Below are 72,089 nucleotides of genomic sequence, written 5' to 3' on the forward strand. Positions count from 1 at the left end.
GCCCAACCATGCATAGTTAGTCTGTCTGAGCTCACAGACAGAGAGAGTTAAAGGGACTTGACCAAGGTCACACAATCTGCCAGGGCTGAAGCCAGGATTCCACGCCAGAGGCAAGCACTTTACCACTCCGTGACTAAGTCTGAGTCAGAGACTGCCTGCCAGCGCACAGGAAGCAGGGATGTATCAGCACCTTGGGCCCGGGCTCAGGTGTGCCTCACTGGCCATTTCCCAAAGGAAGGTCTCTAGGAACCGTCCCCCGGAGACTGTGGACAACTGTGGACTGTGGGCAATTGTGGGCAACCTTGAGCTTGAAGATGTCTTACCACTTACTTTGTCACTCAGGGTTCCCAGCCCTTCAACTTGCTAAGAATTTGCATTACCAGCCTCCCCACCTGCCCCCATACATCGAATGAGAACAGACATTTTAACAAGATTCCCCAGATGATTAAACTGTAGATTCTGAGAGTGAGTCTGCGCATCGGGCTTCCAAGGCTGAAATCCTTACCAAGGTAGAGCGCTACATCTTTCTCCCGCCTTAATCTCTGGTGACTCGGGAGCTAAAAGATCCGAATCAGGCTATTGATTCACCCCCTCCCCCCGCCGTAGGTTTCTCTCTCGGAGAACTCTCTGTCTTAAAGGGCATGAGCCCCAGTTCTAGAACGTACCCATTGTTTCTCTACAGATTGCTGAAAAACCTTTTAAGAGCAAAGTCGGGGAAAAGCTGTCATCTCTTGTCACATAGAATCTCTCTCAAATGAGCCATCATCTCCATCCTCTGGCCTACTCGGCCTTTCCTTTAAAAGAAAATAAATAAATAAATAGCTCCTTTTCAGAGAGCAGCCCCAGCTTGGAACCTAAACCAGAAAGAGCTGCAGGTTCACACCCTCTGAGGACTTGGGTTTAATGAGTGAGTCCAACCCCGCAGGCCTGCGGGCCCCCAGGCTCCCACCCCCGGCCTCGCTCCGACCACTTGATACCATGGAGGTGGCTGTGAATGATCATCTTCCCCATGTAAGAAGATTGTCTTTAAGGGAAAAGGCTGTCCTCTGGAAATAGCGACTGAATTTCAACGCTTAATAGGTTAAAGAGTGCTAACGAGGCACACGCAATCAACAGGCAAAGTTAATTACACCCGGATCGGATTGCTAATTGAGAATAATAACCTGTTGCCATCCAGTTGATTGGAACGCTGAGCAACCCTATAGGCTCAGAGAAGGGACACCCTCCTCCACCACCACCACCCCTACACTCCACACCCCACCCCCGGGGAGGGGGAATCTCTTTTGGGAAGCAGATGGTCACCACCCACCAACCTTTACATTCACAGCCCAGCGCTTAAGCACTGTGGCACCAGGACTCCTTACTCACTGTCTGTGAGTAGACCCAGGACACTGTACCTTTCTTCCGTCAGATGGAAAGCCTTAAGAGGCTTTCAGGTTGACTCCGTACCATTTCACCTTTGAGCTGGGAGTCACGGGACAGGAGAATTTCAGTTAAGAGCTCAGCAAGGAAGGACCAGCAGCAATCAGGGTGCCCACAACCTTTCTGATATCTGCCAGGATGGGTGGGGGTGGGGAGAGGGTTTTAATCTGGCAGGAGAATGTATTAAAACAGCCTCTGCTTTCATAAAGGCAAGTGATGCGGCGAAACCGCATCATCAATAAGAATGTTATCAATTGCAGCCTCTTCTTTAAACTTGGCCAAGGCCATCAACAAATGACGAAGTTGCATCTCTCTAAAAATGCACAGTTTCCAGGGTCTCAAGTCCAGGGGGCCTTTGCAGATCACAGCAGAAGGGATGTGGTCCCCCATGAGACCTGGCCAGCCTTCTCCTGCAGCCCAAGGCACGAACCATCACAGCTTGTAACTGATGCACCTCCAATTTCCAAATGAAACTCAGACCATCGCACACCCCTCACACACATGAACAGGCCACCATCATTTGCCTGCACCGGGCACCAAGCAGCCATTTCCATCACCCTGGTCCAGCTCTCTCAGCTATGGCTTGGAATGAGGTGCTCAGAGGGCTGGATGGGGTGTCTCGGTGGCTGAAAAACAGGCTGCCAAATGGATTGCTTGCATTTTGTCTTAGGTTGGGTTCTCTAGAGCAGCAAAACCACTGACACGTGTACGTTCTGTAGAGAGAGAGGGATGTTTATCAAGGAGTGGCTCACACCATTGTAGAAATGGGGAAGTCCAGTCTGCTGGTTCAAGTCAGCTGCTCCTGACTCTCAGAACCTGATGAACCAAGGAACAGAGGCAGCAGGAGGCACAGGCTGGTGGATGCAGAGGTCTGAAGTCAGCTGAAGTGGCAGTTGTGGTAGTTATATAATCGTTTGTCAATTTGAGAAGATTAGAGTAAAGGGGTGGGATCTAGCCTGCAGTCGAGTTATAGTAATTGAAACCTGTGTGTGGGCATGACATTCTCCTGAGGATTCTGGGAACTCCTGCATTTCTCCTTGGAAGCAGGAGTTTCTCTCTCTCTCTCTCTCTCTCTCTCTCTCTCTCTCTCTCTCTCTCTCTCTCTCTCTCTCTCTCTCTCTCCTCACTCCCTGGGAGACATTGCAGCTGACAAGACACATGGAACTACGCTAGTGCCCTGAGCTGGAAGAACCACGTGGAGACCCCTTCTAGCACTGAGATGCCTCTACCGCCACTGGATCCACAAGACTTTTCACCCACTGGCCTGTGATCTGCCTGCATTCAGCATCATTGCATATGTTGCATAAGTCTGAAGATGAATTAATAGACTGGTATTTATGGACATATGGGCTAATATCAGACTTATGGGCTTGAACTGGACTAGGCTGGGATGCTTTCTTGATGTACAATTGCTCTTGATATAAACCTCTTTCTTACACGTATGAGTGTCTATGGATTTGTTTCTCTAGTCTACCCAGACTAACACAGCAGTGCACTGACAGCTCCTGGATCAGCAGGGCAATGCAACCGAAGATCAATGAACCAGACGGGAGATCCAGTTCTGGCAGAAGGCAAAGAGCCAAAGAGAATTTGACCCTGCTCGGTCTCTCTCTCAGATACCAAAAGGCTTATGACACCAAGGAGGAGTCATCAGGCTGCGAAGCAATGGACAGGTTGAGCAACTCTCCTGCAGTTCCATAACCCATCTCCACCACACATGTGTTCTTTTCTTCTTCTTCAGTATAATTTCCATTTTATTTTCTCCCAGGTCCCTTTTCTTCAGTCTTTAAGGACTCCAGGGTGGAAGCATTCAATCTACTGAGGCTTCCTAAGGGGGCCTGACCAGCTTGCTGACGGTGCCCAACCCACAGTCGGGCAGCTTGGCAAGCACTTGTGCATTGAAGACACTCACTTCAAAGTGTCCCTAACATCACAGCAGGGCTCTTCAAAGCTGGTGAGGGACCATCTAAAGCACAACTGTTCATCTCCGTCCACATCTGGAATGATGAAAATAATAACGCATGCAAACAGTTAGCCCAAAGGACTAATGAGCCCCACAAGCTCCAGCCTCCACAACCCTGAGACCAGAAGAAGTAGACAGTGCCCGGCTACCACTGCTGACTGCTCTAAAAGGGATCACAAGTGGAGGTCCTGGGAAGAGTGGGAGGAAAATGGGAGCCAGAACTCCAACTCATAGAAAAAGACCAGGCTTCGTGGTCTGATGGAGACCTCTAGACCCCTAGAACCTGGGGTCTGATGTCACTCTTCAAGCCTGGAACAAAACTCACCATCACGGCTCAACTCTCAGCCTAACCACAGATAGGCCTAGAAGGTGGGAAGTATCGCCAGGGAGGGGTGCACTTCTTAGAACACTCAACCAGACAGTATCAGAAAGGCAGCCCTTTCCCAGGGATGAAGTTCACAAGGCACGAAGGGATAGGAAAGATGGATGAATGAAACCTTAAACGCAAGGAAGAGGTCGGAAGAGTGTAGTTAGTTACATTGTGGGGAGCGTACTCAATGTCACAAAACAAAATGTGTATGAATTGGTGAATAGAAAACCAGTGTGCTCTGTAAAATTTCCCCCAAATCACAGTAAATATTTTTTATTTTAATAAATCATTTTATTGGGAGCTCATACAACTCTTGTCACAATCCATCCATCCATCCATTGGGTCAAGCACATTTGTACATTTGTTGCCATCATCATTTTCAAAACATTTTCTATCTATTGAGCCCTTGGTATCAACTTCTCATTGTTTCCCTCCCTAACCCACCCTCTCTCCCTCATGAAGCCTTGATAATTTATAGATTATTATTATTTTTTCATGTATGAACATTGTCTCCCTTCACCCACTTTTCTGTTGTCCATCCCCCTGGAAGGGGGCTATAGGTAGATTATTGTGATCAGTTCCTCCTTTCTCCCCCACCCCACCTTCCCCTTAATCTCCTGGTATGGCTACTCTCAGGGCTTTATCTGTCTTAGATTCCCTGTGTTTCCACCTCTTATCTGTACCAATGTACATGCTCTGATATGTAAGGTAAGATTGGGATCATGATAGTCGGGGAAGGAAACATTAAAAAACTAGAGGAAAGTTGTATGTTTCATCAGGGCTATACAGCACCCTTACTGGCTTGTCTCCTCCCGGTGCCCCTTCTGTGAGGGAATGTCCAATTGCCTACAGATGGGTTTTGAGTCTCCACACTCCACCTCATTCACAATGATATATTTTTTTTGTTCTGGGTCTTTGATGCCTGATACCTGATCATTTCAACACCGCATGATCACATAGGCTGGTGTGTTTCTTCCATGTGGGCTTTGTTGCTTCTCAGCTAGATAGTTGCTTGTTTATCTTCAATCCTTTAAGACCCCAGATCCTATGTCTTGTGATAGCCAGGCACCCTCAGCTTTCTTCACATTTACTTATGCATCCATTTTGCCTTCAATAATCGTGACGGGAAGGTGAGCATCACAGAATGCCAGATTATTAGAACAACGTGTTCTTGCATTGAGGGAGTACTTGAATAGAGGCCCAATGTCTATCTGCTACCTTAATACTAAACCTATAAATATATGTACATAGATCTATTTCCCCATCATCATATACAAATATATTAATTTTTTTAAAAAGAAATGTCCTGCCAGCTACAATTCAATCCCTATCACCCACTGTCCTTGAGTCAATTCCGATCGGTAGCTCTTCTCTGGTTCAAATGATTAATGCCTTTACGGTCTGTGCTTAGGCACACAGCAGGAGCAGTTCATAGCGTGAGGAGGCTACACATGACTGGGGCCACTTTGTACCTCCTTTTCTTTGTCATCTTGGAAGTGAGGTTCCTGGAGAACTCATTCATTCTCCCAAAACTGACTTATAAATGCCTACTCTGTGTATTGCATTGGGTCAATCTGCTGCAGAAGACCTCTCAAAAGTCTTACAAAGAAAGGACGTCACTTTGAGGATTAAGATGTGCCTTATCACTAATCTACCCAAAGGGAGGGTATTGGTTATGCATCCACAGGAAAGAGAGACAGACGAGAGTGAGAGAGAGAGACCTCATTCCGGTGCGGCAAGCCTTGAAGGCAACATTCCTGCTCAGAGTGGGACAGCTCATCCTAGATCTGGGCTTCGTTTGAGACATGATGTCCCCTACCTAGATGGCAGTGCTACAGAGAACAACACTGAAGATACAGTTTGGGGAAAGCGGTTGGCATGACCAGACCACATGGGGCCAAACCAAGAGGGGAGTGCATCAGACCAGCAATGGGAGCCAAGACATGAGGAAATCCCTGAGGAATCTCGATAGCAGATATCTGACTGCGGGTGGGCAGGGGTGGCCAGTGCTTGCCAACCCATCTGAACTGGTTAGGGAATACTCACAAGGGGGTCTCACTGAAAGTTAAAGGTGTAACAGTACTAAACTGCTCCAGTCTTGACTGTAGGAAGAGCAATGGGGTCTTGTACAAGGTGCACCCCTCAGACGCAAGCGCTCAGGACTAAAGGGGATGAGTGCTGTTGGGTAAGCAGGTCCTGGGAGACTCCCAAGGAAAGGGGGATGGACCTGTGGATTTTATCAAGGCTTGTTTGCTATTTAACAGGGGCCAAGACACATGTTAGACATGCAACTATTCACATGGGCTCCTTTTTTATTTTCTTTCTTTTTTGGTGTCTATCTATAGAAGATAGGCAAGACAAACAATCCCAAGGAGACGGCAACAGGACCAAAGGTTGGGGGCTGGGGGAGACAAGGGAGAGGATAAGGCAGGCAGGGGGAGGGGAGCAATAAGCCAATAATGACAGGGGCAGGAGAATAAGAAGGGAACTAAAAGTGATGGGCAGCGTTCCTGGTCATGTTTGATCAATTGAAATGTATCTGACATGAATTACTGAGAGGCAAAGTATGGGTAAATATGATAGTGGGGCAGGATGAAAGAAAAAAGAAATAGAGCAAAGAGCAAGGAAGTAAAATCTATCTATATGTATAAATATAAATATGTAAATAGATAAATACAGGTATATTTGTCTCTGTATGTATATATGTAAATAATGTGTATATATGTAAATACAACAAAGAAGCAGATGGACTTTGGGCCTCTACTTAAATCTTACTTCAGTACAAGAACAGTTCTAATAATGTGGAAATGTATGGTACCTTCCCAGTATGATCGCTGAAGACAAAATGGGTCCATAAGCAAATGTGGTGAAGAAAGCTGAGGGTGCTGGCTATTAAAAGATATAGTGTCTGGGGTCTTAAAAGCTTGAAGCTAAACAAGTGGCCATCTAGCAGGGAAGCAACAAAGGCCACATGGAAGGAGCACACCAGCCGATATGATCAGGAGGTGTCGATGGGAATAGGGATCAGAAGTTCAAAAACAAGCGATCAAGTTGACGCGAAGTAGCGTAGACAAAGTGGAGACTCTAAGATAGTTGGACAGTTCCTCCCAAGAGGGCCACTCAGAAGGGATGATCTATTCAAGGCGCAGTATAACACTGTTGAAACACATAATTATCCTCTAGTTCCTTAATATTTCCACCCCCATTATTATGGTGTTAGTTTTACCTCATTAATCCTGTTAGACCTGCATAGGCTTGTGTGTGTAGTTAAGATCATTCGATGCATGGAATCCAAGATAGATAAACCCTCCAGGAACTGTAACGGGAGTAGTGATTCTCTCAAGGTTCAGAAAGAAAGGGGGTGAGAGGGGAAAACAAAAAGAATGATAATAATATTTAATATAATAACAAGGGCTCTTGAGGGGCTTGGTGGGGAGGACAGGGATAAAGGGGAGCTGACACCCAAGAGTGCAAGAAGAAGGGAAATGTTTTGGAAATGATGGTGGCAACAGTTGTGCAATCATGCTCGATCTAATTGCATTATGGTTTGTTATAATATCTATAAGAACTACCAATAAAACAGAGCGGGGGAAAGGTGTGCCTGATCCACTCAAAACTCCCTTGCTGCCGTCCAATTACAACTCATGGTAAGCATGTAGGACGGGGTAGAACCACCCCCATGGGTTTTGAACATGTTACTCTTCACCAGAGTAGACAGCCTCATGATCCCCCCAAGGAGCGGCTGGTGGTTTTGAATTTTTAACCTCATGGTTGGCAGCTCTCCTCATAACCCACCTGGCCTCCAAAGCCATGATCTTTTCATTGCCTTGTGTGCATGTGAAAGGTAGACACAGAATAAGGAAGACCAAGGAAGAATCAATATCTTTGAATTCTGGTCCTGGCAAAGAATATTGAAAGGACCATGAACCGCCAAAAGAACAGACAGATCTGTCTGGGAAGAAGTGCAGCCAGAATGCTCCTTAGAAGCAAGGGTGACAAGACTCCATCCGTGTACTTTGGACAAGTTATCAGGAGAGACAAACCCCTAGAAAAGAACATCGTGCTTGGTAAAGCAGAGGGGGGTAGCAAAGACGGAGGAGGAGGAAGAAGAAGAAGACTCTGGACAGATGGATTGACCCAGTGGCTCCGACAATTGGCTCAAACATAACAATTGTGAAGACGGGTCAGAACCAGCCAGTGCTTCAACCTTCTCATAGGCTCACCGTGAGCAGGAACCAACGGGCTGGCACCTAAGAACGCCACCACCTGAACTGCTGGTGTGCTTCTCCGATACTGGCAGCCATACGATGGATCGCTCCAATACCAGCCAGGTCTCCCGGGGTGGGCAGAGTCCAGCAGAACTCCCAAAACAAGACAGATTCTGAAGGTCAGGTGATCGACTTCTGAAAAACGCCAGCACAAACTCTGAGAATCACAGGGGACTGACCCACACACAGCTGCCCGGGACCGTGGACCAAGACCGGGCAGCATTTCATTCCTTTGTACGTGGGGCCAGCACGTGCTGACCATCAGCTCAGCTACAGCTAACAACAGCGTCTATAACCTTGAATCCCCCACCCCACCCCAGGCGTTCCCCCCTCCTTTCCCTGTCCTGACTGCACAGGCTGCCGACGCCCAGACTCAGTGACGCCCTAAAATGACTTGCACGTGGTGACGTCACCACTTTGCTTGGTTCCCCGAGTAGGCTTGTACTGGGAGCAAAAACGTTTCCCACTTCCAAGGAGGAACCAAGCCCCGGGAGCTCAACAAGAGTTCGTGTTCAGAGTTGGTGGACTAGCAAATGGCAGGAGGCAGAACCCCCACTGGGCTCTGAATCTGTGCTCTCTGCACTGAGGGCTCTCCCTGCAGAAACCTCCAAGAACACATCCCGGGCGGAGGAAGAGAAGCTGAACTTCTTCTGTGTGGTGCGTGAGTTAGTTTGTTGTGCCAATCCGGCCAATAAACACATGTGGGATTAATCGAAGGGCAGAGAGATAAATGGCTTTGTGAGTCTCGCCTTTCTAGTTCTCCGGTCTCTTGCTTTCTGACGGTCACACCAGGGTGCAGCTGCCTTAGCCAGTTCCCTGCTTCAGCTGGCAAGGCTCACTTCCTGCAAGACATCCCCAAGGAGAAGCTGCATGGACCTACCCCGATGCAGCCCTGGGTGCTGGAGCAGCCACGTGGAGACTCCTGCCTGCACTGACATACTTACACATTCACTGACTCAGCTTTCCTCCTGCAGTCGGCGTCATAGTGTGTGTTTTGTGAGATGGAGGAGGACTTTGTGGATTGGTGTTGGACATATGGGTTAATGTTGGACTTGTGGGCTTGGGCAGCACTGGGTTGGGGTGTTTTCTTGATGTGTACTTATTCTTTATATAAAACTCTCTCTTATCCATGAGTTTCTGTGGATTTGTTTCTTTCAAGTACGCAGACTAACACAGTGCGTATCATGCATGGCCCGTGTTAGGAGCACACGCTAAATGTTGAGCTTCTCCACAACGCAGAATTGGATAAGGTGAAGCCAAGAGCCTCAATTAGGAAAAGATATTTTCATATTGAAGATGGTTAAAAACTTTTCCACCCCTCGATTTGGGACTAGGCGGTACACTGGCAACGCGTGATGCTCACTTATGTTCCAAACGGCAGGGCTTGTGTTTGTGGCCCTACTGTGCACACTGAAAGCAGGCCCCGGGCTGCCTGCGGGACTCTGGCACGCTGAAGGGCAGACAGTAGCAGTGTTGATCAGTTCACCCTCTCTGGGTCCCGCTGTTGCTTCTCAGACTCACAAAATTCTCAACCAGCCCGCCGCCCCCTGGCCATCCCCTGCCCAGGGCTAAATGACCACTCTGGTCACCTTCGCTTAACCTCAAACTGGGGCACACTCTCATCAAAAAATAAATAAATGACTAGCAACATATTTTTCTTCTCTTACTTATTCTACCCTGCCGTTAACTCCCATGCTGAAACACTGCTAATGACCAAGTTGTAATTCAGGAAAAAGCACGGAACACGAGCCGTTCTGGGCGAACCTCGAGTCAAGAGTTCAGCCAGCAGCAGAGTTACCTCAAAGCTAATGAGGCTTGGGCTCTGGGGTCCCTTGTGTGCATGGGTCCGTTCCAGGGCCCAGCTGGGGGTGTCCTGGACACCGGGGACACACAGTCTATGATGACTAAAATTTTCAAAAGTGAGGCATTTTAGCCACGATTGGTGAAGCTGAGTCTGGCCTCTCTGTCCCTCGGCCACACCCCTACTCCTGTGGGGCGGCGTCAGCGTGGCTCCTGCCATTTGGGGAATGCAGTGAATGGGGCAGTTGGGGGGCATGTAGGTTAGGTTTCAGGAGCTGGATGTGTGCCCGTCTCACTCGCCATCTGCCAGGCTTTTGCACCGCAGTGGCTTCTGTGTGGCCACCACACTGGAAGCTAGGCCACTGATATTTCAAACAGCAGCATGGCCACCCTTGGTGGACAGGTTTCAGCTTCCAAACAAAGCCAGGCTAGAAAGCAAGACCTGGGGATCTGGTTCCCAAACGTAGCCACCTGACCACCCAATGGGTCATGGCAGAAGGCCGTCCCACCTCCTGCTGGAAGGTGAGGCCCCTGGATTGGCAGGAATTGCATAATGTCTGCAACAAGGGACTCAACGGGGACAGCGCTCTGAGGATGGCCCAAGACCAGGCAATGTCACATTGTGCTGTCATGTCAAAGTGAGCACGACTCAGGGCCAACTCCACCATGGACAGCTACCAAAAGCAGCAACACGTGCAGTGTGCAGGCACTGTCCTGGTGGGAAAAAGCCCAGGCGGTGTAGCCAATTGCCCCTGGTGCTGCTAACTGCAAGGTCAGCAGTTCAAAACCACCCGCTGCTCCTCGGGAGAAAGACAACGCTTTCTAGTCCCATAAAGAGCTACAGTATCTGGCCCACCAGGCCATGAGGACGATGTTCCCAATGAGAGCAGCCAGTCCACAGAGAGGACCCCATGGCCCGCCCCACTATGAGACACGACGTCCCTCACTGACCCATAGCCCTACAGGGGACAACACTGGAGACACAGTGTGGGAATTGCACCCAATCTGATCCCACCACACTGAGGCAAAACACTAAGGGGGTGCAACGGAACAGCAAGGGAATGGAGCAGCGAGGTCCCCAGGGAAAGCTGAAGGTGGACTTTGGGGCCAGGGCGTGGTGCCCCAACAGATGACTGGAAAACACTCCTAGAGGTCAACAAACAGTCCTTGAACTAACTACAAGCTTTTCTTTCTTGTTGTGTTTTGTTTTGTTTTTTGTCATTGGCTTGTTGTTTTGTTTTCTTTTGTTGCTTGGTTTTGCTCTGTCTTGTTTTTGTGTATTTTATTATCTCCGCAGGTCTGTCTAAATAAGATAGGCTGATGAACTATCTGGAGGAGAAAAAAATGGGACCTACAGTTCCGGGGGGGCGGGGAGGGGAGGAAGGTAGTGGTGTTAACAAACCCAGAGACAAGGGAACAAATGATCCAAATCGGTGGTGAGGAGTGTGTGGGAGGCCTAGTAGGGCATGATCAAGGGTAATGTAACGAAGAGGAATTGCTGGTGGAGACTGAGCATGATGGTGGGACAAGAGGAAAGTCAAAAGAAATAGAGGAAATTGCTGGGAGGCAAAGGGCATCTGTAGAGCTCTAGATAAAGACATATACATATGAAAATATACTTGTATATGAGGATGGGGAAATATATCTATGTGCAAATATTTATAGGTTTAGTATTAAGATAGCAGAAGGACATTGGGCCTCCACTCAAGTACTTCCTCAATGCAAGAATACTTTCTTCTATTAAATTGGCATTCTATGATGCTCACCTTCCTGACACAACCACTGAAGACAAAGCGGGTGAATAACTAAATGTGGTGAAGAAAGCTGATGGTTCCAGGCTAACAAAAGATACAGCATCTGGGGTCTTAAAGTTTGAAGGTAAACAAGAGGCCATCTAGCTCAGAAGCAACAAAGCCCACATGGAAGAAGCACACCAGCCTGTGCGATCACAAGTTGTCGAAGGGATCATGTATCAGGCATCATCAGAACAAAAAATCTTATCATAGTGAATGAGGCGGGGGGGGGGGGGTGCGGGTGGAGACCCAAAGCCCATTTGCAGGCCACTGGACATTCCCTTATAGAAAGGTCTCAGGGAGGAGACAAGCCAGTCAGGGTATGACGTAGCAGTGATGAAAAATACAAGTTTCCTCTAGTACCTAAATGCTTCCTACCACCACCACCACCACCCCCACTATCATGATCCCAATTCTACCTTGCAAGTCTGGCTAGACCAGAGGATGTACACTGGTGCAGATCAGAACTGGAAACACAGGGAATCCAGGGCAGATGATCCCTTCAGGACCAGTGGTGAGAGTGGCAATACTAGGAGGGTGAAGGGAGGACGGGTTGGAAATGGGGAACCAATTGCAAGGGTCTACATGTGACCTCCTCCCTGGGGGACAGACAACAGAAAAGTGGGTGAAGGGAGACTTGGAAAGGGCAAGATATGACAGAATAATAATTTATGTTATCGAGGGTTCATGAGGGAGGGGGAGGGGAGGGGGAGGGGATTGGGGAGGGAGGGGAAAAATGAGGTGCTGATGCCAGGGGCTTAACTGGAGAGCAAATGTTTTGAGAATGATGAGGGCAATGAATGTACAGATGTGCTTTACACAATTGATGTATGCATAGATTGTGATAAGAGTTGTATGAGCCCCTAATAAAATGATTTTTTTAAAGGGGGAAAATAAAAGAGCTACAGTATCAGAAACCCACAAGGGCTGTTCTACCCTGTCTGACAGGGTCACTCTGAGTCAGAATCAACTCAGTGGCAGTGAGTTTGCTTGGGGTTTTATTTAGAAGGCTGATAGAAATATATTTAATCGGGGGTGTTCGTTGCGATCGAGGCACAGAAAAGGACTTCTCCCCAAGCCCTCAAGGCTGTGACTGTTCCGAAGGCCTATCTCCCATCCTCCTGGTGGTGTCCTAACTGCCACCCTTTCCGCCCACAGTCACACGCTTAGCCGTTCTCATCCGCAATCAAATTAGATCGGATCAGATTACCGTTAATACACACTTGTTCTATATCAAGCACTGTGTTATGGGCTCAATTAATCCCAGCCTTAGAGAGATGGAGTAATTCATGAACTATCACATGGTTGGCAAATTTGGAGCCAAGTGGTACGTGTGGGTACCCTTTTCACCAAGGACTCCTGGTAGCACAGTGTGAAGTGTCTGCTAACCCAAAAGGTTGGTAGTTCAAACCCACTAGGCACTCCGCAGGAGAAAGGTGAGGTAGGCTGCTTCTGTTAAGAGGACAACCTTGCAATATGCAATATGTGAGAGGCAGGTGGGGACATCGTGGCAGCAGAGCAAGAGACCAGGTAAGTTTCAACAGTTCAAGGTAATAGAGGCAAATGGTGTTACACACCCAAGCGTGCAGGGGTGGCGATCTAGGAGTACGTGCAGGCTGAACAGGTGTGGGAGGTAGACTGAGAGTACATTCACACATATATAGGTGTTACAGGGGAAATTTGTAAATATATTCTTGAATGTGATGGATTATATAGGAGGTAAACATCTGGAAACTTCTTAACACAACACCTGGGGGAAATAAGTCGCTAAGCCTTTGAGAATGAATGTTATTGAAAGTTCTGCCCTATCACAAACCTCCATTGTTTGTGTCAGTAGTGTCCAGTGACTTAAGAGTTTAATCTGTACAAGTCACCAGTTCACGTACTGAAAGGGCAGCCTATACTCGTACACTTTCCTTTACTCAACACTGTTGTAGATTCTGTCGGCTAAATGAATGGCGCAATCAATAGAATCGCGTTGTGCCCAGGGGGATGATTTATACTATTCTCTATCATGAAATGACAGTGGTGTCTCCAAAGTGAACCAGAGACAGATGGAAACCATAGATACATGAATGGATTTAGGGCTTGCACTTCATTCTAACCCCAAACTAAGACTACCAGAAAGAGTAGAGGCTGCCTTCTTAAAGGCTGGTCTTCAAACAAGCAGGCATCTAAGAAAGCCTCTACTAAATCCGCATGGGAAGAAGCACACCAGCCTGTGTGATCCAAGGATCATGAGCAATAAAACCCAAATCTGAGGGAGAGAACCATATCAGAGCTTAAATTCTGAACCCTTGGTTTGCAGAAGGCAATGGATGACAGTGGAGGCCCAAAATTCATTTGCAGGATTCCCACATGGATTACGCGAATCCCCTCTGTCCATAGTGGAGAGACATGAATGGCTTTACTATCAGACAAAAGAGCATTCTAAGGCTAATGATGGCAGATGTTATTATTAAACTCACTGCCATGGAGTCAATGCTGACTCACAGGGACCTCCTGTGGGTTTCTGAGACTGAAACTGCTTCCTAAACTGATTACCACTGAGTCAATGCTGACTCATAACCACACACACACACACACACACACACACACACACACGCCTGTAACTCTTTACTGCAGTAAATAGCCTAATCGTTCTCCCAAGGAGCAGCTGGTGGTTTTGAACTGCCAACCATGCAGATCACAACCCAACGCTTAACCATTACACCAACCAGGGTTCTAAAGCAGATGTAGCTAGGTTAAAAATGTAACACTTTGTCATTGATCTCTCTTTTGACCCATTTTAAAGTTGTTTCCATTTTTAATATTTTCTGCTTTCTTTTCGGTTCAAGTTTTTCTCTGTTTTATTTTGTCATTGTTGTTGATTTGTTTTTAGATTTGTTTATTTTGCTTCCTGCTTATGCTTTGTATGATTTCGGGATAAAAATCCAGGAGAGGTAAATTGGTAGACAGAATAACTGGATTAATAATTGCCTTGGGTCCTGGCAAGGGAGCTTGAGGGAGGATAGGAAGCTAGGAACAAGAAGGACGTGTTCTGAAATCGTGCTGCGATGATTGAGCAACTTGTCTTAACGTGATGTGATGATCACATTGCATGATAGGCGAAGGGTATGTGCCCATAAAACTATTTTCAAGTTATATGTTTACTGCCTTGGATCCCCTATGGAGCAGCTATACTCTGTGCCAGAGGCCCTTATGAGTAGGAAACGGCAGGACCACAGTGGGGTGGGTGGGCTGGGTTCAGAGATCTTTATAGAAGCAGACTTGTTCTGACCACAGGTCGGCTGGAGGGTTTGAACAGTTGAGCAGCCAAGTGCTTAACCACCAGGGCTTCTTGGTCTCCACCTAGATGCTCCATAGGATCGTTCATGAGAAACCTTTATATGAAGTTAACAAGCGAAAGCCAGCCCCTCACCGGAAACTGATGACACTCAAGGTCAAGCAGCGGGCTCATAGGCCAAGTAGAAGGTCTAGGCAATAAACCAAGAAGGCCAAGTGCCCAGCAGGTAGCATAAGCTTCAGAAAAACACAAGCAAAACCAACTACAGCTACTACTTGCCAAGCACAATGCTAGCCATAGTCCAGGTATTTCCGTGGAATCATTTTTCTGTGTACTGAATCAGTGAAACCAGTTTGAAATGGAAGTAGTAATAATCAATGTGGTACCCTCCTATCCAATGTGTCCACTGCGAGACTCCTTCTGGAAGGTGATATCTATATCTATATCTCACAAGCCATGAAGATGTTTATACCCTTTGACATATTAATCCCACTGTTGGAAATGCTTGCTAAAGAAATCTTTGAAAGGCATCAAAAAAAATCTATTTACACCAAGAGGCTCACCACAATGTAATTTGTAATACTGAGCTTCAGGACGCCTCCAGAATAACCAAAGAGGGGAATTAACACTGTGTGGAAGGCTGAGCATCACCTCGATGGAATAATGAGCCCATCAAGGCGGCTTCATTAAACTGATTCACAGAGCTTATGTGTGGACGTGGACAGGCACATCAAAACACGTGAACGGGGAGTCAGTACAACAATTACATTGCTTGTGCCACTTTGGATCCATGCAGATAATGACAGAGAACAAAACAGACCATTGTCTTCGGGTGGAGGTATCTGGGAGATGCTTGCTCTGTCTGCAGCGTGGATTGTTCTTTTGCTTGGCGTGTGACTGTTGGGCTAAAGCATGCCATCCAGTGGCAGCGTGGGAGCGCAGCCATCCGAAGGCTAAAAAGATGCACAGCTGGGCCGACCTGGGCACACTCCGCCCTGTGCCCAACCTGGACCACTTCCGACAGAGAGGCCCCTGCCTCAACTGCTCCCCGTCTCGGTTGCCTGAATGTACTTTTGTCCTTCACTTCACGATTTTGTACCAACACTCCCTTTTTGGCCGGCGTCAAGGAGGCACTGAGGTGGCCCATTCAGATCATGTTGTCTCAGTTCATTTAGGAGCTTTCCCTTCATTTTTTTTTCTGGCAGCCGTCCAAAGATGGCTAGCAGAACCAGTGTCAAGGCTCAGCTCTTCCATTCCACACCTGTGATGGGAACCCGTCCAATGGTTGTGCCTGTGCCCCCAGCTCTAAGCGTCTCTATCAAATGGCCCGGCTGCCTCGAATACTGTTGCAAACCCACGCCCATTGCTGACAAGTCCGTTCGCCTCATGATGGCCTGTTCATCTCTTGGGAAGCAGATATATATCTCTCTTTCTCCTGCAGAGGGGCTGGTGGGTTCGAACCACAGATCCTTCCATGAGCAGCCAAGCAGCTATAGAGAGCTAGATGACCCAAATGCCTGCCTTATTGTTGTTTGCTGCCAATAGGTCAGTCCGCATGCACAATGGAATCAAATGCTACCCAGTCCTGTAGCTACCCGGTCCTGTGCCATCATCCCCACGGCCAGCTGCCCGTGAGATCAGTATGATCCATTGGTTTGTGTGGGCTCATTTTCCAAATCCGATAGCCAGACCTTTCTTCCTAGTCTACCTTAGTCTGGGGGCTCTGATGAAACGGATTAGCATCATTAGCAGCTACACACCAGCCTTGCTGACAGGGGTGGTGGCTGTGTAAGAAGCACACTGGCCAGAAATCAAGCCTGGGTCTCCCACGTGGGAGGCAAACACCGTACCCCTGAGCCACCACTGGCCCACCTCCCTCAAACCTTGTCACTTCAGTCTATCTTTAATTCTGTCTTCACCTGGCTCTCTCAAGGTGGACATCCATTTCCTGAAGGAAGGCAGAGGCTGCAACTTGAGCAGCCCTGTTCTCCCCGGTGCCCAGCAGCTCGGGGGCTCTGTTGGGAACGATGTCTTCCAGCTCTGCTACAGAACCCTCCCTGGGCAATTGCAGGCAATCCGCTATGTGGCGCTCCAATTAGACTGAGAACTAGATGTTGTGCATTTATTAGGGTGGAAGACAGGAGATCACTGGGATTTCTTCTTTTTGCTGACAGAGGTGTTCAATAAAGTTCAGAGTTACACTTGGGATGAACAGGAAGTTCCCAGTTTGAGTGCATCGTTCCGAGAGAAAACAAGGAATACTCCCAAAGCCGAAAGCTCTGGTTTACAGCTGTCAGAAGACTCCCTTATCTGACAGTCAGATGAGCCCAGCCCCCAGAAGGCAGACTGATTAGACAGCGGTTCTCAATTTGTGAGTCACGACCCCTTTGGGGTGATGAACAACCTTTTCACAGGGGTGATCCGAAAACACATCTTTTCAATGGCCTTAGGAACCAAGACACCACTCCTCTCTCTATCTCCAGGGGAGTCTGCTCACATGCAGATATGCCCACATACAAGTACCTGGTGTGAAGACTGGTACCCATGCTACACCATGCTTCAAGACAAGATTTCATTTATTTGTCATTAGAAATAACTATTTCACAGTATATAATTGCATACTTTTTTGTGATTAATCACTATGCTTTAATTATGTTCAATTGTCACGATGACAATATATCCTGGATATCAGATATTTATATTATGATTCATAACAGTACCAAAATGACAGTTATGAAGTAGCAACAAAAATAATTTTATGGTTGGGGGGGGTCACCACAACATGAGGAACTGTGTTACAGGGTCGTGGCAAGAGGAAGGCTGAGAACCCCTGGACTAGGGGAAGCTGATCCATGGGGACTGGGGGATCTGAGGGAGCCAAGGGTCAGAGGTCCCTGTCATCAGGGTCAGGGGACACTGCACCTGCACCAGATTACACAAGGACAAAGATGAGTGGTCTCAGCTGCTCTTGCACAGCAACACACACACACACACACACACACACATACACACCCCTCAAGAAAAGTGGATTTACTTTTGTCCGCTAAGCAATACCCTTCCCTGCAGCAAACGCTATGTAAATAACCTTGACTGCAGATCCCTCTTGAAAGAAATCGACCTCTGACAGATGAATGGAGCCTCGGAGGAATTTTTCTTAGAATTTTAAAGTAGCTAGGAGACTTCGTAGGAAGCATGTTTGCCCCACTGTTACCGGATGAATGCTCGACACACGCTGTGCCACCCCCGACTACCCTGCCCCTAGGTCTGCCTGTCAGAAAGAAAGACTTGGTGATCTACTTCCAACATGTGGTAGTTACATAACCTTGTCAACTTGCAAAAGGGTGGGATTTAGCCTGTCAACCAGGCCATAGCCAATGAGGCCTCCTTGTGGACCTGGTCTTCTCCTGAGGATTTTAGGAACTCCTGTCTTCCTCCCTGGAGTCAGGACATACCCTGCTTTGTCTTCCTGCTGACAAGACCCATGGAGCTACACTAGAGCCCTGGACCTGGAGGAGCCATGTGGAGACCATGCCAGCACTGAGATGCTTCCACTGCCACTGGATCCACAAGACTTTCCACCCACTGGCCTGTGATCTTCCTGCATTCGGCATCATTGCATGTGCTGCATGAGTCTGAAGTGTAATTTATAAATTGTTATCAGACCTATGAGCTAACGTCGGACTTAGGACTTGATCTGGACTGGGCTGGGATGTTTTCTTAATATGCAACTGCTCTTCTATATCAAGCGCTTTCTTATACACCTGTGAGTGTCTCCCTGGATTTGTTTCTCTAGTCAACTCTGACTAACACACAGCAGTTAGACAGTGAACCCATTTGGATCACAACTGCTAGTGAGCGGTTTCAAGGGACCCAGAGGCCACCATGGAAAAGCAGAGGCCTGTTTCCAAGTGTCCTCACATACCCTGGAGACCTCCACACTCCCCACACCCACTCCCCACACCCACACACACACTCCCCATCCCCCACATACCCCCACACACTCAGCTCTGGGCCCGTCCCACTCTGACCTTGCTATGTGGGTCCAGCACAGGCCTGTTCTCTCCACTGCATCTAGGCTCCTGTCTTCCAGCCCACTGCCACTGAGTCAGTTCCAGCTCCAAGGGGCCTGTCAGGCCACAGCAGAACTGCCCCAGGGAGTTTCCCAGACAGGTGGCCACGTCGTTCTCTCTCATGGGGTTGAATAGCCAACATTGCACATGGCAGGTGAGCACCTAACCACTGCGCCACCAGGGCCCCCTTCTCCTTCTCCAGTAGACTCAGAACACAGCCTTCAAATAAAGACCAGCAGCGCTGGAATTAAACCTACCTGCAAACGTGAGAGCAGGTGCGGTCAGCCAAGGCCTGAGCCCAAGAACAGACACCCGTCCATGATCCACAGGGTCTACAAGTTCTTCCGCCCAGGACAAGCCCTTTCCTTCCTGGTCAGAGCTAAGGTTCAACTGGTCAAGACAGCGGGAGATGTGCTAAATCCACCCCCTCCCCACCCCCACCTCCCCAAAAAGAAACGTTCACTGTGAATGCAAACCAATGCTCACAGTTCGCAATTCCCCTTTCGCTGGGAGGGTGCTTTCTGGTCATCCTTCAGGCTTGAGGTTAAATCCAGAGTGTGGGAGAGGCCCTGCTCTTCACTCCGTCCAAGGTCAGTCAGTCTGCCTCTGACTGACCTTGATTCTGGACCATGGTGCATGTCCTTGACCTTGGCATTTCTGTGTGGTGTCTGTGAGTTAGTGCCAGCTCATAGGGGCCTGTGTGCAACAGGGCACAGCTCTGCCTGGTCCTGGGCGCCCTACTCACTATTGTTCTGTGGGAGCCTCTGGCTGCGGCTGCTGTGTCCATCTGTCTCGCCGAGAGTCTCCCTCTGTTTCAGGGACTCTGCTGCACCAAGACGGACGTCCTTTTTCAGGGGGCCTGTCTCTCCTGATCACTTGTCCCAACTGTGTGGGACCCAGTCTCACCGCCCTCACTTCTGGGAAGCATGCCGGGTGTATGTCTTTCATACCAGGCTGTGATCCACCAATGACTGCCAGTTTGTCGCGGGGGGTGGGGGTGGGGCGGCTGCATCTTGCTATGATGCCGGAAGCTGCAACACCAGTATTTATTTCAAATATTAGCAGGGCCACGGTGGTAGGTGGCAGCAGAACTATGAGACTAGGAAGAAAGGCCTGGAGGTCTACTCCAAAGAATTAGTCCATGAAAACTTCACGGATCACAACAGAAGACTGGCCCACAACGTAAGGTCAGAAAATTGAGCCCCCTAGGTTGGAGGGCACTGCACAGTGACTGCCACCAGGAACTCTCACAAGCCAAGGGTCATGAAGAGGATGCAGGGCCAGGCAATGGCACACGGAGGTCTCTGTGAGGCCTCGATGGCATCCAACAACAAACCCATCTGTGTCAGGTCGCCGGCTGTGAATACCTACCTCCCCCACTCACCTCTGAGCTCCACGAGGAAGGACGTGTCTTGCCAGCACAGCGCCTGGGACATCCCAGGCTCTTCATGACCGTTCATCGCTAAATTTATTCCATCAGGCAGTCATTCACTCCTCCGTGAACATCCTTCCCCTGAGAAGATGCCGGCTGGTGGGTAGGCAGAGGGAAGAGAAGGTGGTATTCCAACACCAGACCTCTGGGCTCAATCCTCTTGATCTCGTGACACACCAAGTACAGGTCTGAGCATCCTCATAGACAAACGTCATGCTGTACCCATGGCACTGCCAGGCATAGGTGATTCCTACATTGTTGCGTGCCTTCACATTGATGCCTACGGACAGCGAGCCTATGTACCAGGGAAGGAGCCCTGATGTCTCCATGGTTAAGAACTTGACTGATAACCCAGAGGCCAGCAGTTCGAACCCAGCCAGCCCTCAGTATAGAAAGGCAGGGTCATTGGCTTCTGTAATCATGGCAGTCCTGGAAATGTCTGGGTCTGTCCTACTCTGTCCTATGAATTGGAATCAATTCAATGGTGGAGGGTTTGTTTGTTTGCTTGTTTGTTTGTTTGTAAACCAAGGAGTTTCAAGGCGTTTGTCTTTCTGGGAGCTGATCACCAGGTGTTTTCTCCTGCAGAATGACTGCTGGGTGGGTTTGAACAGCCAAGCCTTCTGCTAGCAGTCGAGGGTTTAACCGTTGCACTAGCAGCACCCCTCATGGGTAGGACAAAAGCAAACTCACCGCCACTGAGTCCATTGTGAGCCATGGTGAGTCTGTAGGGCAGCGTGAGAGCTGCCTCTTGGGGTTTCTGAGACTTTAAACCTTTACAGGGGCAGAGAGCCTCCTCTTTCTCCTGAGGAGCAGCTGGTGCATTCGAATCGCTGATCTCTCAGTTAGCAGTTCAATGCTTAGCCCACTCTGCATTGAACCCACCAGGGATCCTTTCGGGTAGTTTGTAGGAGCCCTTGTTTCATAATGGCTACATGCTGGACTGCTAACGGCAAGGTCAGCAGTTTGAAGCCAACAGCTGCTCCAAGGGAGAAAGAGGAGGCTTTCTACTCCTGTAAAGAGTTACATTCTCAGAAACCCACAGGGGCAGTTCTAGCCTGTCCTGCAGGGTCACTCTGAGTCCACAGCTGTGAGTTTTTTGCTTTGTTTTGTTGTGTGTTTGTGTGGAGGGGTGTTTTTGTTTTTGTTTGTTTGGGGGTTGGTGGGTGATGTCGGAGTAAGACGCTCTCAGCACAGTGTGATCTTACACCCAGTACGTTAGTACTAAATTCCAGGTGTTGTGGCTTGCTGAAGGCAATTGTTTCAACCAACAAAGCTAGAATTTTAGGGAAATGAACTAACAGCCTACAAGTCTAGGAAATCCCAGCTTCAAGGGTTCCCTCAACATACGGGTTCTCCTCCTGGGCCTCCAGTCATCACCACCACCTAGGAATCTCTCCTGCTGGGGAGCCAAACCTGCTATCAGCTTGGACCTTTCTGATAAGAGCTCTTGTCTTGATACCAACGGCTATAAAGTGTAATTTTCACAAAACATGTCTAAACATCTATTCTTCCAGTGGGACCTCCATGGGTCTGGCCCAAGGAATGGGGAAAGGGGAGAAAGCATGAAATATAAAAGCACAAGGGCACTAATAGGCCCTTGAAGATCTGAGGCCATCGTGGTTCAGAGGCAGAATTTTCCCCTTTTACCCAAGAGACGGGGGTTCAATCCCTGGCCCATGTGCCGCCACTACCCAGCTGTGAGTGGAGGCCTGCAGGTTGCTAGGATACTGAACCGGTTTTGGCAGAGCTTCCAAAATAGACTAGGTAGAAACCTGAATGATCTTCCAATCAACCAGAGAAAACCCCAAGGGTCACCGTGTGCCAATCAGGAGATGGTGCAGGCTTGGGTAGTGGTTGGTTCCCTTGAGCCTGGGATCCCTGAGAAGCAGAAGTTGATTCAACAACAGCTTGCAACACCAGCAATTCTTGAAGGACTTAGAAGACAAACCTGACTGAGTTCCCATGCTGCCTGGATGTGGTCCTTGGCTGCCTTGCGGGGAGCGTGGGAACAATAAAACCAGGACACCCCAATTCAGTTGCTGCAAGCCATGTGCTCTGCTCCCACCCCCAACAGGGGTTAATTCCACGAGGGAGGGCTGGTCTTCTGGAGCACCTGTGAAAACCACAGTGCAGGTGGGGCTGCGGGGATGGAGCGCAGTAAATCAATCTGAGACAACCCTGAAGTCATGACTCAGGTCCCTTAGTCCAAAGATTGGCTCTTCGTTGACCCTTCCCCCTCAAAGGACATGTTAAATCAGCCAAACGTGAACAGGCAAGCTTATTTAGCAGCCCTGTGAGAACACCGTCATCACCACCCTCCGATGGGAAAAGTACGCCAAATAAATCCTAACGCGCAGTAAGTCTGGGCCCATGGAATATTAAAGCGCCACGGGTTTCATTAATTTCCTGCGGGGTCCTTGTTTATCCAGAACTGCACATACATTCCAGTGAGGTGCTAATCTCTTTGATCCCTAAATCCCACTTTGGGTTTTCAATCTGAAGACCAACGAAGAAAGCCAACCAAATCACCCAAGCATTCGGGCCACTGCAGGCTCACGGAAAGCTTCCGAAGTGATTCTCTTGCGTCTTCCTCCAAAGCTCCGCGTTCCGGGGAAGATTTCAGGAGGCTATAGGAAAACGCGGCGCCAATTCCACGGAGCAAATCCCAGTGAGGCCTTGACCAAGAAGTTTTCCAAACAAAAACAGCAGATTCTGTTAAAGAATAGCAGAATTTCCCTCCTCTCCGTTTCTTTTCCCAGTTCTTTCTTTTGCTTCTTTTTTGTTTGTTTGTTTGCTTTGCCTTCAGTGTGGCACTGATCTGCAGCATTCCCCCAGCAGATCTCACCAACTGTGAATAATTCACAGGCCGGCCAAGCCCTTTTACTAAGAGCTGCTCCTCTTACTGCTTTTCTCACTGCAAAGGGGCCGCCAGACTTGGCCCGTGAACATCTGGGCCTTCCCTCGAGCACGTGTGGAAGGTCACCGCAAATATAACCAAGAACACATTGGTCACAACAGGAGGGAACCCAGGCGAGCTTTTTTGAGGGAAAAGAAAAACAAAATTCGCCTTCTCTACGTCCAGCGCTCAAGGCAAATAGGCGACTTCCAGCAGAATGAAATAATACTGTATCGTTACCGGAGACTCTGATCCCACACAGCATGCACTGCACGGGGGACACCTTTGTCATGAACTAATGAGCCTCAAGGAACAAGGAGCCCTGGGGGTGTAGTGGCTACTGTGGGGCAGCTAATGGCAAGAGCAGCCGTTCAAAACCACCAGCCCTTCCGCGGGGGAAAGACAAGGCTTGTTCGTCCTGGAGACTTGCAATCTTGGGAACCCGCGGGGCCGGTTCTACCCTGGAGTTGCTGTGAGTGGGAATCCACTCGATGGCAGTTAAGTTTGGTTTGGGTTTAGTTGGGTTGTTATTGTTAGACTTCAATCGAATCGCGTGGAGTGGGTCCCTCCAGTACCTCTAAACTCCTAAAACCTCTCCTGCCCAAAGGACGAACCATCTGTCTCGAAGGAAACATGGCCTTGCTCATTAGAGGCAAGGATGGCGCGACGCATCTACACACTTTGGACACGCTGTCAGGAAAGGTCGGTCCCTAAAGAAGGACACCATGCTTGGTGAAGTAGAGGGTCATGAAAGAGAGGACGATGGACTGGCACGGCGGCAGCAACAGTGGCTCCAACATAAGAACTCTTGTGAAGACAGCCCAGGTCTGCGCAGGGTTTCCTTCTCCTGCGCATCAAGTCGCCATGAATTGGAACTGACTGGATGGCCCCTAACACCACCGCCATTACCGAACATCTGGCTGGGGGCACAGGACAGTACAGACGTGCCTCATTTGACTGGGCTTCACTTTGTCACGTTTGCAGATGTAGCTTATGAATCGAAGGTGGATGGCAACCTGGCATTGGGTAAGTCTATCAGTACTATGTTTGAAACCGCATCAATCTGCTCACTTGGTGTCTGTGTCCCATTGTGTTAATTCTCACAATACTTCACAAAGCTATTGCACACTGCGTAGACTAAAATACACTGTAAGCCTAACTTTCATGTGCACTGGGAAACCAAAACAGCTGCGTGACACACTCCATTGCAACATGTACTTTATGGCAGTGGTCCGAAGCCAAACCTGTAATATCTCCAAGGTATACTTGTGAATGGACCCTAATAGAAAGGGGGAAATGTGGAACAGAACTTAAAATTTCCCAAAAAATTATCCAGACTTGCTGCACCCACTGAAGCTGGAGGAGCCCTCCTCCTAAGCCTATAGCCCTGGGAATCGTATCGAACCTGAGATCTTAAAAGCTAGAAGCCAAACAAGCGGCCATCTAGCAGGAAAGCACCAAAGCCCACGTGGAAGAAGCACGGCAGCCTGTGTGATCATGAGGTGCCGATGGGAACAGGCATCCGAATTCAAAAGTAAACAACCTCACTGAGGTGAAGGAGATGGGTCAAGGTAGAGACCCAGAGGCCAAAGGGGATAATTGGCCATTCCAGTGCAGAGAGGCCACACGGAAGAGACGATACGTCCAGGGGGCAGTAGAGCACCAACACACAACACTTCTCTAACCTTATCCTTCCTCCCCACACTATTATGTTCTCAGTCCTACCTCACAAATCAGCGAGTCCAGCGTGCCTACATTGGTACAGACGAGAGCTTTCAATGTATGGAATTCAGGAGAGAGACCACTCAGAACAATGACAGGAGTGAGGGCTTCAGGAGGGCAGGGGACTGGAAGGGGGGGAAAGGGGAAGAAAGAGAAACTAATAGCAGTGACGGCAAAATAAACCCCCTCAGGGGGATGCGTAACAGATTGTATGTAAAGGCACAGAAGGGGAGGTGTACGATATGCGTAAATAACAATACATAATATGTTAAGGGTTCATGAGGGTGGCAGGGCAGGGGAGAGAGGGGGGAAGAGGAACTGAGATCAAGGGGCTCAAGGAGAAAGCTAATGTTTTGAAATTGTTGATGGCAATATTTGTACATATCTGCCTAATAAAATGGATGGATGGACTGTTATATGTAAGAGCCCCAATAAAACAATTTATCACTTAAAAAAAAAAGAAGATAAGATAGCAATAATAAAACTACTCCCTGAAGTCAACTCTCAGTTACAATAACAAACCCAGTTCGGTTCAAACTGTACGGAATGTTGCCCGTAAGGATTGCCCTCTCTTTAAACTGTATCCATGAGACCACTGGACGTGGTACCTCTTAAGCATGGCTACAGCATTTAGTGGGCAGTGACTCCACGTGAACGAGGATAAAACCATAGACGAGCGAGTATAATGGGAACGTTTATAGAACGTGAAGAATACCACCAAAGTTACCAAACAATATGCGTAGAAATTGTTCTATGGGAGCATATTTATAATTGTTCTATGTGTATGTTTTCACCAACATGAAATCATAAGTTCATATTTTAACTTGATGCAAGGGTCTGAGTTAGTTGTACATGATAATTGGCCCCAAAAGTATGTTATTTGAATAGTCATTTTATTTTATTCGTGGTTTTATGGATTTGGACTTGGGAAGGGCTCAGCAAGTTGGTTTTCACTTGGTTCCTCAGGCAGGTACAGGCAGAAGGTGGCTGGGGTTGAAAGGCCAACAAGACTGATGTCCAAGATGGCTGGTAGCTGGCAGTTGGCACTTGGCCATCGGCTAAGGGCTCAGTTGGGGCCACTGTCTGAGGGATCACCTACACATGGTCCCTCCATGTGGCATGGACTTCTCATTGCAAGGCAGCTGGCGCCTGAGAGGGAACATCCCAAGAGCATGTGACCTGAGAAATGAAAGCAGGAGCTGTACAACTTCTTCTGCCTTAAAACCTCAGAAGTCATGTAGTGTTAATGCCACGGCGTTTTATTGCTTACAAACAGATCACTGAGGTCACTAAGAGTCAAGGAGAGAAGACTGTGTCCCACTTGTCAGTGGGAGAAGCAACATCAGAGAGTTTGTGGCAAGCGCCTATACCTGTCATGGTTCCATCAGATGTTACTGATAGGATACCCAGTTCAAAGCAGGCATAAACCACATCTTCAGACACGTACACTTTACCTTGTTTGTTGTCTAGAAATATTTGCCAGACAATAGTTTCTTTCCTCTACAATCCAACCACAAGGAACCCTAAACCCTTCCTTGGACCCAGTTCAGGAAACAAGAAACCAGGAAGAGCTGCCAGCAGCTAACAAAGAAATAAGTACACACTCATCCAGCAGTAGACAAGTGATGTGACCTTCTTGTCTTCCTTTCTTCTTTTAAAAATATGTATGGTAAAAAAATCGCACCCTTATCAACTTTGTTAAGAGTATTAAGTGAAATCATGCATCCAAATATTGCTAAAGGTAACCTAAGAGGATACAACAAACAGACCCTAGGATGTTTAAGACCCAAACATAGAACAACCTTTGTTCATATGATAGCCCCGGATTGTGCCTCTGGTTGGCACAAGCCTTAACTCCATGTGGTGATCCGGGGAGCCAAACTCATTCCATCTGGTGGCTCTAGGACCATGCCATGGTTTGCATGCAGCCAGCAATGGGAGCGAGTAGAGAAACTGTACCCCCATTCTTCTAAAGGCCTCCACCTGGGAGTAGCACACATCCCCCCTCCTCACATCTCGTGGCAAGAGAGTCTGGGGAATGAGGTCAGCCATATGCCTGGTTACAATCTTTGTTACTCGAGGGTGAATCCACTCCTGGGAAGTGCCAGGCTGTTCCAAGAGCAGATACCTCCACTTTATGCTGGAATGTGGGGTATAGTGCAAACGTTTTTCATTTCAGGCACGGGGAGGCACTGAGTTTCTGATTTTTTTTTTGTTTGTTTTGTTCGTTGTTGTTTTCTGAAAAGGGTGTGGTGGACCAAATAAGTTTGGGAACCTGTGCTCTAGGGGAAGCAGAGACCAGATTCTGATCAAGAGTTTGCCTTCCTGTTCTAGGTTCATTTGATGTAACCAGTTATTTTTGTTATTGTTATTTTCGTTGGCCCTAGTGGCATAGTGGTTCGCGTTGGGCTGCTAACCACAAGGTAAGCAGTTCAAAACTACGAGGGACTCCACAGGAAAACAACAGGGTTTTCTCCTCAGAAACTCACAAGAGCAGTTCTAGCCTGTCCTATCAGATCATTATGAGTCGACATCAAAAATTCTACTCTGTTCCACAGGGTCGCCAGGAGTTGGAATGGCCTCCGTGTGTGTTTGGTTGTCAGTGCGGGGTATTCAATCACTGGAATCCCAGGATGATGGGACCAGCACGTTTATCTCCTAATGAAAAGATTGGAGACTCAGGTCCACGTAGAGACACATGGGAAGAAAATCCTAGAGCTGTGTCTTCGAAAAAATCCGCTGCAGTAAGCCTTAACAGAGGGAGCAGTTCCACACTGACATCAGGAAGTCGCTGCAAATGGGACATGATCTGATGGAAACCGGTGGTGGGTCTAGAGGTATTATGCAGTGAAAAGGGAGTAGACTAAACAAAGAACTGGAGGGAGCTGGGTAGACTCAAGCAAAAGAATCGAGATGAGTTTGGAAAGAGGGCTGGGCTAGAGTAGGCCACCTGCGCTCTGCATCTGGGAGGAGGCCAACCATACTCCGGCCAGGACTTTGCACCAGGATCTCTAAACAGCATCACAAGCTAAGTGTAGCGGGTTTGAGTCCCCTTTCCCGATAATTGTCACACTTGCTGAAAACAATCCTCTCTTGCCTTAAACTCGAGGTGGCTTTGAGAATTCCCTCTGGACGAATTTGCATTCTCAGTTCTGAGCTGGTGGAGGTCTGCGGCCCTAACACCCGAGAAGAGCGTTAAATTCTCTCGGATGGCAATTAGCACCCAGCTTCTTTACTCTGCCCGTACAGTGTTTTCAAATAAATTGCTCAGCATTAGTGATTCTGCTGGGATTGATTTAATAGCCTAATATGAAGTCTCAGCCCTTCCGTACAGGTTAATTACATGTGGTCTTACACACTCTAATTTAAAATACTGCCTTAGCAATTACCATCAGCACGAAAACAGAGTGCTGGTAATGAAGCCAGGCTCCAAATTTTTTCCAGAAGTAATGGATTGAAAACCCAAAATGACTTTTAATTTCTTCCACACTTCACATCTCAAGCTATCTCCCCTCGCATAAGCAAAATTAAAAAAAAAAAAAACATGAATCAGGGTCTCCGTCTTCTTTCAGATGGCTGTGAAAACGCGCATGATTGGCCTTCGGGAAAGCAGACAGACGCCTTTGATTTTTAAATGGCTAAGGCTGCCTTCTTTGAGTTTTCATCAGCCAGAAGGGCCTCTTTCTCCTACCTGGATCCTTCCAAATAGATAAATACCTGCATAGATAGATAGATAGATAGATAGATAGATAGATAGATAGATAGATAGATAGATAGATAGATAGATAGATAGATAGATAGATATGACAGACTTCATACAGTCTTTCTTTGCTATTGAGTCAATGCTGACTCCTCATGACCCTGGACTCAAGGGTAGAACTGTCCCTGTGGGTTTCCAAGACGAGATCGCTTTAAGGGAGTAGAAAGCCCCATCATTCACCCGCGGAGCAACTAGTGTTTGTTGAACGACTGGCCTTGTAGTAGCAGTCAATGTGTTGCCAAGCAGAAGGTCAGCAAAAATAGGGGGATGGGGGAGACCCCCACACACACACACACCCAAGAAGCTGGATTGACACAGTGGCTGCAGCAACATGGACTCAAACAGAACAACAAAGGTGAGGAGGGCGCAGATCCAGGCAGGTGTTTGCTCAGGTGTGCGTGGAGTTGTTATGATTTGGAATCCAATCAACAGCACCCAACCGCCACTACCACAATATGGTCTGTAGGCGTCTGGGTGATGGACGCGATTAAGTGCTTGCCTGCTAACTGAAAGGCTGGCACTTCAAACCAGCCCAGAGACAGCTCAGAAGAAAGCCTGATGGTCTACTTCTCGCTGCCGTTGGATCAATCTGGGCTTAGACCGACCCAATAGGACAGGGTAGAACTGTCCCTGTGGGCTTCCAAGACTGTAACTCTTTACAGAAGTAGAAGCCTCCTCCTTCTCCCTCAGAGCAACTGGTGGTTTGGAACTGCTGACCTTGAGGTTAGCAGCTTAGCTCATGACCACTCTGCCACCAGGGCTAAAGACAGTCGTGAAACCCCTGAAGGCGTGCAGTTCCAGTCTGTATACCTGGGGCCGCCATGAGTCCGAATCCACTAACAGCAAGGGGTTCTTTTGTTGATTTGTTTACATTGTGTTTGCTACACTGTACTACAGATACTATTCTAGAGCTTCATAAATATTAACAATCCTGTGACCCAAAAAGCCAGACCCATTCCTATTGAGTTGCTTACAACTCATATTGACCCTGTAGAACTGAGTAAAACTGCCCCAGCAACACGACCCTAAGTAAAACTGAGTTAAAAAGCCCATAGGATTTGTTCCCAAGTTGCCTCATTTTTCTCCCACAGGGTGTCTGAGTTCCAATCTCCACCAATCTCTCAGGGAACAGCCAGGTGCTTAACCACTGGGCCACCAGGGTGTCTAAGAAGTCTGAAGTACCAGATTATTTATCAGTACTGTGGAACAAATGACCCCAGAATGTATCAGCCTAAAACAACAAAGGTTTATGAGCTCACCGTTTCTGTGAGTCAAGAATTGAGAAGTGGCTTGACTGAATAGTTGGGACTCAAGGCTTCGCTGGAAAAGGCAGTCAAGCTGTCAGCCGGGTCGGAAGCCCGCTGGGGCTGGAAGAACCATGCAAGCTCCCCTACAGGGTTGTTGGCTGGCTGGAGTTCCTCACTCTGTGAGCCTGAGTATCCTCACTACACAGCATCTGGCTTCCCCCTAGAACAAGTGATCTGACAGAGAGTGAGAGCTCAAAATTGAAAGCATCATAAGTTCTTACAAACAAATGCCACATCAAGAGGCAGTTGTACAAACAAGGGACAACTGCCTGGATTAAAATCAGGAAGGGGGCGTGTCAGGGTTGTATCCTCTCACCAGACGTATTCAGTCTGTAGGCTGAGCAAACCATCAGAGAAGCTGACTTACAGGAAGAAAAATGTGGTGTCAGGATTGAAGGGAAATGTACTAATAACCTGCGGTACGCAGGTAACACAACCTTGCTGGGTGAAAGGGCAGAGGACGCGAAACACTTGCTGGTGAAGATCGAGGGTCACAGCGTTCAGTATAGATTAGGACTCGATGGAAAGAAGGCGCAGACCTGGCCCGACATCGTGAGAAATGGAGAAAAGGTTGAAGTTGTGAAGGATTCTGTTTTACTTGGATCCACAATCAATGCTCCTGGAAGCAGCAGTCAAGAGGTCTAACAACGCCTGGCATTAGATAAATCTGCTGCACAAGACCTCTTTGGGGTATTGAGAAGCAAGGATGTTATTTTTGAGGACTAAGATGCACCTAACCCAAACCGTGGATTTTCAATTGCCTCGTATGCACGGAAAAGGGCACTGAATAAGGAAGCTCATAGAAGAATGGATGGATTTGAAATGTGGTGCTGGAGAAGATTATTGAAAATAGCATGGCCTGTTAAAAGGACAAAAAAAATCTGTCTTGGAAGAAGTAAGCCCAGAGTGCTCCTAAGGGCAAGGATGGCTAGACTTGTCTTACATACTTTGGACATGTTTTCGGGAGAGACCAATCCCCAGAGAAGGACGCCATGCTTGGTACATGGAGGGGCAAAGGATAGCAAATCCTCAAGGAGGTGGATGGACACAGTAGCTGCAGCAACGGGCTCAGGTGCAGGAAGCATTGTGAGGATGGCCCAGGACCAGGGCTGTTTCCTTCTGTTGTGAATAAGGTCACTATGAGTCAGAGCTGACTTAGAGTAGCTGACCACAACAGTACCAGAAGTAACAAAACACTGCTGTCATTTTTACCAAGACTAAAGGTCCTTCGATGTGGGAGGAGACCACACAGGGAGTGACTGTCAGAAGATGGGGTTCATTGTTGGCAGTCTGGCTCCCAGGAGTGGGTATTATTAGTAGGCAACTGGACATCCCCTTACAGCAGGGTGGCGGGGAGGAGATGAGTCAGTCAGGGTGTAGTATAGCACCGATGAAACATACAACTCTCCTCTAGTTCGTTAATGCTTCCTCCCCCCACCCCCCACTAGCATGACCCCAGTTCTACCTTAAAAATATGGTTATACCAGAGCATGTACACAGGTACAGACAAGAGCTGGAAACACAGGGGTATCCAGGACAGATAAGCCCCTCAGGACCAATATTGAGAGTAGCTATACCAGGAGAGGAAAGGGAAGGTGAGGGAATATAGGGGGAATCGATCACAGTGATCTACATATAACCCCCTCCCAGGGAGTGGACAACAGAAAAGTAGGTGAAGGGAGACGTCGGTGTAAGACATGAAAAAATAATAATAATTTAGAAATTATCAAGGGTTCATGAGGGAGGGGGTAGGGAAATGAGAAGGTGATACCAAGGGCTCAAGTAGAAATAAAATGTTTTGAAAATGATGATGGCAACAAATATGCACATGTGCTTGACACAATGGATGGATGGATGGATGGATGGATGGATGGATGGATGGATGGATGGATGGGTGGGTGGATGGTGATAAGAGTTGTATGAGCCCTCAATGAAATGATTTTTTAAATAAATAAATACCATATATACTCGAGTATATACGGGAATAAAAGAGTCACAGTCTCAGAAACGCACAGGGGCAGTTCTACTATGTGCTATAGGGTAGCTATTAGTCAGGATTGACTAGATAGCAGTCGATTTGGGACTGAACAATACTGCATGAGGTAAAAGACTCATTTCCAGGAACTGTTTTCCTGGAAAACCAATCTAATATATACAAACCATTGAAAAACAGAGCTGTCATCTGATAAAGTCACCAAAGCTCTTATGTGCTCCATGACTGTGAGCTGTTTTTCAGAGATGCCATCTTTACTTTCTGGAAAACTCCCTTTTATAATAAGGAAACATTTGCACTTATGTAGAGGTCTCTGAAGGTGTCTTTTAGATTGTTTTAAGAATGTCAAGATCCAATGATATGAACAGCAGGCGTCTCGTAGCGCACAATGCACCTTATCTTGACAAGAGACCAACTCACTCAGCTCCTGGGTTTGTGGAGGGCATGGGACTATCTTGTTCACTTTGACACCCTGGAGACCTGGCACTCACAGGCACGGGAAAATGTTGCTGAGTGAATGAAACATAACCAGGAGGAGTGCTTCCCCTTAGGAGAATGCACCCTCTCTTCCAACACAAGCAACAGTACCTAAACAAGGCCATGTTCCGGGCCGATAAGAGCCCCCTGAGAGAATCATAAGCAGAAAACAAAGGGGAGTCTTGCCAAATGTCGGGGATAGCAAACCTGAGGGGTATCCCAACACTTAGAGCAAATACTCCCCTAAGAGATGCCTTGATGGCGATCCAACTCAATCCACCTCTTTGCCTAAAATGAGAAAATAACCTAAAATTGCCCCAGGATTAAACAGGGCTGAGTTAGAATCAACATTTTTCCAGGACGAGAGGGAAATAAGAGGAGTCGAAACAGCATCGCCATATCAAAGCTAGAGTTACGTTCAAAGTCATGTCTACTTAGCAAAGAAAACGGAAACAGGCCACTGACATGAGACAAATAATAATAATTACTCTTTCTGATCCTGTGTCTAAGTTGTCCCTCCAGCTAATTCAACTCAATTCAGCCATAATGATCTGATGTTTGTCTAACTCTCTGGCCTTGTCAGGGATTCGTTCAATCACCACCAAATAAACACAGGTCGGGAATGAAAGGGTCATAGGCACTAGGTGTGTAGAAATCAGTACAGCAACCCAGCCAGAGTGCCCCAGGGTATGAAAGGTCACATTTGTATCAGGAGGAGACTCGTTTCCTCGGCAGTTCTTTGCCTGAACTCCAGTGTGAATGGATTGATCCCATCCCTCAAAAAAGATAGGTTCAAGTCTCAATCCCTGGTACCTCTGTACGTGACCTTATTTGAAAATAGGTTCTTTGAAGATCCTGTCAATTATGTGACTGTGAGGTCACCCTGGAGAAGGATGGATCCTAATCCGACCTAGGGGTGTCCTTTTTTAAAAGAGAACAGATACAGAGAGGAAGACAGAGGAAGGGCAGCCGTGTGAAAATGAACCGACAAGCCAAGGAAGACCTGGGACTACCAGGAGCTGACAAGCCATGAAAGGGTCTTGCCTAGAGACTTGGAAGGAAATACGCCGTGGCAATACATTGACTTAGACTCTGGCCAACAGAACTGTGAGAATACGTTTCGGTTCTCATCCACCAACCATTTGGTAGTACCTTGTTACAGCAGTCCCAGGATTGAGCCAGCATGAAGCCTCCCTTCACTCCAGTCAGTGAAACCATTTTGGAGAATGGGATGATGCCAGAGGGGAGGTCTGATGATTCTCCATGTGGAACCAGCACTCTGCTCTCCCCCATGATGTCTGATTGGGGGTGAAGAGGAACACAGGGGCCTTGTTACGTTTTATGTTACACGTTCCTCTTTTCTTAAGTTCAAGTCACCCTCGTAAGATTTTCTTTGATAAATCTGCAGACACGCGGGCAGCGGGGTGTCAGTGGAGGCTGGTGCAGTTTGGACACTGTGCAAAAGACAACAGGCAGAGGGGCCAGTGGAGACGCAAGCTAACCTGGCCTCTGCTTTCTGAGCAGAGCCCAGCCACCGGCGACCTACTCATGCCCACAGAGGCGCCGCCTCGGCCCTCCAAGCACTGTCTCACTGTCTCCCAGAAGCGCTGTGGCTTTCCTAACCCCTCTTCCACATGTCTGAGTACATGACCTTATTTTGAAAGCATGTCTTTGGAGATGTTCTCCATGCAGAAGTCTACTGCAATAAAGCGGATCCCCATCCAAACAAAGAAAAATATTTTCTTTTGTTAAAGGTACATACTTTGCGAGTTGAGCAAGGGGGCTTCAAAAAGTACATGGGGAAATGGAATTAAAGGATAACGGAATTTTCCCACATACTTTTTGACCTGATCTGAGACCAATGACCTGATTTTGCATGTCATCGATATCTCAAAGGGTAGCAACGACATGGCCAAGCCTGACTGACTGATCTCCAAACCCATTTCCTCTTCTTCTTGGGAACACTCTAAAATAAATAGAAGATAGATAGATAGATAGATAGATAGATAGATAGATAGATAGATAGATAGATAGATAGATAGATAGATAGATAGATAATGGATGGATAGACGATAGATAGATAGATAGATAGATAGATAGATAGATAGATAGATAGATAGATAGATAGATAGATGATGATAGATGATAGATAGATAAAGAAGCTCACTGTTATTGAATCGATTCTGGCTCATAGTGATTTTATATCATGTCTCTAAGACTTTGTAAATCGTTATGGGCGCAGACAGCCTCATCTTTCTTCCTCAGGGTGGCTGGTGGTTTTGAAGTGCCAATCTTACCAACAATGTCCCCAAAGCACCTTTCAATCTATTTTCCAGCATCCTTTGCTCTATTTCTGCCCATGTGACTCAGTCTTAACCAACAGAATGTGAGGGCGAGTGGTACAGACAGATCCCGGACGTAGCCCATAAAAGCACTTACTTGTGATGCCCATGCTTTTCCTCTCTCCGTCGGCTTGCTGTGGACACGCATGGGATCTTTGGAAACCACAAAGTCAAGGTGGCAGAATAGCAAGACAGGAGAGGCCTGGGTCATGATGACTCCATAGATGACAACTGCCTACTAGTCATGAGCACGTCTTGCAGACATCCGGTGTTATCGTCGGAGATTTTGTCTATCCTTTACAACAGCTAGCGTCCCCTAAGTAAAACAGTACCTTGGACTGCGTCCTCCTGATAATGAGCATCCAGACAGGTGGAGACTCTTTCAGTATGTCCCCCTGGCCAAGGTGGATTTGCTATCAAGCTAAGGAAACATAAGCTTCAACGACCTTCGCTTCCATAGGTCCCTGCTATAGGACTTGTCCCTAATACGGTGGTCATAATCTTGCATTCATTGACCTACCCTCTTAAAGAGGGTTTCCAAAACTGTATATGCTTCAGAGAACACAAAGCCTGGATCCACCGCGCCTCAACCACATCCATGTCTTCGTTATCTCCTCCCTAAACTATTACAGGAGTCCCTGCTGGTACACATTGTTCACACGCTAAGCTACTACCCTAAAAGTTGGGGGTTCAAGTGTACCCAGCAGAACCTTGGAAGAAAGGCCCCTTAATCCACTTCTGAGAAACCAGTCATTGAAAACCCCATGGAGAACAATTCTACTCTGACATACATGAAGTCGCCTTGAATCAGAATCAACTTGATGGCAACTGATCAGGTAGGCCGAATACAATCGTCTCCCAGTTGGTCTCCCTCTCTCTCCTCTCTTCAACGTAAACCAAGCTCACTACCATCAGGTCAATTCTGACTCATAGCAACCCTACAGGACAGAGTAGAACAGTCCAATGAAAACACCATTCACCACCTACCCCACTGGTACGTGTGGTGTTCATGAACTTATTTCCAAGACTCTAACTTTTTTTCCCGTTTTTTTTAATTGTTTTATTGGGGACTCATACATCTCTTATCACCATCCATACATCCATCCATTGTGTCAAGCACATTTTTACACTTGTTACCATCATCGTTCTCAAAATATTTGCTTTCTACTTGAGCCCTTGATATCAACTCCTCATTTTCCCCCTCACTCCCCACTTCCCCCTCCTACATGAACCCTTGATAATTTATAAATTATTATATTGTCATATCTTACACTGTCCAATGTCTCCCTTCACCCACTTTTCTGTTGTCCATCTGCCAGGGAGAGGTTCTATGTAGATCCTTGTAATCGGTTCCCCCTTTCCACCCACCCTCTATCACCACTCTCACCACTGGTCCTGAAGGAATCATCTGCCCTAGATTCCCTGTGTTTCCAGTTCCTATCTGTACTGGTGTACATCCTCTGGTCTAGCCAGATTTGTAAGGTAGAATTGGGATCATGATAGTGGGGGAAGGGGGAAGCATTTAAGAAGTAGAGGAAAGTTGTATATTTCATCGTTGCTACCCTGCACCCTGACTGGCTTCTCTCCTACCTGTGACCCTTCTGTAAGGGGATGTCCAGTTGCCTACAGATGGGTTTGGGATCTCCACTCTGCACTCCCCCTCACTTACAATGGTATGACTTTTTTTGTTCTTTGATGCATGATACCTGACCCCTTCGACACCTCGTGGTCACACAGGCAAGTGTGTTTCTCCCATGTGGGCTTTGTTAATTCTGAACTAGATGGCCACTTGTTTATCTTCAAGCCTTTAAGACCCCAGATGCTATATCTTCTGATAGCCAGGTACCATCAGCTTTCTTCACCACATTTGCTTATGCACACATTTGTCTTCAGTGATCATAATGAGAAGGTGGGCACACACTGATATGATTTTTTGTATTTTCATGCCTGATACCTGGTCCCTTCTACACCTCGTGGTCACAAAGGCTGGTGTGCCTCTTCCATGTGGGCTTTGTTGCTTCTGAGCTAGATGGCTGCTTGTTTACCTACAAGCCTTTAAGACCCCAAATGCTATATCTTTTAATAGCCAGGCACCATCAGCCTTTCTTCACCACATTTGCTTATGCACACATTTGTCTTTGGCGATTGTGTCCAGAAGGTGTGCATCATGGAATGCCAATTTAATAGAACACAGTGTTCTTACATTGAGTAAACTTATAAATATATGCACACAGATCTATTTCCCCACCATCCTACATAAATATGTTTACATGTGCACATGCCTATATTTAGACCTCTATAAATGCCCTGTGCCTCCTAGTTATTTCCTCTATTTCCTTTTACTTTCCTCTTGTCCCACTATCATGCTCAGCCTTCATTTGGGTTTCAGTAATTCCTCTCGATTACATTGCCCTTGATCAATCCCTACCAGGCCTCTCACACCCTCCTTGCCACTAATTTTGGATCACTTGTTGCTCCCTCATCCCTGGGTTGGTCAACACCATCTCCTTTCCCCCACCTCTCCCTCTCCCATGTCCTCCTGGAACTGTTGGTCCCATTGTTTTCTCCTCCAGACTGTTCCTCCAGCCTATCTTATCTAGATAGATCTGCAGAGATAATAATATACACCAAAAAACAAGGCGTAACAAGAAAAAGCAACAAAAGAGAACGCAAAGATGACAACAACATAGAAAGCAAATGACCCAGAAAAGAATAAATTAATTTTAAAAATAAATAATAAAGAAAAACCTGTAAATAGATCAAGGTCTGATTTTTTACCTCTAGGCATGTCCTCCAGTCAAGTCCGATGGAGTGCCACGCTCTGGTCCCAAGTTATAGCTAAGTCCAATCTCCACGGGATAAAAAAGTTCACGTCCACCCGCCACCCAAAGGTTGGAGGGGAAAATTTTTAAAACAAACAAGAACTCAGCAAAATAAAACAATGTTCCAGTGGGAGACACTGAGGGCAAGAGCCAGCTGTGTGGTCCAGGGATATGTCTGTCTCTCTCTGGTTGTAGAACCTGATTTCTAAGACGAGGAAACAGACTCAAAGTTCTCTGATGTTTCGGCCTGGTTTTTGCCTTTGCAGTGTGTCTTTCATAGAACATTACTCCCAAGAGATGCCATGCCAAATAAAATTTTTTTAAAAGACAAAGGTTCCGTGAGCGAATGCACTTGGGAAATGCTGCAGGCGGTCTTCCTTCCCTAAAACAGCCAAGGTCGTGGAAAGTCCCGAGAGTCAAGAGAAAGAGAGCTGCTGTACTTCACCTCCGTCCCAGATGTATTTGAACTAAGAATGTCCCTTTCTGGCCCCTGCTTGTATACCCCACACAGCCAATGACCTACTAACGCCCTTACCACATGCTGACTTGTAGAGGTATCTTTTTCGACGTCTACATGCTGGCTCTCCAGATAGACTCCTGTCTGCATGATCTCGGCCTGCTATAATGTCCAGGACCAGCTGCCAAGATGACAAGGTCAATGGTAGCCTTGCCCCCAGAAGTCAGGGACTTGGGCGCCATCCCAGGCTTTGTGTCACCCTTCCCAATAGTCATTGTCCATGTGACAAGCCAACAAATTGGCTAATGGACAGAACTGATTTAGAGTCAATGTACCACAAAGTCCTTGGAACAAGGTTCAAAATAATGGTTTGCCTGCCAAGTTCCTCCTTCAGATTCAATTTAAGCTTTGCCATCAAGTTGTTCGGGGCTGATCTCTGATCAGACCTCCCAATCCCATCTTGTCTCTGTTGCTCTTTCTTGCCTCCCTACCCCCACTTTCAGGTTCTCTTGCTGTAGCTGTGCCGGTCACGGCACTGTAACAGACATCTCATCACTGGATGTCTTTAACCAACAAATTGATTTTAAGAGCCTAGAAGTCTGAATCCCAAACCCTGCCTCTAGAGGAAAGCTGTCTGTCCGCTTGGGAGGAGCATCCTCGCCTCGTCAGCTCTGAACCCTGGTTCCTTAAATATCACCATGTATCTTGATATAAATCTCCCCCTCGATCTAGCAAGTTCTCAGCACAGGTACTTTGGGTCCAAAAGACATGCCCCACTCCTGGCTCTTCTTTCTCGATAGTAATGAGATCCCTCTTTTCTGCTTGTATCTCTGCCCTTTTCTCTCGTAAGATACAAAAGGGGACCAAAGCAAGGGTGGGACTCAAGTAAAGGGGGGATTTGAGTCCATCTCCTCTTATAAGGCTGTGGCTCAAGATCTAATTCACTCTAGTCTTCATTAACTTAGAGATGGTATGATTTATAACACGTACTACAAGGTGGAGGGTAATGATATCAGATCCCCAAACAAAGGACAACAACACAATACTGGAAATCATGGCCTACCCATGTGGATACATATTTGGGGGGCACAATTCAATCAACAACAGTCTCGCAGCTCCTAGAGGACATGGAGTTCCATGAATTCTTTCATCTAACCCAGTAAGCACTGAAACAATGATGCGTTTTACTCCCACATGGTCACAGTCTAACCTTATGCACTCTCTGAAAATTCTTCAAACAGGGCAGTAGAGGCACCACACACCACCTTTCCCATTGGGGCTGACCCCCCCCACCACCACCACATTGGTACATGTGTTCTTCAAGCACGTATTCTCAATGTGACTGCTTATGATTCCTCAGAAGAATTGGCATCTCCTTTTAGGGGGAATCTGCTTCAGATTCTGCAGCATCATTCTACAGTACCTTCCCAAATGGCTTATCTCTGTCCTTTGTGAGAGAGAGTTGAGGTTTGGAAACAAGACAGGTCATCTAGAGCCAAGTTTAGAGTATAACTTTGGCGATGAAGCTGAGAAACGCTGTTTTGCATCAACAATGAAGCGTGCAGTTCACCTCCTCCTCAGTCAGTCCCGCAATCATCTGGCTCCCAGGTCCCTGCAATGAGAATAGTCGTTCCCAATGTGATCTCCGATGCATTCCGGAATCTCCGCACACCATGGGCCTTGCACGCTGTATCTCCGTTGAATGGCAAGCGATTATGTCCACTCATTTGTGTTGCTTCTTGATTTGGCCCCTTGTCTGAGCAGCGATGCATAATCCAGTGTTTCTTGCATTGTGGGCTCTCCTGAGGCTGTTCATGTTTCTGTTGCCAGCTGGTGTTCTGAATTCAGAAGGCTTTCCCCAAATTGCACATTCACGTCTTCAAGTGAGCTGAAGCCATTCTAAGCCTCCCCTTCTCCCCTCTGCACACATCTCTCCCCCTCTCTCTGGCTTTGATCCAAAGGTACAGAGCAGTTGGTTTGTTCTTTTTACTTTTTTGTTCTTTTCATCTTATTCCTGATATTCAGTCATCAGTTTGTACTTTTCTTTCCATCAAACAGCATGTTGTTGCTGTAGCACAAGCTTTTCAAGAAGATAGAGGTGTGTGCTTTGGGGAGCCAAAGTACCCTCGAAGCTGGTCTCCCCACCTACCTGAAACTGGAACCTACCAGAACATGGGACCAAAGAGAAATATTTTACCATCTTCTCTGAGAACATTTTGTCTGTGTCTCTATAGTCACCATGGGGCCCCTGGGTGACAAAAGCAATGAGGCGCCTGGCTAGCCGTCAAACCATTGCCCTGCCCAGAGGGTCTTCAGAAGGAATCCATGGTGATCCCAGTTGCTAAGATCAGAGTTCCGCCAAAGCACACGGTGTTGCCGGGAGTTGGCAGCGACTTCAGACCCAACGACAACTGGTTGTTTGGTAGTTAGCATGAGCCAAGATTGTTGGAGCAAGAAGGGAATATAGAGAGCATTATTTCTAAGTGTGCTCCAACCCTCACGAGCCCTGAAACTCATTTCAAACAGAACCTTTCGTAATTCCAGAAGATGAAACCAAGAAAAGTCATGAGAGGCGCTAGGGATAACGTGACTCTTCAGATGAGCTGTAAAGGCTTCGTTGTTTTACAGAGTGTCTGAACACTCCTTGGCAGCCCTTGGATGCAAATCACAGCATCAAAAGACAGACGTTTTATGCATGAGGAAAGAGAGGCCCAGAAAGACTCAGCAGGTCATAACAGAGCAGGAAGCTGAGCCTACACCTCCGGCCTCCCCTGAGGACTGCAGCCTGAAGCCTGGCTGTGCATCTGAAGCACGGGGAGCTGGTTGGAAACACAAATTTGGGGGACCCAGTCTCTGACAAGTATGAGTCTGTAAGACTGGGGAGAGGACTTGAAGTCAGCATATTTTTTAAAAGTTTTTTGGCTTTTGGTCGTTTTTGTGTGTGTATGAGTTTGATGGAGAACCAGTTTGGGAATCATTTAGCTGTAATGCCCTCCAGGGTCCTCCAGGGGCAACTGATAGTTATTTGGGGGTGGGGTGAGAGGAAATGCAGACAGTAGAACCCCGATGCAGGCAGCCAATGACCCCCAGTAGGAATGATAGGCCTGGGGTATGGTACAAATGGAGAAGCGCCTGCATTTGCAGCTTCAAACCTCCCCCACAGCCCGCACAGGTGCCTCAGAAGACAGGTCACCAGGAGTCGAAATCCATTCAACAGCAACTAACAACAGGAATAATCAAGTAGAATGGATTCTCATCTGAGTCGAGAATGAATAAGTAGGATAAATAGGTTATGTTAGCTTTGCAAAGAAGTTTAACCCCCCCCAAAGAAATAAAATAAAACGAATGCAGTGCTGGAAACACTCAGTAATATAAGCCAAGAAATTTGGAAGATAGCTAGTTGACTGACCAACTGAAAGAGGTTCCTATTTGTGCCCATTCCAAAGAAAGGGGACCCAAAAGAATACAGAAATTAGTGAACAACACCATATGCAATTTAAATTATGGAGAGAATTCAAAAATAATTAAGATAATTCAAAAACTGTTTCAACAAGTACATCTGCAAGGAGCTGCCAGGAATCCCACCTGGATTCAGAAGGAGACGTGGAGTGGCGGATATCATTATGGCATCCAATGGGTCTTGGCTGAAAGCAGAGACTACCAGTAAGATGCTTCCTTGGGTTTTATTGACTGTGCAAGGACATTAGGTTCCTAACAAAACGTGGGGGCCACTGCAAAGAGTGGAGATTCCAGAGCAGTTCATTGTGCTCATACAGAACCTGCACATGGCTTTAAGGCAGGAGCGGTGTGGCTCGGGGGTGTCTCCTTTCACCAGAAAAACACTGTTGCTGTTCACAACTAGGACACCATGATGGTGATTCTAATGTTCTCATTCACTACTACACTGTCATTGGAAAATGAAAGCCATCCGACCCCTATCTGCACACATAATCTGAGAAGCTAAGCTACAAGAAGAATATGGGACGTGTGCACATGACACAACCGTGTTTGCCAAAAGTGAAGAAGACTTGAATCGGTTAGTGAAAGAAATCCAAGGTGACAAGCCTTTGGCCTGGATCACACTCAGTGGAAAGAAAACACAGCTCCCCACAACTGACCTGGTAAGCAGCGTCCTGACAAACAGCAAAGATAGACGTTGTCAAGGGTTTCGTGTTATTTGCTTCAACAATCGATACGCACGGAAGCAGCTGTGAGGGAACAAAAGGACACGTTGCATTTTGGGCAAATCTGCTGCACAGGACGGCTTCAAATCAGCGGTTCTCAACCTGTGGGTCGCGACCCCTTTGGGAGTTGAACAACCCTTTCACAGGGGTCGCCCGATTCATAACAGGAGCAAAATGACAGTGATGAAGTAGCCACGAAAATGAGTTTATGGTTGGGGGGGGGGGGTTCACCACAACATGAGGAACTGTATGAAAGGGTCGCAGCCTTAGGAAAGTTGAGAACCACTGCTTTAAAGAGTTAAAGAACACAGATGTCCCTTTGAGGGCTAAGGTTTGCCTGACCCACCTCATAAATTCTCAATCCCTTCATGCGTATGAAAGCTAGCCCGGCAATAAGGAACACAGGGGAAGAATTGGTGCACTTGATTTATGCTGTTGGCAAAGAATGCCATGGACTGCCAGGGGAATAAACAAGTCTGTCCTGGGGGATGTACAGCCAGAATGTTCCTTAGAATGAAGAATGACTAGACCGTCTCATGTGCTCTCGGCGTGTCCAGAGAGATCCGCTTCTGGGAAAGCACAGCTGGTGAAGTGGAGCATCGGAGAAAGGGAGGAAGGCCTTCAACAAGACAAACTGACAGTGCGGCTGCAATACTGGGCTCTGAACAATTGTGAGGAAGGCGCAGGCGCAGGCCACATTTCCTTCTGCTGCATGGAGGGTCACTGCGAGTCACCAACTTCAGAGCGCCCCGCAGCAGCAGCAGCAAGGGCACATGACCAACGTCTTGGGTCCCCAGGGGTTGCCTTGACATTTCACAGATAGAGGCTCAAAAAACTATCTTACGATGGATCGTGCTTTGTCTTCTACCAAGTGCCTTTACAGGCGTTATCTTTTGTTAGTCAACAACCCCAAACAGGCAAGCCCATTGTCTCTATGCTACAAACAGTGCGTTTGAGATTCACAGACGAGCAGTCCATAGGGAAGTACCGTGGCTCAGGGGAAGCAGGGCACACTCTGGGACCCATTAGGTGGTACCCAGCTACCACTACCAACTGTTCTGAAAGGGATCGCCACAGGAGGGCAAGGAGACTGTGGGGAAAAGAAAGACCAGAGAGAGACTGGTGGAACCCCTGAGACTATGGTCTGGAGGTGAATTCACCCGCATGGTTCAATTTTCAGCTAAACAGTAGACAGGTCTGTGAAGGGAACTCTAGTGATAGTTTGGGACACACACCTTCGAATAACCAACAACTGGAGATCAACCCCAGGACAATGTTCATAAGGGTTAGGGGGAAAGGGAAGCTGGAAGAAGGAAACACAAGGAGGAAGTGGGATAAGTAATGTTATGCTGTGAGGAGGGTAATCAGTGACCTAAAACTGAATATGAATTCTTGAATGGAAGATGAATGTGCCCCAGAAGTCTTGACCCAATCACCATAAACCATGCAAAATCTGGGGTCTGAACAGACTCCACCTCCTGAATGCATCTAAAACAGCCGATATGGCCTCAGCCTGCTCTTTCCTGCGCACACCAGCATAGTCGCCAACGGCCTCATAAAATGGAAACTTCAATAACTCCAATAGCTACTAAAAAACACTGTTGATGTTCACAGCCAGGACGTCATGATGGTGATTCTAATGTTCTCACTCACTACTACACTGTCATTGGAAAATGAAAGCCATCCGACAGAATTGTATTCTTCTAACTTTCTGGAATCAATCGCTACTGGGACTATGAAGAACAGTAGTAGATGAGAACTCAATAAAATGGGAAGGCTCTACACCACAAATTATTCATTCCTAACAAAGTGCCAAGTCAATGTGTATCTGCCCTTGAAACAGAATTTGTTCGAGATCAACACACAAAGGAAAATCTCTGTTTTAAGAGGTGAGCATTTCGTACTTGGGTTGCCTTCGGGGAACCAAATCAGCTGTGGACTGGGTGGTTTGGTGATTCCTCCGCTCTCATCATGAACAATCTTGCATCAACAAACCACTGAGGAGGTTGCTATTCAATTTGATTAGTATGCTGATTGAAGTCATTGTGCCATTCCAAAGATTTATTATTTCCATCCCATAGATGTTGCTGTTATCCACCCAGGTCATTTTAGATATGGGAGGGGAGTTGGGTTTATAAACAATAGCACCAATGAAGAATACAGCTTTCCACCACTTCCTAAATGCTTCCTCCCCCACAACTATCATGATCCGAATTCTACCTTGCAAGTCTGACTAGAGCAGAGGTTGTACACTGGTGCAGATAGGAGCTGGAGGCACAGGGAATCCAGGGTGGATGATACCTTCAGAATCAAGGGTGTGATGGGTGATACTGGGAGAGTAGAGGAAGAGTGGGTTGGAAAGGGGGAACCGATTACAAGGATCTACATGTGACCTCCTCCCTGGGGGATGGACAACAGAAAAGGGGGTGAAGGGAGACGCCGGACAGGGCAAGATATGACAAAATAATAATTTATAAATTATCAAGTGCTCATGAGGGAAGGGGTAGCGGGGAGGGAGGGAAAAAAGAGGACTTGATGCAAAGGGCTTAACTGGAGAGCAAATGCTTTGAAAGTGATGAGGGCAAAGAATGTACAGATGTGCTTTATACAATTGATGTATGTATGGATTGTGTTAAGAGTTGTATTAGTCCCTAATAAAATGTTTTTTAAAATTTTGCCAAGGAAGTTGGTCTTGGCCCTTTGAATCCTTAGAGCCTCTAAAACTTTGGAATGTCCCTGATGGTCTGAGTTACCCAGGGCTGGTATAGCAGAAATACCACAATGGGATGACTTTAGCAAACAGAAATTTATTCTCTCACAATTTAGGAGGCTAGGAGTCTGAAGTCATGGTCCCAGTTCTGGGGGGAGGCATTCTCTCTCTGTGTTGGTTCCGCTTAGGAGGAAGGTCCTTGTCTCTCTTCCACATCTGTAGGCCAGCTTCCAGGAAGATCTCCACGTATGCTGGCAGCAATATTCCCCTGGAGGTAGGAGGTTCCTAGTGCAGAGATCTGGGTCCAAAGGATACTCTCGGCCCCAGCCTCTTCTTTCCTGCTACTCTCTCTTATAAGACAAAAGGTGTTTCAGACCTCGCCCTAGCAAAACTGCTCCTACATTGATCAGGGCTATAATGGGATTCAATGTATTGCACCCTACCCTTAACCCTTTCACAACTGATTGATTTATCACATCAGCTCACATCCTGGAGCGTCATTACATAAGTGGCAAACCAGAAAATCATGGCCCAGACAAACTGATAGATCATTGGCCAGCATACAACTCAATCAACGAGACTTGAAGTGGAATTTTCTTTAATAGTGTTATTGGCACATACTTCACAGATCAGACATTCAACCCTATTAAGAAGATTCTGCGATTGTCACCACAATCAAGTTCAGAACATTTTCTTCTCATCCTCATTGTTAGCGCCTCATTCAGGCCCCTCCTCCCCTGCCTTTTGGAAGATATAGGGCATAGCCCTATCCAGACACTGTCTCTAGAGATTCACCTATCCTTGAGTTCATAGACATAAAATCACACAAAGTCATACAAAGCAAACAAACAATAACTAGGGGAAAAAAACCAGAAAAACCTCAACCAGAGAGAAAACAGAACATATTTAAAATCGAAACAACTTTAAAGTGGGCCACAGGGAGATAAATGATAGCACATTAAAGCCTAACGCCATCTGCCATAATCAACTTTACAGTGTGCTCTGTAGGATAACAAAGCTCTTCACGCCCCATACAGTGGTCAGAGGAGATTCAACAGAGACTTCATCCATGTGAGGTCCCTGCAAATGGAGTCTGGGCTTCCACTGTTGTCGATAGCCTTCTACAAACAAGATGCTGACAAGCTAAGCTCTAATGTCATTCCCTCCTTCAGGCTTCGATTTTATCATGTGTAAACAGATCCCACAGGCTGGTGTGCATCTTCGATGTGTGTTTAGTTGCCACCTCACTTAGATGACTGCTTGTTTGAAGGCAAGCCTTTAAGACCCCAGATACTATTCTTTCTGGTAGTCGGGCACCATCTAGTTTCTTCATCACACTTTGCTACAGCACCCATCTCTTCAGTGATCTCTTCATGAGGGCCAGCATCAAGCAGGACCATGTCATAAGAATGCATCATTTTTACATTGGAGCTAGAATTAAGCCATAAACTGATTAATCCTTATCGAATTTTTGGCCATACCTGAAGGTCTATGCTAATGAGGTGATACTTTGAAAAAAAAACGTTTTATTAGGGGGCTCATACAACTCTTATCACAATCCATACATACATCAGTTGTGTAAAGCACATCTGTACATTCATTGCCCTCATCATTTTCAAAGCATTTGCTCTCTCCACTTAAGCTTTTGCATCAGGTCCTCTTTTTCCACCCTCCCTCCCCGTTCCCACTCCCTCATGAGCCCTTGATAATTTAGCAATTATTATTTTGTCATATCTTGCTCTGTCCGACATCTCCCTTCACCCCCTTTTCTATTGTCCGTCCCCCAGGGAGGAGGTCACATGTAGATCCTTGTAATCGGTTCCCCCTTTCCAACCCACTCTCCCTCTACTCTCCCAGTATCGTCCCTCACACCCTTGGTCCTGAAGGTATTATCCGCCCTGGATTCCCTGTGTTTCCAGTTCCTGTCTGTACCAGTGTACATCCTCTGGTCTAGCCAGACTTACAAGGTAGAATTCAGATCATGATAGTGAGTGGGAGTTGGGGGAGGGAAGCATTTAGGAACTAGAGGAAAGCTGTATTCTTCATCAGTGCTACATTGCACCCTGACTGACTCATCTCCTCCCGTAGACCCCTCTGTGAGGGGATCTCCAGTGGCCGAAAAATGGACTTTGGGTCTCCACTCTGCACTTTCCCCTTCATTTACTATGGTAAGATTTTTTTGTTCTGATGATGCCTTATACCTGATCCCTTCGACACCTCGTGATCACATGGGCTGGTGTGCTTCTTCCATGTGGACTTTGTTGATTCTGAGCTAGATGGCCGCTTGTTTACATTCATGCCTTTAAGACCTCAAATGCTTTCTCTTTTGATAGCCGACACCATCAGCTTTCTTCGCCACATTTGCTTATGCACCCATTTGTCCTCAGCGATCATATCATGGAGGTGTACACCCAATGCCATGATTTTTTGTTCTTTGATGCCTGATACCTGATCCCTTCAGAACCTCGTGATCGCACAGGCTGGTGTGTTCTTCCATGTGGGCTTTGTTGCTTCTGAGCGAGGTGGCCACTTATTTATCTTCAAACCTTTAAGACCCCAGGTGCTATATCTTTTGATAGCCGGGCACCATCAGCTTTCTTCACCACATGTGCTTATTCACCCGCTTTGTCTTCAGCGGTTGTGTCAGGAAGGTGAGCATCATAGAATGCCAATTTAATAAAAGAAAGTATTCTTGCATTGAGGGAGTACTTGAGTAGAGGCCCAATGTCCTTCCACCACCTTAATACTAAACCTATAAATATATGCACATAGATCTATTTCCATATATATATATATTTGCATATGTACATGTCTTTGTCTAGACCTCTATAAATGTCCTTTGCCTCCCAGCTCTTTCCTCTATTTCCCTTGACTTTCCTCCTGTCCCACTATCATGCCCCATCCCCACCTGGGTTTCAGCAATAATGAGGTGATTCTTGGCTTGAGATTTGCCAGACCAGAAGATTCTGTTATATATGAGCCATGCGATATCAGTGATCCATGTGGGAAATAATTTCCAGGTTTCCTATAAGGTCAGCTTGGTTTTCTCACAGAAAGCTGGGGAATTCACAGGATGTCAAAAACTTTGTCCAATCAAAGGAGAGGCTCCTAGGCCTTCTGGTAAACCTTTCTAGATGCTCCTCCTGCTCCTGATATTTCCCTGCATCCATGGTGAACGAACTCCCTTGAAAACGGGTCTGAGGGGCTTGTCCTGCTGAGTATTAAAATGCAACATTGTATGAGCGCTTACATCCGACACCATGTGCGTCATGGATGGCTGTAGTCTACAGCAGGAATCTAAACTCCATTTCGCATCTTGATAGATGTCTTGTGAGTCATGTATGTTACTTCCCCCGTGCTTGCCAACCATTAAACCAGTCATGTAGCCGTGAGCAGACAAATGAAATCAAGGCTGGGGGAAAGGCAGTTTGTCCCCTGGAAGAGGTTGAAAGTAGATTAGCCAGTTGGCAGAAAGATGCTCATACAAAGAACCAGGGAACTTGCCTGGGCATGTCTTTTCTGATTGACCAAAAAACCAGCCAGTCCTATAACCTTTTTCCGTCCTCAGTTTTGTATGTCTCCCAGTCATGGGCCGTTCCCCACTTCTGTCGACTTCCTTGGAGCAGTAGTAAGTTGACCTGCCACCAATCGTGGTTTTGTAATTTGGTGGTGGTGGTGGTGTTGTCATCTGTGGTATAGAAAACAGCACGCCTGCGACTCACTGGATTCCATCGGTCTCTGTACTGGCCACATGCTAATGACTGCCCTCAGGTGGATGATAGTCTTTTATCTGTTTAACATTTAATGCAAGAGTCTCTGTGATGGGAATGAAGTTCTCCTCTCACCAAGAGAAAGATTCACTTTTGGAGGACATGGAGCATTGCATGAGAATTTTATGTCAGAGCTCCTAGGAGGAAGAAAGTCTTACCAGCATCCCCACGTCCTCACCACCACCCACACCCAATGTGCACCAAGTGTGTTTTAAAGGTTCCTAGGCACGGATTCTAGAGAACTTCCATCAGGGTGGCAAGGGGTTCTGGGAAAAGTAATCCCAAGGTGTTGTCATTGACTCCACACATGCTCTGTGAAAATCTCCCCTTTCACCCCCCTGCCCTCTCCGGTCTTTATAGAGCACTCTTTAATCTGGGGACCTTTTCTCTTGCACATGATAAAGCAACAGCAAGTAAAGCAAAACATCAGAAGGTTAAGAATAGGCAAATGGAACCCCACATGACTGTGTCTCCGTAGCATAATTGTTTCTCTCTCTCAAACCATCAGAAGATTAGTTTGGCTCACCTCGGTGCACCTAAGGCTTGGAATAGATCATAATCTACGTACACACACACAATAAGTGTTTCTGAAAGCCAGATTTCAATGAAAGGAAGAGCATCGAAAGCAAATAAAGGAGGTCAAGGGTAACCCAAGAGAGGAGGTGGGTGACGTGAGGTGGGTGATGGACTGCGGAAAGGACGAGGAACGGCCTCTCATGGTTGTCGTTGAAAGGAATGGTGCCCTTCTTGTTTCTCGCTGTCTTCACGAAACCCCCGTTAACAAAACCAGGTTGACACAATGAATTTTTTTTTAATTATCTATCAGGAGGACAGGAGCGGGAACTCCAGGAGCCTTTCGTCGGCATTTGTCTCACAGGCAGATATCCACTTATCCAGGGCGGTAGGGAGCGGGGAGCCTTTGACCCAGGAATCCTAAGATTCCTTCTGTGAAATTATTGGACAAATTCAACAGGGCATAGTATGGGGGGAGGAGTTCCAGAGTTGTTTGAAACAGTGAAAAATAAGCAACAACCTATATGCCCCTCACTAGAAGACGGGTTAGAGAAATCCACGGGCATTCATGCAACGAGACTTTCTGTTATCTTCAGGAATGGGCGTGTAGATTAGCGCATTTTACCAGGGACGCACAGCCACAGACCACCGCTGAGAAGAAGCTCACAAGACAAACATCACCCCTAAGATGACATTGTTTTTTAAAAACGTGACGATATCTGCATAGCAAAAGGCCTCTGAGAATTACCTACAGTGGTCAGCCCTGGGAGGTGGCCTTTTCCCCTAACTTGACCTCTTGCCACAATTACTTGCTCTCAGAAAAGCCACTTGCCTTTTAATAAAGACACCTGTATAATTATTTGTGCACCTCGCATTCAACTTTCTACCTACAGAATTTACTTCTTCCCACCAACTGTGAAATGTGTGCCTCATCTATTATAAGGTATTGGCATTACAGGGGACTTCAAACATGGGTTCAGATCCTGTCGATTTTAAGGCCAGGAAGAATTGTCCCTTTCTGTTGAATGCAGCAGACCTAGTGATGGCCCCAGGCAATAGTTTAAGCATTTGGATTATATATTGGCAAGGTAATTGGACGAGAACGTCAATAGGGTAGAAGAATGGTACGACTAAGTCGCTTACTAGGGAATGACTGGCTAAGTCATGGAAAATCGCAGTTACGCTGTATTCTACAGGGAAGGAACCCCCAGGAGAAAATAGAAAAGATATGTGTTGCTTTTTTAGCGTTCACGCCCACTCCGACAGCAAATCTGCACTTCACGGTTATTACCACATCACAGCCAACCCTCTGCATCGTTGCTGGGCTCTGGCCAGAAGAGAGTGCCCCCACCCACCCCCTGAGCAGAGCCACCTTTGCAGAACTAATTCACAGCCATCTGCAGGAACGTCTGTTTCCAGGTGCTGAGAATTCGGGGGTTTTCTCTGTTCTGTTCCAAGGGAAAAGCATCAGCCCAAATTTTCTCCTGGGTTCAAAGTTCCTCATAAAGTGACACACATACCCTCACCCCCAAATGCAGGGACAAATCAAAAGGTATTGCTACAAAGTCACAGACATTTTTACTAAACAAAGTTTCACATTGTGGAACAATTGTTCCTTGACACAGCTAGGTCAGTGGCTCTCAACCTTCCTCATGCCGTGACCCTTCAATACAGTTCCTCATGTGGTGGTGACCCTCCTCCCCAACCATAAAATGATTTTCGTTGCTACTTCATAACTGTCATTTTGGCTATAAATCGGGCGACCCCTGTAAAAGAGTCAAGGGGTCGCGACCCACGGGTTGAAACCGCTGCTCTGGGTCTTTGCACTCCTGATGGCTATGTGTGCATTCCAAAACATTTCCTTGCGAGTTTGGGAAACTTGTCCATGGATCGAGAGTTAGAACAGAACAAGGGACTACTGCACGGGAGGGGGAAGGGCACTCGAATGAGGCTTAGATGAGCGTTTCCCCGGGAGAAGGAGTCTGCAGCCATGCACCGATCACAGACACGGTGAAACACGTTTTGTCTGGAATAAGTTGGTGCATGGATGACCTAAAATCCTAGTAGCAGCATTTTTCTTACTTGCCTTCAGATGTGTGGGAACCCGACCCTATTTTGGAATGTGACTTTCTTTCTCGTGACAACGAGGCCATGTCAACACAGGATGTGTCTTAACCCTCACCCCTTTGGAGATGGACGTCCAAGGAGAATAATTTCCTCCGGAGCAGACGGAGAGAACACCTTCTCCTAGAACCAGTCAGTTCAGCTTCCAGCCTCGTAGAAGATGAGAAATTAATTTTCTCCCTCAGAGTGGCTGGTGGTTTTGAACTGCTGGCCTGGCAGCCCAAATCATAACCACTCTGCCACCCAGGCCCCTCCACGGCACAAAGAAACTCACCAGAAGGAGAATTAGTCTCCCAGATAAACAGTCAAATCCTTGCTTTCTTTGGATAGAGGAGAAACAGGGATGAAGGCGGAGCCCACTCGTTCCCTTGACCCCAAAGACATCGCTGAGAACCTGTGTGAAGAGCAGAGATTGGTCTCACTGAGACAGACAGATTGAGAAACAAAGCTGTCATAAGCTCATATGTTCCACTGATTTGATGTGGTTATAAAAGTAGAATGGCCTCCGGATAGAAGCCTGTTTTCTGAGATCATGGGTCTTAGGACAATAAAATTCCCCCATAACAATTTAGGCTCAGGTATATGGAAAACACTTCACTTGCAGAGTTTTTCCCCAGTGTAGTAAAAATTTTATGTCGTCCACGACAGAGCCCAGAAAGAGATACGAGAGGTTTAATAAGGAAGGGGCTTGACTGGGAGCAAGGACAGCCGGAGCCCGGGGCGAAGGGCGCCCTCCGTGAGTTCCCAAGGACTCAGCCTCAAATGTGCCTGGAGGCAGCCTGGAGGCCCGTTGATGGCCCCAAAGCTAACCTCTGTCACAGGGCCCAGCAAGCCCCTTTACACTGAGAAGGACACGGTGCCGAAGGGCAACACAGAGTGTGGACGCCTTCCTGTGTGGGTCCTCCCTGGGCCGCTTCCTAGAGCAGCCCTCTCTCTGTCTGAAAACGGGCTCACGTCAGTCATTAACACCTTCGGGAAAATTCACATATCTCCTCTCCCAAAGCTATATTTTTCATTCATAACACCTCTAGATGCAAGAGGAACTGTTCTGTTTCTTTTCTTTTTTTTTTCACAAGAGAAAAGCTTGTAGTTAGTTCAGGGATCGTTTGCTGGCCCTTAGGAGCGTTTTCCAGTCCAGTCTGTTGGGGCACCACGCCCTGGCCCCAAAGTCCACTTTCAGCATTCCCTGGGGACCTTGCCACTCCATTCCCTTGCTGTTCCGCTGCACTCCCCCAGTGATTTGCCTCGGTGTGGTGGGATCAGGTCAGGTGCAATTCCCACACTGTGTCTCCGGTGCTGTCCCCTGTATCGCCCTTAGTCACTGAGGGGCATCATGTCTCATAGTAGGGCCAGCCATGTGGTCCTCTCTGTGGACTGGCTGCTCTACTCAGGAACATCATCATCACGGAGTCAATGTCGTCCTTTGGAACAAATTCTTTTCGGGGGAGGGGCAGGATTCCACTTAATTTATGGTGCTGGGGCCAGCCTCCCAGACCTCTCCACTGTTCTGTTTCTTATAGAAATCACAGGCATCTTTGATTACGCCTTTTTGAAGATAGTGGGAGGGGAGTCTCCAAACCAACTTTTCCAGCTCCTTGAAAGTCACTATTTTATGGGAGGCCACCTAAAACAAACAGGGCCCTCCCCTCCCCGCCCCCCAAAAAAGAAAAAAATAAACAAAAGAGGTTGCAGAATCAGAGCTGCCGGCCAGAATCGGGTTCACAACCATGCCAGCAGGACTTCCATTTTCGAGTGACCACTTCACTTCCCTCACAGACAATTTCCCTGGGTTGTCCGTCGCCATCCAGACAGCAAGGACGCATGGTGCCTTACACACGACAGAAGAAAGCATTGCCTGGACCCGGGCCACCTGCGTCATCACCGGGAGACATGAGCGCATTGTTCCCACTATGGTGGAAATCCGCCTCCTGGAGGGTCTCGCTTGTCTCCACCCCAATCACTTTACCAGTTGTGATTGTGAGGCTTGGTGTCAGTGTGTCACCGCCAGGATTCTTGGGAGTTGGGCAGTGAGTCTCCATGATGTGACCCAGTCTAAAGTGATCAATTCCCTGATGGGACCTGGGAGCAATCAAGCAGCTGTCACAGTCTTGATGGAATTGGAAGGACGTGTCCTCAGGCGTGTGGCCTTCTACCAATATAAGTTGAGGCTGTAAGAAAGCTCACTCTCTTCTTGTTGGTCTGAATTCTGCACCTGGCTGATCAACCTCTGATTCTTTGGGCTTGAGCAAAGGGCTTGCCATCTTGCCTGCCAATCCCGTGAACCATCGGAGCCTGGATTCACCATTGGATTGACGGGACTCTGCAGCCAAGAGTTGACCTGCTGGTTTCCACCCGACCTGTGCTCCTCTTGCTCCCTGGTTCATGTTCCTGCTTCCTGATTCATCAGCCCACTCAATGCTACATGAATCAGGAAAAGCTTCCAATTTTACATCTGACCCTTGGACTGGATTGTAACTGGGCTTGTTTGCTGCTACAACTATGTGAATCACTTCCTTGATGTGAACTCCTCTCTTGAGATACATAGATGAATGTCAGACCCACCCGATGTCCTCTTCCAGTGATTTGTCTTTCCCAGTGATGTGTCCAAAGTAAATCAGCCAAAGCCCTGTCATCCTCGCTGCCAAAGAACATTCTGGTTCTGTATTTTTTCCTAAAATTAGTTTGTTCCTCCTTGGGACAAACCACTGTATAGTAAATATTCTTCAACAATGCAAGAAATATTCTTCAATATTCTTCAACAATGCATGAATTCTGTCTTTCTTCTTGACTGTCCACATTTCTCATGAATAGGAGGTGATTAACAATGCCATGGCTTGGGTCAGGCACACCTCAGTTATCAAAGTGACAACTTCGCATTTTAAAACTTAAAAGAGGTCTTTTTTTGGCAGCTAGGGGTTTTTTTAATCATTGTATTGGGAGCTCTTACAGATATTATCACAATCCATAATTCAGTGAGATCAAGCATCATTGCACAATTGCTGCTGCCACCATCAGTTTCAAACCATTATCTTTCTTCTGTAACTCTTTGATATCCCCTCCTTTTTATCCACTCCCTCCCCCACCCTACCCCCCAGGAACCCTTAACATATATGTGTGTGTGTGTGTGTGTGTGCATGCTGTGTCTTACACCATCCAATGCATCTGTGCACCTGCAATCCTGTTATTTGTGGCCCTCAAGTGGAATTGTGCAGTCATCATTACTCTTGGTTCCCTCCCCCCCCCTCTTTCCCACACCCTCAGGGAATCATTACTCTCATTACTATTTATTAGAGCTATCTTGGATTTCATGCATCAGTGATCTTAACTACACAAATGAACATATGCAGGTCTAACAAGATTAATGAGGTAAAACTAAGACCATAAAAGTAAAGGGAGGAAATACTAAAGAACTAGAGGATGAGGAGGTGTTTCATCAGTACTATACGGCACCCTGGATAGATCATCAATTCCATGTGGCCCTTCTATGAGGGACTGACCAATTGACTATCTTACAGTTGGGTTTGGGGTCTCCACTTTATCTATACTCCTTCACATCAATTTGATTGCTGGGTTTTGAACTTGTGATGCCTATTCCTGTTGACACCTCCTGATCACACAGGCTGGTGTGCTTCTTCCATGTGGCCTTTGTTGCATCTCTGTGCTAGATGGCCACTTGTTTAACTTCAAGCTTTTAAGACCCCAGACACTATATATTTTAATAGCAGGCACCATCAGCTTTCTTCACCACATTTGCTTATGCACCCATTTTGTCTTCAGCGATCATATCGGGAAGGTGCGTATCATACATTGCCACATTATTAGAACAAATTGTTCTTGTACTGAAGTAAGATTTTAGTAGAAGCCCAAAGTCTATCTGCTTCCTTGTTACATATATATATATATATATATATATATATATATATTATATATATACAGTCACATAAACAAATACACCTATCTTGACATATCTACATATATGCATATCTATATTTATACCTATATATAATTTTTACTTTCTTATTCTATTTCTTTTTTCTTTCTTCCTGCACTGCTACCATGTCTACCCAGCATTCACCTCTCAGTTATTCCTCTCAGATACATTTCAATTGTTCAAGCATGACCAGGAATACAACACCCTCCTCACTGTCAATTTTAGATCCCTTGCTATTCCCCTGTCCCTGTCATTATCTGCTCACTGCTCCCCTACCGCCATCTCCTCCTCTCCCATCCCCGCCCCCAGAACCATGGGTCCCCTCGTGGCGTCCTTGGGATTGCTTATCCTGCCTATCTTATATAGATGACACCAAAAGGGAAAAGGGAAAGAAGGAAGAAAAAAAGAAGAGACAACACAAATAGTTCCCAATCTAACTGTTGCCCTGCCTCAGATGCGTGTCTCTTTTCAATAGTGAGCAGGCCCTGTTATACTCCATCCGTCCCATCTGCTTTTCATTCAGGTTCCATATCTCAGGACCTGCTTACCTAACACTTGCACCTTTTAGTTCTCAGCCTTCTACATGACCCTATTGCTCTTCCTGCAGTCAGGGTTGGAGCCGTCTAGTGCCCACATACACACCCCATTATGCCTCTAGACGTTCAGTGTGGCCCCCTTGTGAGTAACCCCCAACCAGTTCAGACAGGGTGCCAAGTGCTGTCCCCAACTCCCATGCCCAAGTCAGAAGTCTGCAATCGAGCTTCCTCAGGGACTTCCTGGCTTTGCTCCCATTGCTGGTTTCTTGCACTCCCCTCTTGGTTTCCCCCTTCATGGGTGGTCCAGACCGGCTGCACACCCCAAACTGCACTGTCACCTAGGGAGGGGACTCATGTCTCGAGCTGAGGTTGGTCCTCCGGCAGGTCTTTTTGCCCGGTGGACAACATTGTTTATGTCTTGCTGGCTGCTTCTATGGACACAGACTGCTTCTTCGAGTAGAATGACATCATTGACAGCTTCCATTTCTTCTGCAGCAAGAAGAATGGTCTGGGATGGCCACAGAACCTCGTTTGCTTAGAAGGTCCCTCACCATGCTCATGCTGGTGGAACGCCCAACTGGAATGGGCCACCCCTTCAAGGAAGAGAGCCTCGCTAATTGGAGAGTAGACACAACCCGGCACAATCGCCTGGAACTTTCAGCGATGGGTTGCATATTTACAATTATTCTAATGACACTTGAAAGAACAAAGATCCGGAACAGATGTCAAAATATGAATTAAAATTAATGATCTCTTGTTAGTGCTGTGAAGAGCCATTCATCATTTTATTAGGACTAATTCTAAAGGCCATATGGAACCTTTTACAAGGGAGCGAATCTTTCTTCTAGTTAGAAAGTTAAGATTTTAATTAATAAAATGCAGAGAACCAATGTGCCCAAGTAAAACTTCCTCCTATGAAATGAAATGTTAGTAGTTGCCAGTCGGTACCATCAACCGCACAGAGGCCAATGAAGGGGGGTGGGGTGTATACCTCTCCTTTCCCCATTCACTCATTTAATGAATGTTTACTGAGGGCTAAATTCCTTGCTAGGTGCAGAGATGCAATGTGTTGCAAAAACAGAGATAAATCAAATGATCACAAATGTATGCGCACAACTTCAAAAAGTGACAGGCATGTGCAAAGGCTCTGTGCCAAGGTAACAGATTTTGTGGGTACCAGTGTGCGTGTGGGCACGTCCAGCTGTCGAAGCTGGGAGCCTGTGCTCCTGACTTGCACCATCTTTGGGGGAGCCCAAGTTGGGCATGAGGTAGGAACATTATCATGATAAAGGAAAGTAAAGCAAAACCAAATCAACAATGAAGATGTGTATATTGTATCCGCCCACAAATGTTTTAGAAAGTGAGTTTTGGCTGTCGTGCAGCGACTGGATTATAGAGAGGCGTTTGGGAGACGGTACTTCCGGAGCCAGACTGCTCACGCGGCGCAGGGAAAGGAAGCATTCTATGGGCAGCAGCAAGCAGCGATGGGGAGCGTTATCTGGTGTGGACAGCTGCGACATCAGGTCATCTCCCACAATGCCCCGCCCCTCGTGTCCCTTCACAGGGGGCTAGACCAACCCAAAGAGGGCAGAGGGGGCCACATGACAAAAGAGTCATGTGAACAGTGAACAAGCAAGGCTGTTAACCAAAAGACCTTCTGGGTCAAGTCCCCCTGAAGGTGTCTCGGAGGAAAAGCCTGGCGATCCAACGCTGAAGTATCCGCCACTGGCAACTCTGAGAAGCGGACTTGTCCTGGGACGCGCCCGGGGTCGACAGAGGGGAGTCAGTGCAACCGCCGGTGGTGCTGGGGAAATAGATTTGGTTCTCATTCCAACAGAAACTGGACTAGTGAGGATTTTTTTCCCCTCTTCGAAGAGCCCTCAGTGCCTCAGGGCCCTCCTGGATTCACAGGGAAGAACTAAATCAACCGGCCTCCCACGCCCTCCCATCGAAGGGCGGAGGAATAACGGGTTAGCCGGGGAAGGCAGATTTGCCCTGGCCCAAGAGCAAAGCCGGAAATGGATACGGGGGAGGAACGCCCAGATTGAAACTAATGATGGGACGGCCAGTGTAGAAACCTGGCCTGAAGCTAATCCACAGGCTGTCAGCTGTCCCCTCAACGATGGCCCCACCCACACAATCTACCTCTCTCCCTCTCATCCCGCTTTCTCTTCATCAGACTCTCACGCACGCGCACGCATGTCTACACACACACGCACGCACACACCCATTGCCTCTGCCTGGCACAGCTGCGTGCACACATGCGACACCCACACTCCAGATGCATTTAGGGAACATAAAGGACTGACCGCTCCCCCCTCCTCCTCTCCTCAAAGCCTTTGCCCTCAACGCACTCCAGAAGCTCACCCACCCCTGCCCGGCCCAGTCCCCCGCCTCCTCCAGCATCCCCTGTCTGTGGGAACTCCTGTGATGGCAAGATCCGGGTGCCCACGGTCGCAGCTGAGGGATGACCATGTGGGAGAATGGCCTGTGTATCCACAGAAGCTTCTCACGCACTGGAAGTGCAAGCTTGCGGGAGCAGAGCTGATAAAAGTTCCCGTCCCTGGACAGCTGTGCCCACGGACACAGCACTGGGAGTCTTTGGGGACTGCCACACATCTTGTCCTTTTCATCTTCGGGCCTGGTTGCTTGGGAGGGCCACACAGAGGGCCACCCGGAAGGCAGTGGCTGAGTCGTCATTTCCCAACTTCGAAGCAAAAATGAGTTGGTCAAGACTGAGCTGCTGAGCCAATGGGAAACGCTCCTGGGATTGCGTAGCCCTGGGCCCGCGCGATCCATCCCCAGGTTGCCGCCTGAGTGGACCCGGCCATCGCCAGGGCCATGCTTCTTCCAGACTCCGACGCTATTGGATGCACTGGAGTGGGGGAACGTTCCCTCCCTGCCTGTGTCTGTCGTACCTCAAACAATGTCAACATCAGAAACAGATGGGAGAGCCAGGCCAGTGCCAGGCCAAACAGCGCACACCGCAGACAATACCCCCGGTGCCAAGACAAATACGCCATGTCGATACCACGAAGGGAGGGTGCACGGGAGCCAAGCAAAACAAACAACAACCAAGGCCCCCAAGTCCCGAAATGAATAACCTCTCTGTACACAAACTAAATGCCACGAGGAAAAAGGCCGTCCCCCGGGACGGGTCTGTGAACCTAACAAAATCCTTCTTAGACGAGTAATTACTGAATAATTACCAGGAAAGAGGGCATTTCTCTGGCTTACAGAGTCCGTGGGCTTTGAAGGCTTGGTCTTGCAGGACACACAGACACCCTCAAAAAGCCTTTGCAGACTCACTGACAGCACCATTCGGGGAGCAGAAGGGGGAAGGGAGGCCTTCGTGTTCCATTTTCCAGATGGAGCAACTGCACCATCGACTGAGACAGTGAATGGCCCCTTTATACGTCTACTATGGACAAAGCAAGTTCACCGGCCAACCAGGGGTTAACGGTGATATTCGAGGCTGATGGTGACCATGGAAAACGAAGAGCAAATTGGGGCCCTGGCGCACGGCGTCGACACACTGTCAAACAACGTAAAACACACAAACAGAAGAAGATAACATAGATGACAGGGACCTTTTAAAAAGTAGAGACCTATACACATCAACAGATTCATCAAAAGAGTAAAAAGAGAACTCCAGGGGCGGGGGGTGGGGGGGCAGGGATGGTGGTGATGGCAATGACCTATTAGATAAAGAACTAAATCTCTAAACTTTACAGAACATTTCAACACCTCAAAACAGAAAAAGAGTCCCATTTAAACAATACCAAGGGCTCAGAAGAAAGTAAATGTTTAGAAAATAAGGATGGCAACATATGTACAAATATGCTTGATATAATTCATGTATGGACTGTTAATTAAAATGACCTTTTAATTTTTTTAATGGGTAAAAGATGTGAAAAGACGGAGACCAAAATAACCATATGAAGAAATGCTCACAATCATTAGTCATCCAAGAGATGCAAATCAAAACAACAATGCTGTTACTGTGCCCGAGCAAGAATGTTGTTGTTGTTGTTGTTAGGTGCCATCAAGTTGGTTCTGACTCAGAGCAGCCCTAGGCTCATCCGAACCAAACACCGCTGGTCCCGCACCATCCTCACAGTTGTACCTGTGTCTGAGCCCACGGTTGCAGCCACTGTGTCAGTCCACCCTGTTGTCTTCCTCTCTTTCGCTGTCCCTGTACTCTCCCAAACATACTGTGCCTTTCCAGGGACTGGCCTCCCTGATACCATGTCCAACATACATGAGACAGAGACTCGCCATCCTTGTTTCCAAGGAGCATTCTGACGGAACTTCCTCTGAGACAGATGTGTTTGTGCTGCCGGCCATTCGTGGTACTCTGAATATTCTTCACCATTTTTTGCACATCACGCACCATCATTCAAATGCATCGATTCCTCTCATCTCCTTTATGCAATGGCCAAATCCCACATATAGAACAAGAAGGAGGTTGGCAAACAATAAAGAAGGAAGGAGAGAAAGAAAAGCACGGGGTGGGCACTAGGTGGAGTACACGTGTTTAAGGCGGCCCAGGGAAAGACGGTCCTACCCACAACCCCGCAAGAACAGTGACCTTCAGGTAAATGCGTAAATACACGCGGGGGCTGGGTGGGTGTGCGAAGGGGAGTGGGCGTGTCTTCCAGGATATTGTTGGCTTGACGGAGAATAGTTGCATGTGTGCGTTTAGCTCTGCTGGAAATACACCCATGAACGTGGCGGAGCACACAGAACATGGAGAAGGAAATGCTTCCAAACTTCTTAGAACCAGACACTTCAAAGAAATGAGTCGCTGGGTCTGGGGCTCAGGATCATAATCTCATCCACCAAGGTAATGGGTACAATACAGGCCACAAACACACCGTCCTACATCTTTGTGAGTAGTGCCTGTAGGGTCCTGGAAGCTTCTGTGTGACCGTCTAAGACATAGCTGTTAGTGTCTCCCCCTCTGGAGCAAAGAAGAGTGCAGAGATTGTCTGAACTAAGGAGGTGCCCCACCCCAGCCTCCCCCTCTTCCCAGGGTCATATTTCATGCTGTTGTACTCCCTTATCTATTTGTTAATGACCATCACAGTGCATCACGACCTGCCGTGGGGCGGAGGATAAGACGTGACATGCAACCTAGAAGGGAAGCCAATAAGCCCCCATGGAAGAAGCACACCAGCCTGTGTGATCAGGAGGTGTCGATGGGATCACATCTCAGGTATCAAAAGATCCAAGACAAACAACTACATCAATGCAAACGAGGGGGGTTGGGGTGGAGGCCCAAAGCCCATCTGTAGACAATTGCCACCCCCCCCCGAGTTGTAAGGTAGGGATAATTCAACCCAGGTGCAATATAGCACCGACAAAACACCCATCATTCCTCTAGTTCCTGAATGCTTCCTCCCCCTGGCTACCATGACCCAGTTCTACTTTAAATATCTGATATCAGACATGCAAATGAGGAGGGAGGGTAGAGACTTATTTAACATCAGACAATGTCCTGCTGCTATTCTTAGGGTTTTCATTGATGGATTCCTCAGAAGTAGCTCTCCTAGTCCTTTTTTTTCTCCGTCGTCTGTTCTTGGTCTGGATGCCCTGCTGAAACCTGGACACCACAGACGGCCCCGACTGTATTTCAGATGCTTCCAGCATCACAAGAGCACACAAGTCACTACAGTGAGATGAACTGACTCATTATCGGTGGGTAAATCACAGAGACGTTTATTAAACAAAAAATGTCAAAATGTGAAGCCACCATGTCTTCCCATACACGATTGAAGGCGGTATTTCTCTGTCTGTAATCTTTCGCTGAAGAACTGGGAGCTGCTGGATTTACACCACATCAAAATGGCAATTTGGGCCTGCCGAAGGGACTCAGATGGCGTTCCTTTTGAATGCTCTTAGAGTTTAGGGAATACAAAGGAGTCAGGAGAGGTGAGGTCAGGACTGTTGGTGGTGGGGTAAGGTTTCCCAACACAATTCTGGGCGACCCTCAGATGGTGAGCAGGCACATTGTAGCGATGGTGGGGTAGGACACGAGTCCTCGGCAGCCTTTTTCGCACCAGAGCTGTTTTCTGTTTTCTTAATACTTCGTCTTATTCAGCCCCAATGATCATCCTGTGTCCTGGGAAAAAGCTATCAAGATCAGCACTTGGGAAACCCAGAAAGCAATCCCCAGAAACCTTCTGAGCTGGCCTCTCTGCCTTGAACTTAACTGGGCCAGCAGATCCCTTGGAAACCACTGATTCAATTTGGTGCTTTTTTGTTTTCTTTTGAAAGGTTCCCTAATCATACTAAGACAAAGTATATTGCTGATAAGAGCCTGTCTGAAGCCACCCACGGAGCACAGAGGCATGGGTAAACAGGTTTTGTTTAGAATAAGTCGGTGGGAATCCTGTAGCACTGTCTTTTGACTTGGCCCAGAATCAGCAACACACCTCCTCTCCGTTCTTCAGAACCATGGAGAATTGCCTGGAAAATGCCTGCTAGATTCTGCATAGATTCTGTAAAGTCAGGGTCTGGAATATTCTTTAGTTGCCTGAGAACCACTCGACTGCATTCGAAACTTCGCGATATATTTATAACTACTAAGACGGGTGATTTCAAAAAGAAACTTGGTATTTCTTTAGCCCAGTGTTGTTTATAACTCACTGTGTTAAGTCAGAAGCTTGGTTTCGAATCAGTAGTGGGTCTCCAATCACCACTATTGGCCAATGGTCTTCAGTCCCCTAGTACCCAGCTCCCCATGGACCTGGGCCCAGGCATGGCCATCCTGCTGGACCACGTGCATGGACAAAGTGTCCATCAACCCACATGGGCAAAGGAAGTCTGGGCAGATCCTTTTAGAAAGTGGTTCTTGGTCTCTGCTCATGTTTCCTTCCCCTCTCTGTGGAGTCAGCATGATCCGGGTTCAAATCCCTCCTCCACCATGGGCTCAGTGTGGCCTTGGGCAAGTGTATGGATTTCCTTTTGTTGCTGCAACCAATTACCACAAACTTAGTGGCTTGAAACAACAAAAATGTATTCTTACAGTTCTGGGAGAGAAAGAGTGAAGGAGGGCGGGTGGGAGGTGAGTGGGAAATTTTGCACTTAACTAGGGTTGGTAGTGCTGGGTCTCTAAGCCTCCCTAAGCTGAGTATGAGGACCCAACAAGGACAGGTGTTTAAAGGAAACTCCCGAGGCAAGCAGAGAGCAAGACTTCAAGGCAGGGTCGATTTGGGTTGTCCTCTTGTTAGCAGCTGTCAACGTGTGCTTCCAGGAGCTGGGTGGAGCCACGCAGATGGGGCTGTGTAGGAGGTTTCCTCTGGAAGGAGCTTTGGGACTCCCCTCCGCTGGGGCGGGGATCACGGCGCTCAGGTTCGTTGAGCTGTGTGGCAGGCAAAGATGCCACCAGTTCAAACATGGTGGCGATTTGCATGGTAATTTGCCCTGCAGCCCTTTGTGCCCCTGTCATCCTGAAGAAGCCCTCCCCAAAGTGGAGGGAAAGCCGCCCCAATGTTTACAGCCAGCTCCACACACTGGGATGCCATCCCCAAGGTGGCGGCGCCAGACACAAGGGGAGGTGGCAGAGGGCGTGGGTCTTATGGTGGTGGCAGCGGGTGGGTGCTCTGCGACACTGTTCACTGGAGATGCTGAAAGGAAGCTGCTCATAGTCACTGTGTGGCTGCATGTCACAGCACCCGCCAGGGGAAACTGGACGAGGAGCTACGAGTTCCCCTTCCGAGTTGTCAGGCCCACCCCACGATCGCTGCCCTTAGTAAAAGGCTCTTTGCTTTTCAAAATAGATTTCGTGGACTGTCTCTGGTGGGGTAGGGTGGGGTTTCCACTAGACATCGAGAGGATGAATGTGTGTGTGTGTGTGTGTGTGTGTGTGTGTGTGTGTTCTGCATATGTCTATTCAGAAGAAACATTTCTTTGTCCTCCACTCTGGGAATTTGTGGGGTGCAATGAGAAGGCTCCAGCTAGGGAGGTTTGCCCAGACAGGAAGTGGGCCTTGTGAACGTAGACAAGCCCAATAAAGAAGGGAATTGGGGGCCAATTTGTGCTGACTTACAATCCGCGGTGAGCAGGAAATCAGTGAGTAAGGACAGTCCACCTGTGCTGCCCTTGCTGACCAGGTGCCCTGTCCCTGTCAGGGGCTGTAAGTTTGAGAGGGGATTTTGCTTCTGTAGGATGGTGTTGTGGGGCCAGGGAAGAGGCACTTGCCAGCCAGACCCAGAAGCAGAAGCACGGATGTGGTGGAAAATATATACATAAAGTGGTTCACTACAGATGAGAAAATAAGCACAAGTAAGCCTGTGCTTACCTTGCCCATTGGGCCATCCGACTCTGAGCCAGCTAAAAAGACACATTGTGACCTCAAACCCTCTGTCCGATGTGCCAGGGGATGGGACACGCTTGCTTTCTGCTAAAGGCAAGGGACTTTGTCTTACCTTCAAATGCTTCCAAATGCAGCCTGCTCAAGGTGGGTGGCACATTACATTTCTCCCTACGGGAGCCTGTCACCAAGGACGCTCACTGTTTCCCAGAGCTGTTCCCAAGGAGGGAGGAGGGAGACCCAGGAAGGAAACCAAGATCAAGGACTCCAGATGGCTTTCCACAGTGGCTGTACCTATCTACACAGCCACCAGCAATGGAGGAGAGTTCCTATCTCGCCACATCCCCGCCAACATTTGTTGCTCTCTGGTTTTATGATTTGGGCTGACCTCAAGGGCGTTAGATGGTATCTCACGGTTGTTTTAATTTGCATTTCTCTGATGGCTACTTATTGGGAGCATTTTCTCATTTGTTCATTGGTCATTTGGGTCTCCTCCCTAATGAAACTTCTGTTCAGGTCTCTTGCCCACTTCCTTGGGGGTGTGTGGGTGACGGTAACTGTTTTCCCTCTCTTGCGGGGTAGGAGGGTATTGTAGATTTTAGTAAGAAGCCCTTTGTCTGTTGTGTCATTGCTAAAAGTCCCCTCCTAGTCTGTGGTTTTTCTTGTTACTCTCTTGGTGGAATACACAAATCTCCCAGGCAATCAAAATACAGTCTTTTTATGTGGATGGAAAGTCTCTTGTTTTACAGAAGATGCTAAATAACAATTCTATGGACGGGGGGAAAAAAAAGACCGGGGACAGCCAGCTCTGACCCACTGCTGCCGGGCATACACCTCCCTCTGTGACCCAGAGAAAGCAAAGCAAGCCCCCCTTTATGAAAATCCCAGTGACAGGGAGCTGAGCAAACCTATGACTTCACACAGGACTCCGTCCATGCCTGTCATTGGCTAAACGTCCCCTCCTGCCCATCTCCTCAACCAGATGACAAGCTCCTCCACGCGGGAGATCACCCACCTCATGGCTGTAACGTCTAGCACGACAGCCGTCACAGAGGTAACATCGCTACCGCCACATTGCTCTATCAATGAAAGCCAACTGACGCCCGCTGTATTGATTTGCCATGGGACGCTGGTGGTTCCATGGTAGAATGCTTACTGCCCTGCTAGAGAACCCAGTTTGATTTCTGGGCCAGTCCCCCTCATGTGAAGCTGCCATCTCTCTGTTGGCGGAGGTTTACAGGTGGCTACCATGCTGAACAGGTGTGGTCTCGGTGGCGCTTCCAGATGAAGGCAGAAAGGCCCAGTGATCTACTTCCAGGAGCGAGCCCAAGGAAACCCTATGGATCACAAGATTCTGATCCTGGGGGCGACGTAAGGCTGGGAATGGTTCTGTTCCTCTCTGCGAGAGTATGATGGTTACATGTTGTGTCAACGTGGCTGGATCCTTAGTAGGTTGGCAGTAATCCCCCACGACAGAATCTAAAGCAATGCAATCAACTCTAGGATAGGATCTGACATAATAATCAACTCTGTGCTCAGCCAGCAGCTGTGGTGGGGTGACAGCACACCCCCCCCCCTATTAAGTCACAACCTTGATCAATTGAAAGAAAGGCTCTTGGGGGGTGTGGCCTGCTCTTTTTTAAGCAGACTCTGTGAGGACGCCTCACTCCTGCTGGGGCTGGGTCCTGCATCTGGTCCATTGACCTTCCGCCATGTTGTCTCCTGAGCTCAGGAGCTATCAGAGAACGGCTGTTGCCTTCGTGCTTCCTGGTTCAGTAGCCCCTACAACTGCACAAACCAGGAGAAGCCTACAGCTTACCAGCTGACCCACAGACTTGAGCTGGGCTGGACTTGCCCATGTTTACAACTGTATGAGCCTTTTCTTAGTTTAAATCTCTTTCTAGAATCTATAGACGTGTCGTGGGTTTTGCTTCTCTAGGGAACCCAGACTCCCCCAATCACATATCCAGAAGTCGGGGACTAACTCAACAGTACAGCACTTCGTCTCCTGGACTGCCATCACAAGTTACCACAAACTGGGTTGGCCTGATAACCACCAGGTAGGTCAGCAATGCAAACCCACCAAGCCGCGCGGAGGGAGAAAGATGTGGCAAGCTGTTCCCGTAAAGATGTCCAATGTTGGAAACCCTAGAAATGGGCTCACTGTTTGGGTGTGGGTAGCTTAAACCATAGAAATGGATCCTCTCACTGTTCAGGCATCAACGTTGAACGTCAAGATGTCAGCAGGATTGGTCCCATCTGGCGGCTCTGCGGGAGGATCAGGGCCATGTCTCAGCACTAGCATCTGGCCCTTGTCAGCAATCCAATCCTTGGCATTCCTTGGCTTGTAGCTGCATCACTCAAATCCCTGCCTCCACAGTCAGGCGGCCTGTGCGCGGGTCTCCTTCTCCTTCCTCTCAGAAAGACACCACTCGCTGGACTTAGTGCCCACTCTGATTCACTCTGACCTCGCCTGTACCAATTATCCCTGCGAAGACCCGATTCTTAAAGACGGTCCCATCCAGAGCCCAGACTAAAATTCTAGGCTGTGGACTTTTCTTCACAACACCCAACTTGTGCCCATTATGACCATTTCTAAAATGGGCATCAATATATAACATTCTCTCACTTTATGGGAGGTCCCAAAGCACTCATTTCAAAAGGTACAGCCCTGCTATATCGCAAGTCAGAATTCCCAACGTGGTTTTCCAAATACTCATCCCACTACCGAATGTTGATGGATGCTGAGGATGTCTCTGAGGATGCACAAGTTCACCTGTGTGCGTTCAGCCTTCCCCCTCCACCCTCACTCACCTGTGTGCCAAACTGGAGAGGCGCCAAGGACTTCCAGAGGGGACATCTCAGACTCCCTCACCGATGGACTCCCAGTTAGACTTCGCAAATGAAAAGGACTGGCAGATGAATAGGGGCATGGAGGGTGTTTTCTCTTGCTGTCTTCACAGTGTAACACAAAGTTAGTGACTGAAATGACCACCTGTTTCTTCTCTCATCGTTCTGTAGTCAGGGAACTAGTGGGCTCTCCCTCCGCTCTGCCTCCTCCTCCTCCTCCTCCTCCTCCATGTATTTCTCCTCTCGCCCAGAGACAAGCAGACAGACATGACATCAGCATCAAGGACAACCTGAAGCAGAAGCAGAACACCAAAGCAGTCACAGGCGGCCAGGCCACAGGAAAGGGGCTGTGTAATCAACCCCCCTCTCCGTGAATTCTTACACAGTCATTAAAAATTATAATTACAGTGACTTTGCAGACACATGGGAATAGAATGCTTATGATATAATTAATGCCAAGTGGAAAAATACAGAACACAAAATGATAGCTACACTATGATTACAACTATTTATATGTTCACAGGGACAAAAACTAGGAGGAGATATGGGGAAAAAATCACAATCTTTTAATTTGCCGGGGTTGACAGTGGTATCGTGGGTGATTTGGGGTTTTCCCTGCCTTGGTATTTGGCTAATGGCTCTATAATGCAGAGCACATTTTCAGAAATGGAAACAAAAACAAACCAACGGTCTTGAGGATGAGCGTGGTCGTGAGAGAGAAGAGGTGACCCTTCTCCTTGGCTAACCTTGGCTGAGGGTGAGAAAGCGACATGGTGTATGAAGGATAGGAGTAGTCAGCTTGTTTCGATAGGAAGATTCACTATTGGGGTGTTTTTGTTCGTTTGTGGGGGTGAAGGTTTGTTACTTTAAAAAAAAAGAATAGAGCAAGATGCTCATAATTGACCAACAATGAGACAAAACTCACCTGAGACCAGGTCTTACCACCCATCTGTCCATTGTCCTATTGTGGTGGCTTATCTGTGTCTCTGAGGGTGTATTTCAAGTATTTGGTCAGTGTTTGAAAGGTCAGCAGAGTCGCCCGTGGTGGACAATCAGGTCTGGCCATCTACTTCTGAAAATGACCCCAGAAAGCCTTATGGATCACAACATGTGCAGTCAGATGCCACGATGGACGGAGAACACTACACAAGCACCCAAACTGTGGATTCGAACCTAGCAACAGGGCTGGGCAGCAGGTCAGTGTGAGCCAGGCTGAGTCAGAAGAAAGTGACGACATGAAGGACTCTGAATGGGGCCATCCCCCAAGGCCACGTCTTCCTTGCCTGTCTTTGCAGCTGTGCACCAGCAACGAAGGTCTACCAGCGGACCTCGCCACTCAGCCTGGTGACTCCTCCCGTGCTTCGTCCTCGCCTTCCTTCGCCACTGTTTGCCAGTGGATGCACGAGAAAATGGCGTGGAGGCCCCCTCTGACCTCCTCCAGAAAAGAAGAATCCTTCTCCACATCGGCCCGGGAAGGATTCCTGTGATGACTCCAATCTCCCTGCCATTCTGACCCCCGGGGTTCCTCCCGCAGCTCTCTGCTTCTCGGCTGAGTTTGGTAAGCCATTGGAATGACTACACCGAACTCACAGATGATACTCCTCGCCGTGATGGGAGTGGATGGGGGAAGTGAACAGGGTCAGAAAGCATTCAGGATGGAGTCCTTTGTCCCCAACACTCCTCCTTCTCAGTGACGCCAGCAGACACCTCTCTTTCTAGTCCTCAGCTTCTCCATCCTGTGGCCCCTTGTCCTCTGCCTCGTTCCATCAGCCGGGATGCTCACCACTCTGTCTCCTGGTCTCGGTGCAGGCTCCTCTGCTCCATCTCCTGGTCTCAGTGGTACAGCCTCTGCTACTGCCTCCATCATTTCATCCAGGGATCTTGGACATGCTTCACTACTGACTCTCCTTTCTTTATGGGTCATGGAATTCTCTCTTTCTGCTTCAGAGGTGGCTTGGTTTTATACACAGTGGCAAAATGGATCAAACCCTAAAGAAGAGTCCTCTACGTTTTATTTGCATGCGCCCATCCAGTCACCGGGTGATTATTACAAAGACGATGGAGCAAAGAGCTATAATCTCACCTCACCACCCTCCTCCATCTACCTGTCCTCTAAACGCCCACCTCTGGGGGCCCAGCTGTAGAGGTAGCACAGCGGTCTACCTGAGTCTCAGGTCCTATGACTAACAAACCCAAAGGAAGCTTCTAGACAAGCAAGGACGAAGAGGGGCTCCCAGTCCACACTGAGCAGGCGAAGATTCAGACCTGGGCAGAGGAGATGCTCAGCTGCATACGCATCAACTCTCGACTCTGGGATCCACTGTTAGCTCCCCATGCTGATTCATCCCCTTGAGCACTTCCCTCATTTCACTGACCTACTACTCGACCAAAGGTAGTAGCCTTTTCTAGCCACCAGGCTCTGCTGATGGCTCGTTTGAAGCAAATGAGCCTGATCGTGATTAAAACGTAGTGAGGACTTAGCATGCACCAGACATTGGCCTATATACCTGGCACATCCCACCTCGTTGGGTTCTTGGAACCTGTGAGAATTGGTTATCACCATTTTACAGTTGTGGGAACCGCGGCTCAGGTTGGTCTAATAGGCATGTGCAGAAGCCAGGGAGCTAGGATTTGAACACAAGCAACCTGACTCTAGAGCCTGGGCTCTGAGCCACTATATTATGCTGCGTCCCCCCAAAAATAAAAGAGTGTTCACCACACACACACACACACACACACACAAAGTGGGAGCAGGCAGCTCAGAAAGAGTAGCAACAGAGATGGGTATCTCCCGGGGAGAGTTGCCTTCCTGAATTAATGACACGGTGCCTGCGTGGGCCGTGGGGAATGGGCAGGAGAAGGATGGGTGTCTAGGTCTACACATCAGGAAGTCCACTCAGCCTGGGACATTCTCTGGCCTTTAACGAGGAACCTTGACAAACCAAATGTCTGAAGATAATAAGGGATGAATGGGACACATTTTGTTTCATTGCTGTAATAAAAACTTCAGGAAGCATTATAAAATGATGATGTAGATCTATATTTATTGTCATAGAACAAGATGTGCCTAATACATCATTAAGGCTAAGGAAGCAAGTCACCAAACAATAGACCCAGCATGAACACAGGCACATGCGCAGAGAAAAAGTCTGGAGATATAGACACACAATCACCCACCTGCCAGTGTCTCATACGGTGACGGGCTGTGTGTGTTGCTGTGATGCAGGAAGCTATGTCACTAGCATGTCACATGCCAGCAGGGTCACCCCCGGTGGACAGGTTTGAGCAGAGCTTCCAAACAAACACAGGCTAGGAGAAGACCTTGTGATCTGCCCCTAAACCATAACCAACAAAAACCAGACTATTGTCCAGTATAATGCTCAAAGATGCGCTCCTAGGTTGAAGGCAATCAGAAGACATGGGCGACAACAGAGTCCGCATGGCCCAGAACAAGGCGAGGTTTCATTCTGCTGCACTGACATCGTCCAGAGTCGGAGTCAACTTGCTGGCAGCTAACAACAACAACAACCAAACTCCCCGCCAGGGCGTTGATTCTGACTCATAGTGACCCTGCTGTAAGTCAGAACTGCTCTTGTGAGTTTGCAAAAACGGTCATTCTTTACTGGAGCAGAAAGCCTCCTTTCTCTCCCGAGGAACATCTGGTGGTTTTGAACTGCTGACCATGTGATTAGCGGCTCAGTGGGTAACACTAGGAGTCCTCCACAACAACAAGGTACGACGAAAAGCAGGAACAGTGATGATGTCCTGGGAGTGAGAATACAGGGAGTTCCCGTTTTACTCCCTGCTTGCTGATCTTTTTTTTTAATCATTTTATTGGGGCCTCATACAACTCTTATCACAATCCATACATACATGCATTGTGTCAAGCACATTTGTACATTTGTTGCCATCATCATTCTCAAAACACTCGCTTTCCACTTGAGCCCTTGGTATCAGCTCCTCATTTTCCCCTCCCTCCCTGCTACCCCCTCCCTCATGAACCCTTGATAATTTATAAATTATTATTATGTTGTCAAAGCTTACCCACTCACTTTTCTGTTGTCTGTCCCCCGGGGGGGGCGGTATATGTAGATCCTTGTAATCGGTTCCCCCTTTCTACCCCACCTTCCCTCCACTCTCCCAGTATCGCCACTCTCAGCACTTGTCCTAAAGGGATCATCTGTCCTGGATTCCGTATTTCCAGTTCCTATCTGGACCAGTGTACATCCTCTGATCTAGCCAGATATGTAAGGTAGAATTGGCATCATGATAGTGGTGGGGAGGAAGCATTAAAGAATGAGAGGAAAGTTTCATCATTGCTACCCTGCACCCTGACTGGCTCTGCTCCTCCCCACGACCCTTCCATAAGGGGATGTCCAGTTGCTTGCTGATCTTTTTGGCCTACAAAATTTTCTACACCAAAAGCTAAATTTAGGGAGCAATGCTTAAAGCTGGAAAGCCGAACCTCAAGTCATTACAGGGAAGAATGTACAGTGAGAAAGACTGTAAGGATCACAATGTAGCCGGTTTGAGTAGTGATCTATTTTTGTCATCACCACCAAGGGAGGTCAGGACTGTAGTCATCACTGTTTATTTTAATTTTTTAACGTGGTTCAGAGAGATGATGCAATTTGTCCCAATCTCACAACCTGAACGCACATGCATGTGTTCACCCAGCCTTACCTCGCTCCACAGCCGATGCCATCTAGGCACGATCCCCCAGGTGGTACAAGTGGCCACCACTTGGCGCCTCACTCAAAGGTTGGTGGTTTCATTCCACCCAGAGGAGCTTTGGGGGAAAGGCTTGACTATTTCCACACACTCAACCATCGAAAGCCCTGGAGTCCTGTTCTACTCTGAGAAGATGGCAACTGGTGGTTTACCGCGAGGGCTCGGATCAGGCAGGAACACAGAAAGAAAGTCGACCACAAGAGGGTGAGTGGGGAAGCCTCCACACTCCTGACACACTCCTGG

Source organism: Tenrec ecaudatus, chromosome 13 (genome assembly GCF_050624435.1).
Source record: "Tenrec ecaudatus isolate mTenEca1 chromosome 13, mTenEca1.hap1, whole genome shotgun sequence".
In the NCBI taxonomy this organism is placed as follows: Eukaryota; Metazoa; Chordata; class Mammalia; order Afrosoricida; family Tenrecidae; genus Tenrec; species Tenrec ecaudatus.